Consider the following 51,451-nt stretch of genomic DNA (forward strand, 5'->3'; position numbering starts at 1 on the left):
CCCTGAGTAGGGAGGGAACTGTCACTTGGACTTGCCTCCCACTTACCACTTGCAAACAGCTGTCAGTCTCCAGTCCTTTTCTAAATCTTAAGCTTGATCCTGTAGCACTTAAAATAGGACTGAAAATAGGTTGATTGGACAAGTATGAGATGGATTTACACGTTCAGAGCAGTTTAATAAGCTTGGGGAGGTTGTGTATGCTGATTCATCTTCTTTCTGTTTAACCTGTGCTTTGCAGTGCTTGGCCAGTAATTACCATGAATTCCTTGTATGTGCAGATTGTAGCATATTCCACATTGCATGCCAGCAGTTACTAATAAATTTATTAAGCCCTTATATTTTTCAGTCTTTGCCTAGTTCTCAAATGCACTTGACTACAGGATCAAGTAGTAGTCCCTAGTCTCTGTTCCTTCGTCCAGCGTCCATACTTGGCATGTCCAGCACATACTGAGTAAGGATTAATGGTAGGTGTGTGAAAGCAGCTGCTTTTCTTGGTGATTTACTGAGCACCCTGAGCTGTGCATTAACTTTTTATTGGAAGAGACTCAGCTCTGTTGCTTCGACTTACTGAAGGTAGTTCCCTAGGTAATGTTTTGCTTCTCGAGCTGCTGGTGGAAAACACCCTGAAAACTGTCTTCAGCTTGTTTTTGGGGTACGAGTGTGTTACTTGACACCAGCTACTGCTCAGGTGCTCAGTAAGGCTACACCTAGCCTTGCAAGGAGAGTGAGTAACATTGCAAATACTTGGTTAGCTGCTTGTATTTAAAAATTGAAGCTCTGTTTTGAAATCTCACAAAAGCAGGCGTCTGAAAACTTCCCTGTCAGCTGTGATAGGAAAGCTGTGAGGTTTCTGCTGGTGCAGTGTCATTACCACTGTGCAGCTTTGCTTTCTTTCTTTATGGGCAATGAAGTGTTTTATTAGCTGAGCTATTTGGTTTCCAGATGTATGGGAAGTTAAAACCAATTTTGGTTCTCGTGAGCAATGAGGAGGAACATTTTTCTAGCGATCTTGGAGTTTCAGTCTTGTAAATTGGAATTTGCAATTTCCCAGCCAGGAGTCCCTTGTGGCAAATGATCCTCTCATCGTGCTGCCTTGCTTCGGAATAGTGGAAAAGGGTAGTTGAGCTGGGATTGTCACTGCTCTGTTCTACACCTCTGGAAGCCCAGGGCTAGCTTCCACTTCAAATGTTTCATCACATACATAGTTGTAAGCTTTGTGCTTGAACTTAGAAGTGGCAAGGTTTTTGCCCATCATCTGTTAGGTAACAATTCTTCCAAAGACATTTGTGGTTTGAAAGTGCCTTAAGCTCACAGTGAAGTTCCAAAGGGAACTTCAGGGAAAGGCAGGGAAAGGCACTTCTACCTCTTCCCAGGGCAGGGCAGATACGTTGACTCCCAGTGAACTGTGCTCCTCAGACCCTTGGTGCTCTGGGGAGCTGGGAAGGCTGTTTGTGGACCTCTGTGCTAGCTTAAAGATCTTGAAAGTAGTTTTGATGCTCCTGAAAAGAACCTATTTTCAGTGGAGAAGCACCTGAGCTGACTCCACACCAAGAAGTGTCAGAGGGTGGGAATGTGGCAGCAGAGAGACATCTCATTTGCTGGCAATTGGTTTTCAGGCTTCAGGAAAGGAAAGGTTGGTTTCCTTCCTCCCCTCCTGGCCATCTCTTAGTCCTACAGTCAGTTGGGTCAGTGTGGCACCAAGCTCCCCAGCTCTCTGGGCAGAGATGCCAGCTTGGTCCCTCCAGGGTAGCAGAGGCACTTCTTCCTCTTGGTTCGGAGGAAGATGAGGCAGTGGGAAGGGATATGATGTTCAGGCTCAGCACAAGGCTCAGCAAGGTGTTGTCAGCACAATAGCGCAACTTGCTGCATTTTTACTTAGTAAGGTAGTTAACTGCCAAGTAACACAGACTTCTAATCACTGATTTGGGTATTGAGATGATGAAAAGAGAGCAATTGAACATATCACTAAAGACTTTTCCTCCCCCGTTCCCAGGTTCAAATCAAACTACACAGCTCTCCTCCCCTCCTGCTTAGCTTTTGTTTCCTGCAGCAAAAATGCTGTGGTTCCCCTCGGCACATCCCTATTCCTTCAGGGAGATGCCAGCAGCCCAGGCGATGGGGTTTGCGTGCTGCCATCACTGCTCAAGCATGGGTCCTCCCATTTGTGACAGATCCCCCAGAAGTGAACCCCTCCAGCATGTGAGACACCTCTGTCCAGGAGCATGTGTCCTCAGGGGTTTTATCTTCCACAGGCCTCCTCCGATGTCTCACTGCATGTCCTCTCACGTGGCATCTCATCTTACAGCTCCCCCTCTTCTTAGCTCTGTCCAAGCCGTGGGCCACAGGCTTCTCTCACCAGCTGGTGTTTTGGCACACGATGTCCTCAGTGACCTGAACCCTTCAGTTTCTGTCCCCCTGGCACTCGTGTGTGTACTAAATGGGTGCTGATGTGTGGGCTGATGGGCACACATCAGAAGTGGCTGCTCATGTGTGAGCTGATGGAGCACCCCGGCACAGATTTTTTGGGTCCCCATGTGAGCTCTCTCGATGCTCACATGTAAACAAATGGTGTGCTTATGCATGAAGTAAGGGGATGCTTAGGTATAAATTTATTGGGCACTCATGCATAAGCTAATTGGGCACTAATGCGTGAACTTTTAGGGCATGCACGTGTGAAATAATTGGATGCTATACATAAATTCATGGGGTGTTCATGCATGAACTGATGAGGTGCCCATGATGCAGGCCATCAATCCTGCAGTGTCTGTTCAGCAGCGGAGGTCACCGGTTGGGCTTTCTGCTTGCTGCCAGCTGGGAACATGTGAACATCCATTCACACATCTCCCTCTGCCTCCAGCCCTGGCTGACCAGCAAACACGGAACAGTGTTTTGAGCAAGAACTGGCTTAGAACAAATCCAAACCAAAGCAAACCTCCGGCCAGGACATGATGACTGTGTTAAATGTCATCCAAAACCAGCTTTTATCCTGCTGCGTGCAAATGACTCGATAGTAATACTTTGGAAAAGATATTGATGCTCTCGACTGCCCATGGAAACAGCACATATTTCCAGCCAAAATTAACAAAGAGTTTGTGACAGGATCCAAGGGGTCAATGGTGTGCTAGCCCGGCTTTTATACTCCATTAAATGAATCAAGCATCTGCACGAGTCACTACAACCCCAGGCCCAGGCATGGGCAGCTCCTTGCCCAGGCTGAGATTGAACGTTTCTGCCATTCAGCTGCTCCTATCCACCACTGCCTGCCCTGAGAAATGCCTTCTGAGGAAGCGGCTGCGGTGGAGGATGTAGTTGGCCCTGGTCCCTGGTCCACGTTGTGGCAAACCAGGAGTTGACACTGGGCTGCAGCGCAGCATCCAAAAAACAATTTACATGGCCCCTACATTAGCCAAAGTATCTAAACACGTATCGAGGGAGAGTGTTATAGCACAGGCTTTGTGTTCCCTCAGTAGCATGGAAGTTTCAGTGATCCCTTGCAGTTCCAAGGATATTTTTAGCTATTTATTTCTTGTTTGGTTCACCTGTTTTCATTTCATTAACATATACATGAAAAAGAAGAATTACCCCCCTCCCCTCCCCATTCTCATTAAAAAATGTTTTGCAGGTTTGTAGGATTAAGGTAAAAATGAGAAAAATACTTGTGAAGCAAATTAATGACCAGTGAATCCTATTACAGCTGAAAACTTATTTCTCTTGACGAGGGATGGTGAGTCTTTGCGAGCCCTTGTGATCGTGAACATAGTGAGTACATCTCCTCCTCCCCGTGAGAATTACAGGCAAATTTCACAAGTCAGTAAGAATATTTGTGTTGCCATGGTCAGCATTGTGTCCCTAATGGCTTTTCCAATCTTATGGCCTCTTGCCTGGCATGGGAGAGAAATGATCCTGACCTGACCTGTCTCCCTCCAGTGGGATGGGCAGGGGTATAAACCCAAACAGTTTAAGGGGAAATAAATTCTGACATGATTTAAAACAGTTTTTCCACATCATAGAGGAAACTTTTAACATCACTTAGGAAGACAACCAGGACAGTTGTGTTCCAGCATTTACATATTTTTTTTTTAAAAATATCACTAGTATTAATGCAACTTGGATCAAACCCATCCATTCTTCGCCGAGCCCACACCAGGACAACAAATGTGGGGTAGGGGTCTCTTGCCATGAACTCATCCCCCAGCTTTGTCTGGTAACATGCATTGTAATGGTGCCAGTGAAACTTCTGCAGAAAAAGTTGAGTTGCTCTGCAGGCTTCTGAGCTTCCCTGGCCCTGAGGAGAGGAGCTCCTGTCCTGCTGGCATATACCCGTTGCCAGACCAGGGAACAGGAAGGAGCCAGGTGAGAGTCACAACATTCAAGTGCAGCCCTGCTTCACCTGCATCAGTCCAAAGGGGCATAGGGATCCCCACAGGGCCTCAGCCCATGTCCTACTGCCCCCAGGCAGGGAGTAGGCAAGGCTGGGGTGAACTGGAACTGGGGGTAATTCCAGCCCAGGACTAGTGTGGCAACACAAGTCAGCAGGTCATCCCTGAGACCTGTTTTCAGTCATGAGCTCTCATGGCAAATAAACATTGCTTTGTTGTGAAATAAGCAGCGCTCTTACTGGAAGAGGGGAAGGTACAACCCCAGCAATGTGATATTTGAAAGTTTAGCATATCTGATTAAATATACTTACTGTTTTAAACCTCCTATTCTAAGGCTTTGGTTGAAACCCTAAGTCCCTGGTCTTATTTGACATAAGACTCTCATTTGACATAAGACTCTCACTCCCTATACTCTCATTTGACACTGGGTGGCAGCAGCCATATGAACACACTATTCACTAATTCATTTCCTCCTCTTCCTCCTCCATATTTTCACAGTGTAAGTGCCAAAGCAATAAATTAGAAGTGGTTATCACTTTTTGACACTCCTATATATATATATTTACACAAAATATTTAATGAGTTGACTGTTACCTTCCCTCTTGGAACGAGAAGAAAGGTGCATTTTTATAAAACTCTTAGATCAAATGTTCCTTGAGGTGGTGGGGGAGAGGGAAAAGGCTTTCCCTGTTTTCTGACTTCTTCCCTGCCTGACTGTCCAGCCCTGTGATGATAATGGCACATCCAGAGTATTTTCTTTTTAAGCTAGTTTGTTTATGGATCCTCTGCTCTGACTGTTGCACTTCTTGGCTTCAAATTTCAGTCTCCCACAAGCTCCCCCTTGTCCTTAATGTGGCTGCATCAGTTAAATTAGTCAATTATGTTGCTGTTACTCCTTTAGCGCATTATAACATCATAACAACTGCTAAATGCGAGTCCTCTGAAGCGATAGGATGGGAGTTTCATCCAGAAGTACCAGATTCCATGACTAGGCTGTATTATTAGTGGTTTGTTGTCTGGGCTGTGGATTTTGGCCTTTGATTTTGATGAATGTTCATGTAATCTATACCAAATTTGTTTTCCATTAATCTCACAGAATTATCTCAAAACATAATTGTTCAGTCTGAGTCGCTCAAAAAAATAACCTTTATACCCTTTCACAAAGCAAGCTAAAAGAAACCCCAGGCCCTGAATCCATTCAAAGTGAAATAAAGATATACATAGTTCACATTCCAGCACTGTTCTCCCTCATTGACTCAAACCCTCTAATTTATTTCTATATATTTGAGTCGAAGGATGTCCAGCCTGTGATTTCTGTGACAGCTGTCTCATTTTTGTGGAATGTTTCTGGGATGACACTGGCAGCCCTTGTCCTGCTCAGGCCAGGCCTCACAGCAAGTTCTGCTTCAATACAAATGCTAAGAGCCTTTTCTGGTTTTTCGTTTTGTTTTCTTTTGGTTTTGTTTGGTTTGGGATTTTTGTTTGGGTTTTGCCTGTGGTAATCACAACAGTGGGTGGATTTCCATCCCTTGTGATTCTAATAAGAAAGCTAGGAAAAAAGTCAAATGATAGAGGGGTTAGAGCCGAACACTGACAATTCTGGCCAGCGTATTCTGAAACCATGGCTGAATCTGTGCATCAGTTCTTTTCTACTACCAGCTGGAAAAACTGCTGAATGACCTCCAGTTGATATAAATCTACTTGCCTTCAGTACTTCATGTAGAGGTTTGCTGGTCTGCAACATCCAAGGCTCTTGATCTGGAGAAAAGATACAAGCCAGAATAAATATAAACTGAAAAGATAAAAGCCTCAACCACAAGACTTTCAGCTTGCTCTTGAAAGCACTTTTAATCAAAGCCTCACTGAAAGAACATGTCCTGCAAATGGGTAATTAAAAAACTCAACTTAAATTGGATGGCCCCTCTAATGATGTTATAGAAAAGCTATACAGTCAGAAATCACTTTAAACTCTCTTTTATTGGCTGAATTTTAAGTAATTTTAGGTTTTACATCTGTCACTAGGCCAATTCTTGATGGAACTACATTATCTTCCTTTTCAAAATGCCTTTCTTTCCTTTGTTGGGGTATAAAATGCCCATACAAACAGGGGAAAACAAATATTGTGCAGGGAAACCAGATAGTCACAGCTACCACCAGCCTGTGAATACTGGTACAGGCCAAATTCTAGACTCTTTGAGCTCTAGTAACATTAAGAGTTTTTTGTAATGGGAGCTTTAAAAGCATTCAGGCAAGAGACGGTGAGAATATAGGGCATTTTGGATGAGGGGGGGATTTTTTGTTTGTTTGGTTTGGTTTTGATTTGGTTTGGTTTTTTTGTGCTGTATCTGTATGATATACAGACAGCAGCATTCTGGTAGTTTTTAGGCAAGAGGAACTTGAAAGTTATTAAGCTATTATTTGGCCAGGCTGGAACCAAATCAGCAAGCCTTCTTTAAGGGAAATGGCCAGGAGAAAAGTCAGACACTCTATTTGCAAATCAGATGGACTTTTAAAAACTGGAAGACAAAAGCTGTGCTTTTCTCCTGGCTGGACAGATAGACAGTTGTAGAAAACAAAAAGCTTTTCACTGCTGTGTCTTGGTAATGAAAAAGAGCCTGTCTCTCTGGTATGGAGCTGTTGTGTCTCCTGTCTTGACTTTAGGACAGCCAGAAGTAGTGATGTACACAGACTGACTGTACAATAGGATTCACCTTTTAATCCACTGGTCACTCCTGGTGTCACTGGGAGATGTGGAAAATGCCACCTGCTAAGCTGGAAGCAGGCTTGGATTTTTGGTAGACTTCAGGCCCTGCAAGCAAAACCAGATGCAGTAGTTTCCAACAGTTGTCTTGTAACAGCTGAACAAATAAATACATAAAATTTATAAAATTCAGTGTGACAATGCCTACTGTTAAAAACCACACCAGCTCAAACAATAAACCAAACTAAATCTAATCTTCAGTTTGTAGAGAGCTTGTTGCAAAATAGATTTCATAGAGCTTGACAAGACAACCTCAGATTTGTGCCAATATATCCAATTTCTTTGTTCAAGGTGTAACACTATCACTAATATAATTTCCTTTCCAGTACTCTTGATGCTTTTGAGGTACACACCTCTGGGCCTCAGTAGAAAAGTGGGCCCTTGAGGGGCTCTGAACAGCTCCCCATGTTGCCTTCTGTTAGGATTACAGCATGTTCCTTTCTTAGAATAGCACTGATGTCACTAAAGTGGCATTCTTTAACCCAGTGTGCAAGAGCCAATCCACACACAATCAATATGTTTGATTTTATTTCATATCTGTTCCAAGATGGGTGCTAGGTGGTAAATCCACAAAGCTAGCACACCTTCAGTATGCCAGGTGCCCATTTTTATACACTTCAAATCAATAGAAATCAACATGTCCTGTATATGTAACAACATACAGTAAAAAGCTACGGTAATTGGCTTGTCATTGATTTGCCTCCATTTAAAGTTACAGTACACACTTACTTCACTGTGCATGCTTTGTGAGGAAGGGACTAATGTGAGCAAGGGAAAAGCTTAGCCTGCAGGCTAATCTTCATCTGTGGGTATTTTACAATGTCAATGAGCCCAAAGTTTGAGCAGAGTTGTTCTTTGGCTTTGTAGTTTGATTTTTAGCGTCCTCCTGTTCCTCACTTCTCTGGTCATAGCTCTTGGTTCCTCTAGGTTTGGTTATTCACTCTTTTTTCCTAAGTTCTTTTACTTGTTCTATACTACACTTCAGGGATTCAGTGAATTTTTAACCTTCTCATGGTACTTCCTTTCATCAGCACCACACTGTATCTTCCTAAAGATATAGTGGAGAAAGTACCTTGCAGCTTTTTAACTGCCCCTAGGAGGGCTGGGGGATTGTCAGCTTGCCCACAAGACTAAGGAGGGCAGTCACTCTCCAGCAAAATATCTGCTTCTGGTACCTAAGTACAATACTCCTATGTGAAAAATGATGCACAAGCTGAAGGAACCAGAACATGGTTCCCCTCTGCTTTGCTCTCAGCAGGATGAGACACTGCAAGGGACATAGTTCAAGATAAGGCCTGGCATGTTTCTGTTGCTCCTCCTCTCCTTCAGGGAAGCTGATCAGAAACATCTCTACCGCAAGCTCTCGGCAGCCAGGCACTCCAGCAGTGTACCTGTACTTCATTTCTGGGTGCTCTTTTGAGTCCCACTAGGGTAGGTTTCAGCTTTCATTTTCTGGAATGTTTCTGGCTTAGTAAGGCAGCATGGAAAACAAATGGGATGTCCCTAGTGACTAGCTAGACTATTCAGCAGCTGTGTCTCCTGCTATTAGTCCCATAATTTAATTGGAATGTTCATTCTGTCTTTTCCTGTTGCTGGTCTGTAGCTTGGTACAGGCAACAGATTTTGGCTCTGCAAGGGCATCAGATGAGCTGAAAAAGAGAAGGGCCATTTCTCATCTGTCACACATCAATGAAATGCTGGCTGGTGGGGGTCAGCCACAGTGTGCCTCTGATTTCTGTGGATGAGGAGCTTACCCTATTTGAATAGTTTTGTCCCAAGTCCCATCAATCAGCCATGAACCACAGAATATTAGGAGTCACAATGAGCTCATATTTGAGAGCTCTGCCAAAGGACACACCTGACCACTGATGTAACTCTTGCTGCTGTCTTGCTGCTGTCCCCAAGACAGACTGCTGGGCACTATTTATGTGGCAAACAACAGATCATGGATTTGTGAGAAAATAATTACCCGCCTTTTCTGTGCCTTGTGTGCAACTCAGTTTGCTTTGAACTTGTAACTCCCTGTCTGGCATCATATTGCACACAATTGTCTTTGATTACAAGACAGTGACAAGAGCAGAGACTAACTCACAAGGGGAAAAGATGCTTCTGACTGCTCGATCATTCCCTGCTGGCCCAGCCTACTGAATAAATCTGTGTTGAGTCTCAAAGTAACACCCAGCCCTCTCACCTGGAGGTGTCCCAGGTTCCCAAAGCCACAGGAACATAATGTTTGAGGAAGACAGGTTGCATCTCTGCATGATTATGGATGCATTTAATTTCACATCTTCACATCTGCTCTCTGCGCAGCCTCCTTCTTGCTTTCCACCTTTCCTTTGGGAGGAATTACCGATTTTACTGATGCTACAACATTTGGGCACAAGGAACTTAAGAGAGAAAGAGCACCAGTCCTGTGCTGCCTTGCACAAAGGAGGATGAATTTAGGACAGTGTGCTACGGTACAGTTGAGAAAGCTGTCTTTAATGGTCTCTTGTTTCCCACACTTTCTAAGCAATCTTGAGGAAGCCAAATTGTCAAACCGTCAAAGGTGTCAAAACCCAAAGCTACACACAGCTTGCTGGAGGGGCTTTAAAATCATCAAGGGACTTAAATCTCCCAGGATTTTGTCAAATAAAGATAAAAGTTATTCTTCTTTCTGCTACATCACAAGGTCCCTGGGGACCACAGCAGGGGAAAGCTGTGTCTGTTCAGAGGTAGCTTGTTGAGTAGTGGGAAGAGAAAGGGATCTCAAGCGCTTTGCATTGCAAGTAAGACCTGCTAAGTCCTGCCTGAAATCGCAGAGACTCCCTAAATATCAGGACAGCTATTTCTTCTCATTAAATGCAAAAATCTTACAGGCTTACACTCTCTAACATCCTCTCCACAGCCCTTTCTATGATCAAATGCAAATGTTTGTGGCGCTGAAGTTACTTCTTCCCCTTTCTATTAAGAGGTGATGCATTCAGGCATTCAGGGTGGCCAACCTCACCCTTCTCAAAGCCTGAAGCAGCAGCTGTGAGGACATGGTGAAAATTAATCATTTGCACTAAAAACTGGCTATAATTATCACATGCCTGGGACTTTCCTCTCTCACTGTGCTTCTGCTCCTACCAACAAGTCTCTCTGAAGTGCTCACCTGCATCTTCACTCTGATGTGGTAGCTGGGGGAAGGCACTTTGATCTACCCAGCCCAGGCTAACTGTTCCTCATCTCTGCCCTCTGTCAGGAAGAAACATCATCCTTCCTACCTCCTGAGGCATGTTCTCTTGTGGTAGAAGTACAGGTTAAAAAGCATGGCTACAGCTGGGTTTCTCAGGGAGCCACACAATAAAAGCAAAGCTGACAAGACAGGAAGGCAAACCACAGGTAAGAACACCAAGGACAGAACTCAGACAGTTACTAACATATCCACAGCATGATCAAAACCTGAATGTCGAAATCTATTATTCAATGACGTTAAATTAGAAAAGGCAACAATAAGCATAATCTGATCATCATCATAACTGTCCATTCAATTTTCCCATGATCTCCTGCACTGTGAAGCTACTTGAGCCTGAATCACTTATCTGCTTGTTTCACATCAGCATAACTTCACTGGTGCCATGTCGAAGTCTGAAGTACATCTGTCTGTCAAAGACATTTGGCGTTAGTTCAAGTAATGTTTAGCCTCTACTGTATCAGCTTCTGCTTGTTTCTGGAAAACTTCAGCTCAGCCAACTGCGTATGTGCCAGAAATAAAATGAGTCAAATGTACATGGGTACTCTACATAAGCAAGAAATGATCTGTGACCTCATTTACTGTAGTTTCTTATGCATTCATTTTCTCAACATTCACTAGAGAAAACATAATCTGACTGGGGGACATGCTGCAAGAAACAACATCAGTGACTCTGATGCCCCTTCAGGGTAGTCTTTCCTGCCTCAGTCTCTTCTGAATCTTGTAGACAAGAAGTATAAATCAGTGCTATGAATCTGGACTGCTGTATGGAGTGCACTTCTAAAATATTAATGTCCTGCCCGCTGCACTGTAAGTTTACTTTATCTTGCACAAAATTTATTTTTGTGCAAGATAAGTTAAACTTTTTAAAGAAAATATATCCTACAGCTGCACAGACTTAATGCTAACTGCACTAAACTTATCATACTGCTACTTCTTCACTTAAAAAAATAAGGAAACTACCTGTAAGTACAGTGGAAAAATACATTCAAAAGCTTTTTATAAAACTTGGCACAATATTATTTTGACTGTAATAAAAAATACTTATGGGAAAAAGAAAAATGCACAGAGAAACATAAATACCTAACTTTTAGTGCTTGTCTATATCCTGAAAAGAAAATCTGGTCTTTGGTATTGCTAAACAGAGCTAGTTGCAAGCATCTACAGTCTCAGCTTATAGCCTCTGCTCCATCCTCTCTGACTGTGTGTGCTCACCACCATTTTGCAAAGGCTTTGGTGGCTGAAAGTTTCCGTAATAATTCGCAACCAAGCAGGGAAACAAAACCAGCCAAACATGTAGTCTCTTCTTTCAAGGGCTCAATCCAACCTTCATTACATTAAATGGAAAATGTTCTACTGCCTTATTCAGGCTGAAGGTTATACAAAATATTTAAATTGATTTGCTGTCAAAGCAATGGCCACTCAGCAGTAAAAAATAATTATAACTGTGTAACAAACCACGGAACTGCCCCTGTGGCAGTCCCCCCCTCACCCGGTGGAAAAGTCATGACCAGCAGCAGCTAGGAAGACTATCCAGCAGTAACTAAACCCTGAGCACACAGTACAAGTTTCCTGGGAGGTTTTCCACCCAGTACGTGAAATGCAGCGCGCTGTGGGAGCTTCAGTATTGAAATTCAGATTGGACTTCATCTCTGTGGGAGCTGAAACAAATCCTAACAGGGTGCATCAATCTCCTAAGCCCAGTAGGACAACCAGGAACAATCCTGTTTCAACAGCAGTTGTAGTTCTTAACTACAGAGCAACAGAATTTTTCTATATAAACCATGAATGCACAACATCCAACTGCATTTTTTTCCCCTGCAGGGTAAACGTTTTTGTCCATCTATTTTATCTTCTCACTACATGAAAGCAGACATTTTAAGAAACAGAAGCAGTGAGGGAAATATAACCATAGCCTGTTTCTCTAGGCAACTTCTATTATGTGTATTATGTATACCTTGCTTCCTACTGGGCTTTCATTTGACCTGTGTCATATATTCAACCTGTTGCAAAACTCAACCGACAGAGAGGCAGCTTCCACAGTGATACTCTTTTAGTTGCAGCATCAGATCAAATCAACCTTTCAGTAACAGTCTCTTTTATACATATTTCTGGATTAATACAATACTGGACATTATTGGGAAAAAGTGAAACACAGCAGACTTTAGATAAAATGAAAAATAAGTGCCTATAGTTGTCAGCTGATAAATGCCACACAGTTATTGGCTTCCAATCCTCTCCATCCAGAATAAAGACATATGGTAACCTTGTTAATATCAAAATATTAGCTACTGACATTTCTTATGGCAAAACCATAAATCCAACCCATAGTATCTGAAAATATTCGTAGAGGCACTGTATCAAAACACATTCAGGCAACATCTGTTGACTGAATGCATGCCCTTGTTATAAAGAGATGGACACGGATTTTGGTGCATCATCCAAACAAGCTCTGGTTGCTTTATGGTCTTCTATTCTTCAAGAAGAACTGTAGTTTGTAGTAAGAAACAAGACAGTAGGATTAGAATTGAAGCCTATGAGTCTCTATAAGTGTCCCAGAAGAAACAATTATCAGAAATCCTTGTCCCAGCCCGAAAGTTCATCTGGAGGGGTTCCCTCTTCAGGTGGATAGCTGTCAAAGTAGCTGTAATCCGTTGGCCCAGACAACTAGGACATTAAGAACACAAACAAATGGTTGTTTCAGAAAGTAACTTTTGAAAATGCTCATCACTGATTATGCATAATTTTTATTGCTACCACTGTGGAGATGAAAGGCTGGTATGATACAGGTGACTTGTTTCAATGGAGGCAATTCCTCATTCTTTAAAAGATAAACTTCCAGTAATTAGATTGTACAACAGAGCAATAGCAGTAGCCTTCCTATACAAAAGTACTTCCCAAATATTATCAACTCCAAGATTTCACCAAAAGCCCTGTAAAGCCAGTAAGAAAGCTGGGCCACACTGCACACAATTTTGATTCACTTTTCTTTAAAATCAAATCTACATTCATATAGTAGCTACTCAAAGCAGACCTCTGAATTTTTTTTTGTTTGTTTGAAAATGAGGTCAAATTCTTTACTCTCAATCTTTTTTCATTTTAGGGCAAAGAAAAATGGGCCATTTAATACAGGGAGCTTACTCAAGGGCGCGTTGTAACTCAATAGTAAGAGAATGCAGGAATTTGTACTCTGCACAGTAATATGAACGATGCATCTTAATAATGTGCCCATTACCAAGGAAAATATGTTTTTTCAGTATTAGTTTCTGACCAAACACCATTTATTCTAACAACGGTGAAAATTTAACGCAAAGTACACAGGTAGAATAATATTTCCATTATTTATATGAATTTATGTATTGCTTGCTGTCTCTCTTTCTTTCATGCAATTTTCACTAAAAACATCAAACTACAATAATTCCAATGCATCTGCGGGAAATTTTGCTATTGCCATCAGTTGTTCTTTGAAGCCAAGCTATATTAGTAAAGCATTATGATATTGAAAGCCAAAGCCAGTACCTCTCTTTTTAAAGGTGACATTAATTTCCTCACTTTCAGACTATCCCAGTTAAATCCACTCAACCACCTGATTAAAAAGAAATGAAAGACAGACAGGGAGAGACCAAAAGAGGTTTGTTTTCTGTCATTATGCTATGAACAGCTGAAAAACATGTGAATGAGGGCTATAAGAAATTTTTTTTATGACAGCTCCTGCCCATGTAACAGCACAGTTATTAGAAAGAGGAAACTCAAGCACTGTCATTGCCATACAAGGTAGGGGGAGCTTCAGGACCACCAGAAACATTGGCACTTCTGTACAGAGGAGATGCAGTGACAGGCAGGTTAATACATGCACAAGTACAGCCATGCAAAGACTTATGTGTCCCCTTGGAATTCATCCCTCTTTACAGCATGAGAAGAGGGAGAGAAGCAGAAAAGTCAAAGAACATGCACAAAGTACATGGTTTAGAAACAACTCAGACAAAAAGAGAAAGCAGAAAATGTTTGATCTACAGAGGACTTTCTTCATTAGCAAGAGGACAAAAACCTAATATTGCTTTGGAGCTCTTAACTACTCATTCTTAAAAAGCAACTGTTTAAGGGTCAGGAGATCTGAACTGGCGTCAATTTCCCTAAGAACTAAATTAAACTCCTACATCAACAACCTGCAACAAAACCAGTAAACAATAAGACATTTCTAGATAAACATGTTGAGGATTTATGCTTATATCGTCACTTGGTGGAGCTGCACATGTACTCAATAGCAACAGAAATCTCTCTTTATGGGTTTACCAGATTGGGTTCTAAAATATTAAAAATATTTCAAATTAAACCCCAAATTTCCTTCTTGGTAGATTCTTTTGTTTACCTGTGCTTCTTGATGTCATTAATTCCATTCCTCAAATTGCCTAATCTTTCTGTAGGGTTTTGCCTTAAAAGAAAGAGAAAAAAAAAAGGATAAGAATTTACAAAATATTCCTATTTATTTAAACAGTATTTATAGGTCCTAACTGTTTGCTTTTAACAGATACACAGGGATGGAGCTTGCATAAAACATGTGGCCTCTTAAAGAGACATAATGAGGTGTTGCTCACTGCTCCTCTCTTTTAAGGATGGAGAAATCTTCTAGGGAGCCAAAACAGTGTCACTGGGCTGTGAGAAGCAGCAGAGTGAAATCAACTGGATGAATTTTGGTTGCACATCCTTTTTTTCGCTTGACCAGCAGGCCTGGTTATGAGTTACAAAAGGAGCCAAAACAAATTTTACAAAGTTCCTTTCAAATGCTGATAGACAAGCATGTTGTACACTGTTCCAAGTGCCATGGATGAAATCCCACAGGAACTGGGAGTTCAAAATCAGCAGTGTCACTAGCTATGCATGCCACTGTGCACTAATGCTTCTGGGTTATGCTGGCCCTTTTGAAATACTGCCTCTTGCATTTTCAAATGGGCTTAAGTCAGTCTTTAGTGCCCCATGTTTTCTGTAGAAAGTAAGTAAGTTTGGAAGTATTTTTTTTTTAACCAATGTGCTTGACAGCAAAATCAAATCCCTTAGCTCTTTCCTCAGCCCACGCTTTGTAAGTTTTCCCTAAGATGTGTTTCAGAAAAAAGTCACAGCTACAGAGAGAGCCCAGAGCCAACATTTGTAGATGCTGCCTCTGCAGACTGAGAGGTGTGATACATATTCAGAGGCATGCAATGCGTACTGAATATAATCAGAATGGCCCATCCTATGCATAACAATTCTAAATCAAGTTGTCAGGAATGCAACACTCTAGTTTGAATTCTAAAAGAGTTCAATCTACCCACACCCAGGCTTTGCCACAAACTGCCCCTCCTACCTGCAGAGTCTGCGGATCAAATCCTCAGGCCGCCTTGTTATTGTTTTAGGAAAATCCAGCTTTTCAATGCCTTTGAGAATCAAATTATATGTCATCATTTGATCAGCCCCAGAGAATGGTGGACTAGGAAAAGAAAGTCATACTGATAAATGGAACGTCTGACAAGAGCAGATGTGGCCATTACTTATCAAACCAAATATTTGAGAATATGGAAAAAAAGCACACCTTTCCAGTTTTGCAGCACTTACCCTTTCAGCCTGTTTAAGATATTAGAAAGGTTTGAGAATGAGAAGCTTCCTGTAGGTACCAGGGAAAATGCATGACCATATGTGCCCCTCTAAGCCAGCTCTGCCTCTGACTCAGAGAAGCTTCCATGTTGTATTACCACTGAGCATTCACAAAGAATTGTCATGGGAATGTGTATGAAGGAAAAGAATGAGCCCTGCTTACAGTTCACCCACCCCACTGTACCCTTTCACTCTCTAAGGAGGAAAACAACAGTCTTTCTTCAGTTGTTCCTCACAGGAAACATCATTATCATCGTCATCAGTTAAAGCAGCTCTACACCAGCTAATTATAGGCTGTGCCTGGCCCTTTCCTTGGATAGGTAAGCCAGAATTGAGTGTATGTACCACACTTTGTCCGTGGCATTGCTGAATGATGGAAGGTAAGACATGCGTAAGAGGCAAAACCAAGTATCATTTTGCAAGTCTCCAACAAAACCTGTTTATTTTAAAAGTAACTTTAAAAAGTCTCTAGAAACAAACAAAAAAGGTAAGAACTTGGAATAGGAGGCACTTACCTGCCAGTAAGGAGTTCATACACAAGAATCCCAAGGGACCAAAAATCCACACTGAAGTCATGGCCTTTACTCAGAATGACTTCAGGAGCAACATACTCAGGGGTTCCACAAAACGTCCAGGTTTTCTGCCCTGATCCAATCTTCTTTGCAAATCCAAAATCAACCTGATCAAAATCAACATATGCCGCATAATGCAGAGGTGTTTCACGCTGGGAACCCTTAAAGTCTTAATTGCTTCCTCCCCTCCTGCAAAGATCTCAGAGTTGCTAGTTTAGATCTAAAACAACTACACAGTGTAGCTGTGAAGGAGAGAGAAGTAATTCCACTGGATTATTGAATGTTATAAAACAGATCCATTTATTATCACAAGTAATTTTCTGACTTATTTTCCTTTTGAAGACAACAACCCATGATTTCCTTGAGGACATGAGATTTACCGCCCCTGGAACACACTGGGTTGCTCATTGTCCTCAGACAGGATATTTCAAGTTCTTTGAGGGGTATTCTTGTTACTCTTTTTACAGTCACAGTCAAGTATGGTAGTTCTTTATTGTGTTCCCTCTCTACAAAGAGAGGGAACCTCTGATTGTAGATTAAATGAATGAATGTAGAACCTAAGATTGCTTGAGGCTGGACAGGAAGGTAATTCTGCATCCAGGAAATGTAGGTCCTGTCTTTACATTAAAACTAGCTGCTGGGAGAATTTCTTTTTTTTTTTTTTTTTTTTTTGCTATTTATGCTGTGGCAAGAGCTCTCAGAGACTGCAAATCCCCAGTTTGTCTGTCGCGTACAATGCCTTTGTTTCTCATTGTGCAACAAGAAGCCTGCCCTCTATTCTACTGAAGCACAAGAGTTATTGGACTCTGGGATCCTGGTTCTATAATTACATGCTGTCTATTTATATTCCTCTCACAAAGAAACAGGAGACAAAAGGATAGCATTACAGTGGATTGCATCTTACCAGTTTTATATATCCTTCAGCGTCCAAAATTAAGTTTTCTGGCTTCAGGTCTCTGTAGATTATTCCTATGTGATGTAGATAGTCAAAAGCCTCTGTCACACACCCAACACAGAACTTGGTGGTGAATTCATCAAAGCTGCCTCTGGAACAAACGCAATCAATAGCCTTACAGACAGATAAGTTCTAAAAATGCCTCACTTATTACCCAGATAACATACAAAATATGAACCAAACTGAAACAAACATCTTTTCACTGGACAGCCCTTGAATAGAGAACATACTCAGTAGACATGTGCCGCTGACTGGTGATTTTAAAGGGCAAGGTTACACTTTGTTGTTACCTGTCTCTCAGCAAGCTCCACAATTCCCCTCCAAGGCAAGCCTCCAGGAGCATGTATACATACTTATTATCCTTGAACGTGCGATATAGTCTGTGGAGACAAATGGCAGCAATTTAGGAAAAGCAAAATAAAATGCAAGACTTGCAGTGTCTTTTCCCCAGAACTCATATATGCCAAACCTCATTCCTAATAATGCTGTTCAGTGGGTCAACTGGAGGTCAACATTCAAGGAAACCTTATGGTCAACTTACTTTACAATGAATGGAGAACATATCTGCTCGAGGATTTTCTTTTCAGAATAGATATGCTCTTGTTGTTTGGTGTCCACTACGTGTTTCTTCTTTATACACTTCATAGCAAAAGCCACATTCTCATTTTTCACTTTAACCTGTGAATAAAAATGATGAATATATATGAGGCAAAGAAAGGATATTTTACCAATCAGTTCTCAATAGGTATACTGATATCCATCTTTTCAAACACAGCACAGGACCAAAACTGCTGGTTGTAATGAGGGACAAATTCCAGGTATCTTGCAGAACTGTTATGGATTATTTTAAGTCAAGCATCAGATCTTTTTAGTTTCCCAGTCCCCACTTGCAAAGTGAAATAGCAGCAGTCTGGATAGGTACTACATATTACAATGAGTTTATACCACAGTGGGTCCTAATTTCAATTTAAGATATTTAACCACCAGCATAATACAAAAGAACAAAAAGCAGAGGAGTTTAGGAAGAATATTTACAATATTCTGAAATATTATCCAATATGCAATAAAAAGATGGAAGCTAAAACAGGTCTTCTCAGAAACCAAGGAAGCAGTTATCTGTGTTCTACAGCTGGATGAGAATTCAATTTTTAGCTTATTATTCAGGTGATGCTGTAGAATTTCCAGTGTGAAAGTTCTGTGGTTTCTTTTTTTCTTTTTTTGGTGAAACATGAATCAGAATAAAACAATTGATTGTTTAACTACTGCAAAGGATTATTGACTTCACTAAAACCACAAAGTCTCCTTTAATTTACCATTACCTTCAGCAGCCTGCACAAAATGCTCTCAGGTTTTTCTCAGATGTTTGGTACTCAGCCAGGGAAGAGCGGAATTTAAGACTTTAGGCTCATGAAGCTCTTGGTATCCCAGAAACACAGCTGTTCATGCTATTGAATATGACTCAAAAGAGCCATTAAAACTTGTTGGAAATTTCACAGTCAACACAGCTCAGAGATAGATCACATCAGTTATTGCTGTTGCGGGGCATCCTGAAGCAATTCTAACAACAGACTATGTGATGCTGTGGAGATTATTTCAGGTGCACACAGAGTCTTGGCAAAAGGCCTGCAATTCAGGGAACACAATGCAGGTAGGCACATCTAAAAACTCCACATGCACAAACTGATGACTGTGTCTAGTGACCAGGAAGATACTTTTAACAGCAGGAGATGGATTTGCTTCTTTGCACGTCCAAGTCCTGAAATATTTTTTAACTATGCATTGCTTTATACAGTTATGCTGCCTGAGAGGCACAAGCATGTAGACTATTAAAATCCTTCACATTATTCAGTGGCTAAATCAATCATCTAAGGCAGAAAACTATTTGAATATGTTTAAAACAATGTCTTACAAGCTCAACCCTTCCGAACCCACCAACACCCAGAGTTGTGACAACTTCTAAGTTCTTGAATGGGGAAGGAGGGAACTGGGCTACTTTCTCCTTCAGTTCTATCATCTCCAAAGACACCTCTTTAGACAGCTGTCCACAGAAGGATCTTCCTCTGCATTAAGAAAATTAACATAGGTTAGTGCTCTTCCTTGCTATTACATTTAATGCTTCTATATAGAGGAAAGAAATGGAAAAGGAAAGGAAGAGGACAAGAGAAGGAGAAGAGGGGAAGGAGAAGAGGGGAAGGAGAAGAGGGGAAGGAGAAGAGGGGAAGGAGAAGAGGGGAAGGAGAAGAGGGGAAGGAGAAGAGGGGAAGGAGAAGAGGGGAAGGAGAAGAGGGGAAGGAGAAGAGGGGAAGGAGAAGGGGGGAAGGAGAAGAGGGGAAGGAGAAGAGGGGAAGGAAAAGAGGGGAAGGAAAAGAGGGGAAGGAGAAGAGGGGAAGGAGAAGAGGGAAAGGAGAAGAGGGAAAGGAGAAGAGGGGAAGGAGAAGAGGGAAAGGAGAAGAGGGGAAGGAGAAGAGGGAAAGGAGAAGAGGGAAAGGAAAGCCTTCTTGTTTCCTAAAAGAATCTTGATTTATTTTGTGCAGAAGAACTTTCTTTCTGGACTTCCTGTGGAAGTAAATTAGAAGCAAAATGCTGCTGAAGTTCACTGAGTACAATCAACAGTATTTTTATCAAGAGATGATTCATGATGAGAATACTGCTTTAATGTGGTCAGTTGCAAACCTTTGGATGCTCCAAGTTGGAGAACCAATGTTGGAAGGACTGTGTACCAGTTCCAGTAGAATGATCAGAAATAAGAATGCATCTGCACTTCTAAACAGAAGAAAAACATACTCTACTAATATTTCCAGTAGTGCTCAGGTTGAAATCAGAGGCACATAAACTAAAAATGTGGCCCATAGCTAAAAGCAAACATCAATATCATCAGTGCTAAACTGAAACATTAAAAATAAACTGTCTTCTTTATGTATGCTCATGTCTTTTTGAAATGACAATTAGTCTTTTGCATGGTAATACAGTTTCATTAACTCAGTCAGGAGTCAGAGTAGGGTTTTTACCAGTCAAAGAACTTCCCATGAGAATGCAAAATTTATTTGAGCACAGTATCACTTCTGTTCTGTGCTCAGTTTTCTTGGGATAGAGAGAATTCTTGTTTCAAAGTCAATATACTGAGATTCTATGTAACTTTTGCTTCAGGAAAATTTTCTTGGACTCCATAAGCATATACAGACTGTTTTACTGCAATGACTGCTGTCATTCCTAGGAGTCCATCTCCATCAACTACCATGCATGATTTCATTTATGTATCTATCACTCTTTTTTATGATCACCTACTAAAGATGTACCTACCAAATGATCTGACTTACTTCGCATGTCGCTTTTCATCAGCCTGGGCCAGATCAGCCACATAACCTTCAAGGTAAGTTTGGAGCTCCTCGTAAGTTCCAACAGTTTGATTGAAGGTCCTAAAAACAGGAATGAAACATTATAAAATGCTGAACATTCAGGTCATGATCCAGACAAAGTTTTACATTATCACTTTGACAGGATTTTAAGAGCTTTGAAGAGGCAGGAACCCGCTGAAATACCAAACTCTTGCCAGAGGGCAGGGGGACAGAGTGCCTGATTTCCTCAGGTCATTTCATGCTATGTTTAAATAATTTAGAGCAGGCTGGTACTTTGCCTCCCACATATGCTGAGGTTATTAAGTGTGGTTCCACCATTCCTACACTGGGAACCAGCTTGGCATGAGTCCAGGCAGTCAGTCCTGCCCCAATGGATCAAACCTTTGGTACACAGTGCCAAAGCAATTTGAGATCACCTCTCCTGCTTGACAGGTGAGTAACAGCACTGTGGGAAGAAAAGACTTAGAATAGACTATTTCTGTTGGAAGGTACCTACAACAACCACCTAGTCCAACTGCCTGACCATCTCAGGGTGAACCAAGATGAAGTATATTATTTAAGTGCATTGTCTAAATGCACCTCGCACCTCGCTAGGAAGCCTATTCCAGTGTTTCAGGAGAGCCAACTTTAGCTTTTTCTGGGACTTTCTTGGAAAAATCCCACAGAAACAGGCCCTGCAGGAAAGAGGAGTCCAAGAGAGTTGGTTGATATTCAAGGATTACTTCCTCCAGGCTCAAGAAATGAGCAAGAAATTGGGCAAAGGTGGCAAGAGACCTGTCTGGGTAAATAAAGAACTCCTGTCATTACTCAAGCATAAGCAGGAAACACACAGGACATGGAAGCACCCAGGAGATAGGTCCCTTGGAATGAATATAGAAAGGTTGTAAGAGTGAGTAAAGATGAGACAAGGAAGGCCAATTCCCATCTAGAATTAAATCTGACCAAGGATGTCAAGGACAACAGGAAGGGCTTCTTCAAATACTTCAGTAACAAAAGGAAAACAAAGGACAATGTGGGCCTGTTACTAAATGGAGGGGGCACCCTGGTAACAGAGGACACAGAGAGAGCAGAGTTACTGAACACCTCTGCACTGGTCTTCACTGACAAGACCAGCCCTCAGGAATCGGTGACCCAGGAGACCAAGATAAACATCACCACTATAAAGGGAGAAAGAAAAGAATAACTCTGAGCCACTCTTAAGCTTCTGTGTGCAGGCATCTGCTGTCAGCCTCTCTTTCTTAGTACTTCAAAAACATAAACACTCATTCAGTGTTCCCTTCAGAAAACATTGTGATTTTGCCTATAGTGAAGTCACATGAACCTACTGAAAGTCACATGTTAACCTACTAAAAGAGGATACAAGTCTTTTATTGAACTGCAGAGTACTTACTCTCTGTCTATAACGAGGCACTCCACGTTGTACTCATCTGCAATAACGTTTGCTGATCTGACGTCGTCACTAAGAATTGAAATGTACTTTTTCAGAAACATATCAAATATATCAAAATCCTCAAAATAGCGAGGATTCACACTATACCTCACACTGTACCCATGGAGGGTCCCAGCTGCTACAGGTGAAACTCCTCAAAGGTCTTTGCAGCCTGTATCTGAACTAATATTGCTGAACCAAATACAAAATTGTAGCATTTTACTAGTCATTATTATCATCCAGCACAGTATTTTTTCTGGTTTCAATAGGGTTTGGATCATGACATCCTTTAGCAACCTTCTAAGAAATTAGGGTGAGCTGTAATTAGCACTATATCAGGATTTACTACTTACTTCTGAAATGATCCTTGGATATAAAACATTCCAGAAACTAAGAGATTCCCTACTCAATCACCCACATAAATATGTACTATGTGACTCCTTCTGTTTCTTACTATCATGGGCAATGGAAACAACAGCTCAGTCCAGTCATGATGGAGCTTATCCATTTTAAAGTCATATAGAGGCTGGTACAAGTTTTCATCACAGCTTTTACTGAAATATAAACAATAAGCCACAACACAGAGAAGGCCAGCATTTGACTTCTACAGGGAAAACTAAAGGTAGATGACAGTGTATAGTTTCAAGTTCTCTCTGCAAAAAGCCAAAACATTAAGGCAAAGTCAGTCACTACCTTAATCTACTTTACAATCAAAACATATATTCCAAAGAGTCATGAATTGTAGAATCGAATACATAGTGATAAGGACAATTGAAATACTACATATCATGAATCAGACAACATGAACTAACCTAATAAGAGCCTTTTCTCCAAAGTAATCCCCTTTATGTAGATTTTTAATCAGCTGAGGCTGTGAGTGATCTGCTGTACTTTGGGTAACTATCACCTGGAAAGTACAGGAATAAAAATTTGGTAAGGTTTCCTTTCTTTTCTGTGTATTTCATAAATGTCTTGAACTCTGTAATGTTGCAGAAAGAGTTACAAATATATATAATTACTCTTTCCTTTCAAAAATTTAAACCAAACCCTGACACATCTCTGATTTTTGCTGAGAAGAAGGAATATATTCATTATTGCCCACCCCCAAATATTTTCTCCTCGTACCTTTTAAAACAGAGCAAAAATAAGTCACATTTTAATGAAAAACTGAAAAATACTTCAGTTCCCACCATGGGCAGGGATGATATGAGCTTTTTGTCTTCTCAGCTAAACCAATAGCCTCCAGAGGAACTAATTAGCATTTCCCCCCTCATGAAACTCTGCTTCCACAGCACCACACATTCTGCTATGTCCACATTAGCAAAAACCAAATCAGAATATCTCCAGACACAGAAACATTTTGGAAATCCTCCTAGAAGTTTACTGATGAAAATTCTGATTTGTTTCTTCAGAGTCCCATGTCAGCTGCCATTGTAACAGCTGATGAATAAAGGCTGCTGCCTTATTCCTCTGGGACTAACAAATGACAGGAATAGATTCTGAGACACCTAGAAGGGCATTCTCCATTAAGCCTAAGACTTCATTACTTTTTAGACATTTCACAAACCTATGTTTTGACCATCAGATTTTGAATCATCTAAGGAGAAGACATAGGATCAAAGTTCATTTACAAAAAAATTGACTTTACATCTCTCCTGCAGTGTCAAGAGGCTTCAGGACACACTTTAATTACATTATAATTAGAACAGTATAACACGGGTACATTGTGAATGGAAAATTAGTCTCCCTGAACCTCTGAAATGCTGCTCCAGGCTTCTATCATGGTATTGTGGATACCCAATACAGTGATACAGCATCCTTAAAAACACTCTGCACAGATTTTACTGAAGATCACACCCTTCAAAGTAGCTTTTGAATTGTAAGTGTGTGTACATAACCTACTTTATGTAGGTTTATGTATGTACTTAATTTATAAGTTAGGTTTATAAAATCTTACCTTTCCTTTTGCTATTATGAAGAAGGTGTTCCCTTCTTCTCCTTCCCGAATAACATAATCTCCCTTGTTATAGTACTCCTGTTGGGGAGGGAAGGGAGAGAAAATATTCTCTAATGAGCTGTTAGCCTTTTTGAAAGTTCTGATTACTATGCAGAGTTCTTAATACCTGTGCATCTTCCATTAACGTTTAACTTCCTACCTCCTTTATACATTATATCCTATAATATGCAACCATTCCACTACAGAAAGAGAGAGGCCAATCTTAATGCAGCAGCACATTATCTGTTTAAAAAACCCACAACTCTTGTGTCCTCCTTATGAAGCAAGGGAAAACAAAGGAAAAAAACTCAAAAACTCTTAAAAAAGTTCTAAATCAAAAACCCATTTCCAAAAGTAATTTCGGGCTTGACATCTCAGTGGGAATGCCTCAGTTATCTGTTGCAAGCTACCAAGGCACCAATTTTTCTGTGTCTGCTAAGGAACCCTGACCACCATTACCATTCATGACAATTCAGGTAATGAATTACCTGATTGTTTAACTTTCAATCAAGCATTTTTTCTGTGTTAACTTCCAGCTTTGTGATCTCAGTGTTTCCTACAAGTTCTTCCTTGCCAGGAACCCCATGAAAAAGAAAAAAAAAAAAGTCACTGCTTAGGATTCTGCTGTGCTAAGGCCATTTGCCATTTCACATAATCAACACCATGATCTCCTCATCCCCTTGTGCTATGGCCACACATCACTCTATCTGCCTCCTTCAACTTTGTACTTAAACTTAATAAAGGTTAGATTATAGATCTCTTATCTACTTGCTTGACTACTTCACTGCCAAAAACATAATATTTAGTGACACAATATTAAGTTATTATTTGCTGCCAACCTGGAATTCCACTCTGATCAATACAAACCCACTCTCGTATTACAGAAAGCTTGGTTGGTTTTTATTTTTAATGATTTATTCTTCTCTGTTATTTTGAAAGTTTACTGAACATTACTTAGAAGAACTTAACAGTATCTTACCACCTCCAGGCAGTCCATGATCTTGGTTAATTTATCTTCAGGTAAGTTTTTCAGCAGGGACACACTTCCAGAAAACAGAAATGCAGAACAACAAAAAAACCAAACCCAAAGTTGTCGTTAACACTTTTTTCATGACATTTTCTATACAATCTGTACAATTATATTTTATAGCTAGTTCAACTGGTGGTGAACACAATATACAACTAAACCTTAATTTGGAAGGTTCAAGCATTCTTATCTTGTTTTTTAGAGAAACAAAACTCGCACAGCTTGCAACTTAGAAACGTGGCAAACACTGGTCTGTTTGTAAATCAACTTTGTATTTCAGTAGGGGAAAAAACTCTAATGGGCATAGGGATTGGATTTCAAAATTCATTCATACAGAATCCAGTAATTGCAAAACCAAGTCATTATAGTAGTCCAAGGATGTATTTTCAAATGCTCTGCAGAGACTTCAAAATCAGACAAAGGTAAAAACTTCAGCACTCCTTGGACAACTATTAAAAGAGAATCCAATTACAGTGATGACTTAATGAACTTGCTGGGAAGAATGAAAAAGCCTTCCACCTTGATCACTCAGACTTGTAAAAATTAGGAAATTATAGAACTTTCTAGCTACTCAGGCTCAGAAAAGAAGTATGTATAGAAGTCAGAGATGGATGTAAAAATACACAATACATTCTATGCATGGGTAGGCTTTACATCTTGATTTGAAGGCATAACAGAATGGTCATTCTTCGTTTAAAAAATCAAAATATGAAATTAGCTAATTATGGTTTGGAACCTCTAATTTCACTATCTTCCTAAGGAGAAGCATGGTACAATGTCCAGTGTTCCCTGCAGGAGAGAGAATTATTCTACTCTGCAAATTTCCTGGTAATTTATGTTGGAATCAGTTCATAAGCTGAGAGACATGCAGATCTCCTATTCAAGTCTCCAAGGCATAAGGAATTCCTTAATCTATTCCAGCAGCAAATCAATTACTAGTTGGAGGATTTACTTAACTCTATGTATTCATTATATTGTTTTACTTCTAAACAGGTAACTTTTCTACACATTTATTCTATTACTTAAAAGCATTCAAGCACCTCTTGAAGTTTCCTAATATAATGTGCAGGAGAAAAACAATTAAAATGGGAAAAATTCTCTTATAAATCTTAAAAAAAAAAAAGGAAATAAGTAAATAGTCAGGCTTTTGAGGCTGTATTTGCATGAAGAGCATTTTTTTCTCTCTGTTTACAAGACAGACACAGTATTGTTGTGCACCTTAGTAAGTAGCCCAAAACAGTATCAGAATTAGGAACTCATTATATTTACCTTCTAAGGAAGTTTCTGTATTGCTCTTGTCTCGTTTGTGCTGTCACTCTCATGATATTTTGAAACACTTCTCTGTCCAATGCCCATGTTTTAACATTAGTGATTGCTTTGAGAAAACAAAAAAACAAGAACAAAGTCAACAATGTTTTCAAATTATTTGACGGACGATATTACAGTTTGAGGTCATGGTACAAGACAGATGAGCTCTTTCAAAAGGCCCAAGGCCAAATTTTTAAATATCCAGCACCTACTGCAATCAGACTTTTAAAAGAATTCAACTCCCACTTAAACAATGCCCACTAAAGTAAGGCATAGATTTTCAAATGGTTCCTCCATGGAGCACTTTCCACATAACCCCATAGGCTGAGTAACCTTGAAAATCCAGCCATTTACTACAAGCACAAACAGGGCTGAACACTTGTGAAGATCTACTCTTATCATGGACAGTCATTGCACTCAAAAGCTGCAATCTGCAAAGGAACTGATTTGAAAGAAATAAAAACTTGGCTGAAATTTTCCAAACTCTATGATGTTGAATTCTGTGTCTTGGGTTCATCTCTAATTCAGATTACTGCAAATGTTTGTGACATGTCCAATAAGATAGAAATAACAGAAGTCAAGAAACATGTTTCATTTCATTTAATCCTGTGATCCTCACAGAGTTTTCCTCCAGTGTATCCATCTTATAAGGAAATAAAGGGTAATTGAAACATTAATGATTACCTTTCAAAAGACAATCAAAATATTAATACAGTAAGCATGCACAAGATTCAGCATCAAAGATGCAAACCACTAAGCAGCCTCTGTGTGCAATCATTGACACAACAGAACACACTGCATCTTTAATTTTTTTAAGCAAAAGAAGGTGATTCTGTTTAATTTAATCTCTTCTTTTTAAGGATGTTACACCATATACAGCAATTTTCCTTCTGTCATGAATAAGAACAAAACTGTTTTCTCTGGGATAAAGGAAAGCTCCAGAAAAATTTAGAGCAATTTACTTCCTCAATTTATCATAAACATAAAATAATTTTTACAGGGAAGAAAAATACCAGTTTTAAAATGATGCATAGTCATTGGTGGTTGTACACATGATATAGCCATATACTCTGCCATTTAGCAAAATAGCTCAAAAGATATTTTTGGATGTTGGATGGGAGAACAAAGGTATTGCTTTGGTTTTGTTTTTGTACTAAATGACATCTTTCAGTTTATGTTCCATGAAGAAAATATGGCAAGTATCCAGGCTACTGTGAAATATTATTTCCTGTTTCTTGCACCTTAGCTAAATAAAGCAGTTATATGGCTAGAAAAAAGCCTGCAGTCTCAAGGGCGAACTTAAAAAAAAGAAAGAAATTCAGAAACGTAGGAGTAAATCTCATTGCCAATTTCAAATACAGCTACTGCACGTGAAGATGCTGCTGAGTAGCAGCAGCCACTGAAAAGCTGTTTGGATAAAGTCCTTTACTTGTCACTTCTCAAAGACTGCAGGAGAAGGGTGTCACTAGATCCAGCATAAGAAAGGGTTTCCAGGTGTATATTTACTATTCATGCTCAGTTATGGCATTGTACTGCTCTTCCTCCACAAGAAACACAGGAAAGCTATTGGGGAGGGGTAGGTTTCTGCAGTGATTTCAAGTATTCAAATACCCTTTCTTGTCCATAATTGGACAATTCTCGTCCTACCTCAAAACCAATTAATGTTAACAAAAGTCTAAAGCAGCTTGACATCTTCTTATGCAGAAACAGTACTTTCTAATGCTAATACTGTAAAGCAGGAAAAAAGAAAAGCAGGGAATATGCTCAAGTAGATCAGCATGCTAGTAGAGAAAAGTAATCACATTACTGATGTTGCTCCGTTTATCAGGCAGCAACAAAAACAGATTACATGTAATAACTTCCATCTGCACAGCCAGCAATGATCAAGTGCCTAAACTGGGTGCAGGAAGAAAGACCAAAAGCTTTTAAAGCAAATAACTTCTTGTTTTATTCCATTTGCCCCTTATTAAGTCAAGATGAACTTGTCATACTTACTGGTGGTTCAAAGTCTCCGCAAATTTAGATGAGAACAGAAATTAGTCTTCAAACACAATTAATACTTACGGAATGGTGGAGAGGAAAAATTATGAACTTAATCATATTTGGTCATTTACTTGTTTGTCACAGAAAAATTATGGCAGGTTAGAAAAGGAATCAAGGGTTATTTAACAGATGAATACTCAGGAAGGGGGATATTTGTATCAGAGCAACACTTAACAACTCCACCCTGGTCAGTCCACAAACACAAAATGCAAAAAGCATTTGCCTCAGATAAGCAGCATGACTCATTTGGAAGTTTCACCTCTCCCACCAGCACATTTGAGGTCAAAATCAAATCTCCCAAATGCCAGTTGCAAACACCAGCTACAAATGGATCTAGGCAAGATTCAGTAACATAATGACAATACAGAACTAAAAGAAGTACAAAAGAAACTAATTTCTACGTATTATATTTCCTCTTGAATTAGACTTTATCTGCTCTAGTAGAAACACCGTGGTTCTAATATCTTTTCAAATTCACTGTAATTTAGCCTCAGGTTTGCATTTGACACAAGCACATAAGAGCCAAAGATCATCACCACTACTAAAGCATCCAAAATTAAAACACAGTCCTTCCTTGGTAGTTAGTATGGTACAGATCAGGCTAACCAGCATACTTTGGAGATGCCTAATTGTTTATCAAGGGTTATGCTAGATATGGAACTATATTCATGGCATAGTGCTATTAGAGTTCCCAAGCAGAAAGAACATAAGGAAGGAAACATGACCTTACTGCAGACACGCAAGACATGCAAACATTTATGAAATAAAAACTTCAAGAAGAATCTGGATATAACAGGGACCTCACAAAAATACATAGTTTTCATTTTGAGCAATGTTGTTATTGTTAGGTATACCTTTCACAGAAGCTGTCCGTGTGCAGTTGTATAAAATGGCTAGTTCACCAAATGCTGTCCACACAGGTATTGAGGATAGCAGCTTATTCTGCTGAAAGACTTCCAGACTGCCCTCTGTCAAAAATCATCAGGATAACAGGTATTAAAAACTGTGCTCAACTGCACAGAGTGAATGGAAAACAAATCAATATATTTCTGACTTTGCCACTCCCTGGAACACAGGAATGGGAGCAACGATGCAAACAGTGCTTTGAAACACACACAACACAAACCCGTACAGATTTAGTTTTTTGTAAATGTTCTGCTAATCTACAAATTTGCTCTCAAAGGGAGGGCCTTTGTAAATTCTAATGGGATAAATCTTGGCTACAACAAACCAGTCAGTAATGGTTCAGATAGTCTAGTGTGGTGCAGACAAACCCAAGGTCTTAAAAAACACAGTCCACTGAAGAAACTACTCATGAGGTTTGTCTGTTCATACACATGTATGTGTATATGTGTGCAGAATGCAAAATTAAAAATTAAAATCACATTAAATCTTTCCTCAAGAAATTGTTCTTAAACCTTACTACAAATCTAGCAAAGTCTGAATTGCTTCATGGGTTGTGGCCCAGAAAAAATTTCCAGGTGCACATCTTCTTTCTAATATTTGATCTTTTTTCAAAATGTTAACATTTTGTCTTGCAAGAATATGACTATCTCATTACAAATCCCACCTCCTCTTCCTCTCCCAGCACCATTTATGTTATCCTAACACAGATACCATCTTTTTTTCAAACTAATCCATCTTTATGAAACCAGAAGACAGAAAATGTTTTTCCAACATATAGCAGGATGCTTCTGGATTAAATATTCCTGCCTCAACAGAACATACTCCTTACAGTGTGAACTCCAATTCGTATGAGTCTCTGGGCCTTTTAGTGGTCCAAAATTGACAAAATATGCAAATTAATTTTTAATGGTGAGATGATGAAAGAGACAAGTGCTCTCAGGAGCAACTTCCAGGTGTTAAACTTGGGGTCTGCTACGACTGATCTGCAATTTGAGATTTGTGTGTAAGCACAGCAGTAGTCAGCACAGATGACTGCAGAGAGATTACTTCAGACCTGTTGGCATTATCTTAGGAAACCTTTTTTATCCTAAAGATTTTTATTTGCCTTGTTGTTTGTTCGACTTTTCCCTTTTTTTTCTTCCTCCCCCCACCTCCCCGAGAAAAATCCAAACAGGTCTTTAAAAAAATCCCAAAAGACCTTGCAGCTTTGAGAGCAGTAAATGCAGACCTCATCTCTCAATTTTGCATACGCAGAAAACTAGTATAAGCCCTTATGAATGTTGAAAGCAAGTTTATTTCAGAAGTGGTTTCACCACTGAGAAGTTTTCTATATTTTAAATAATCCCTGTTCTTTCTTTTGAGAAAAAGGGCTTGGCTGCACAAACAACAAAAAGGATTTGCTTGCCTCTAGCTTTTTAGAAGTGAAAGAGGTCATGAAATAGCATTAAATCAAAATTCAAGTTTCCAAGGTGCTTTTTGTTTTTCTCACTTTGTTTCATAAAAGTCACAGGTAAAACTTGCATTGCCCTCATCAGGGCCAGCATAAATTATTTAGGAGCACAAACACCATCACTGTGGCTTTCTGCCAAAACTTCCGAACTACTTTCCTGTTTCTTGCACTTGTGTGTTATACAAGCAAGCAATATTCACCTTTGAGCACAAAAATGTGATTGCCGGGTTCTCCCTGCCTGATGATGTAGCTGCCTTGCTGAAAAGTTCTTTCATACATACATTCCACCATATCTCGTGTCTGGTGAGGCTCCAGTCTCTTCAAGAACTGATTTCTGTTTAGGGCATCTGTGATAAGCTTCTTCTCACTGGTTGCAAAGAAAAAATGAAGTTTAAAATACCCAGCATGGTTGTGGTATATTATTCACCAAGCATTCATTCCTCTCAAGATGCTCCCCCTTATTTCTCATACTTGCACGACCAGTACCACTGACAAATATTCCAATCCTTGCAGGATTTTACAATCCTCGTGGGAAGACAGGCTTCCCAGAAAGTTTTGCATTGTTTCTTATGATATTCCTTCCCCATTGCATAACTCAGGTATGTAGCCCTGCTTATCTGAAGGAAAGAAATGGGAAATGTGTGTCTTCACATAGCACTGCCTGCATAGGATTGCCAGCTTTTCTAAGATTCTAAACTAATTTTTTCTAACATCCAGCAAAATCACAGCACCAATGATATGAAAGTCAACACCGATTGAACTAAAACCTCATCAAGAGTTTCTCTTTGAGTTGTGCAAAGATGCATGTAAGTTAAAGTATGCAAAAACATGATTAACAGGTGCTGTTTTTTATTAGGAGAATGTTAGAAGACACTGGTAGTGGGTAAAACGAAGCAATTGTAGACGGGTGTGGCTGAAAAATGACTACAAAGTACTTCCCTTGCACGGGTAAAAAACATTGATCCTGTGGCATTCCCTGTTTATAGCTACGAAGCAATCTGATTTGAACATTGTTCCAAAATTCACAAAGTCCAGGATGTAGGAGAGGTGTGTGTGGAGGTGGATGGTTAGTGCTGAACCTTTCCTGCACCACTCTTTGCCTTCCATCCACATCCCTGAAACTCTTCCTACCCCTACTGTGCTCACTTCCTTTGCACAGAGGACAACAAACAGCATAAATGCTACTATCTGAGTAAAAATCCTGTCTAGGTTGGTCAGGAGGGATGCCAAATATTTTCTTAAGAATGACCAAACGTGGGAGAATCTTCCCAAAGCAGGCCCTTTCCTTTACTGCTTCTCAGAATTTTTTGACTATAATTGGAAGTTGCCAAGCTACTCTCCATGATATTTGAAAAGACATGGCAGTCAGGTGAAGTTCCAGGTGACTGGAAAAAGGGAAACTCTGTACCCATCTGACTAGAGTCAGATCTGTCAGAGCCCTGAGGGCAGTAATAGGCCTTACCTACACTGCTCAGCCTCCCTTGGGACCACCACACATCCTCTGCCCATCAGAATGCATACTCTCTTAAAGCTCAGATCTGGGCATTCAGTTCTTGTCTGGGCTATGGTATAGAAACAATTGATTTTGGTTTTGTCTTCTGGATGGGTATTGGCCCAATACTGTAAGTACTTTTTTTCTCTCTCTTGGTCAGAGCTTGCATCTGATTGCTTCTTCTGGGGGACTCCTGATGGACCCTGTTATCACCACCCTGCTCAGCCTACCCTGCCCAGACCTTGGGGATGTCATCCTGATTAGTGAGGGAATTGTCTGTGCTGTAGTAATCTGGTCCACTTACTCCTGTGGAGCAATCTTGTTCTGGTTGCTCCCAGAGACAGCCTCTGCATCGTTTCCTGTCTTCATAAATACACAGGTATGAGAGAGTTGTAAAAACAAGAACAGTCTATATTTGAGTTGCTGGTGGAAGAGTCCAGTGACTGGACTTTAAGAAGAAGAAAACAAGGGAAAATAAACAGTGGATGAATTCACTAATAATAACTAACCAACTGAGACAAAGCAGGCTATACACACCTACTGGGCAATCTATGAGTTCTCATTGACTTGTGTATGTCCTGGGTCAAGGGCTTCCTATAAAGCAGTGCTTTGAATCCATGTCAGAAATGGACACAATCAAACAACTGCTGCACTAACAGAGCTTTTATGATTAGGTTTCCTTTACTGCTGAAATGAAAGATGAATTCTGCCTGTAAGTCCCCATATTCCTAACATGTGTGTAAGGAAGTGGAACAAAGTCTGCACCCTGATAGCTTCTGAGGCATTTAAGGCCTACTCTTGCTTGTATTCGTAAAACAAGGCAAGGCTATCATCAAAACTAGGTTATGTGGGAAAATCTCCTGAGGACAATCCAGGAAGGAACAACCATAGGGCAAGTAAATACAGTTAAAATGTTACATATAATAACTGAAAATAACTAAAGGCAATGAGATGAAGCAAGAAAATAAAATCAAGTTAGCTATGGTAAGGACTATGTTTAGAAACAGAGATCATAACTTAGCTTCTGATGAAAGCAACAGGGTTATTGGAACATAATCTCTAACTTAGTTTTCTGCTAAAACCAAACTTGCTAATTTAATTCAGCCTGGCCTGCATCATGCATACAATGCTGCAATAAAATACAGTAATTCCATATTACCAAATACTTAAAATGCGTAAAAAAATCTTCCAGAACTACATAGGAGACTATGCTGTTTCCAGGAAGTGCAGTTGGCCACAGAATGAAGGACTCATGAGTATGGTAACTATAGCTCAGGCTCTCGAATCAGTTGCTTGCTCACTTCTGGGCATCCAACACACTAACAGTTTTCCCTTCATTTCTCCTGTACCTGCTCCACTTTTAAGAATGGCTGCTGGAAATAATTAGATGTCCTGAGAAGACAGAAGGCATGTAGTGCAGTACCTGCATCGGTCGCTGTCCTTATGAGAACTACTAAAAAGGTAAAAAGGGGGTGCACAGAGCCACAGAATCTTCTTGTACTGATCTCTTGGTCCCACCGTTAGTAGGACTTTTCTTCACTGCCCAGGGCGAGCTTTGCCATAGCATCCTTCTTCAAGTTTTGTTCCCCTACCTGCTGTTAGCTTTCACAGAAATGTTCCCCCTGCCTCTTTCAACAGATTCCCAGTCAAACTCTAGAAATAGCACCTGAAAGCCTAAGAATACCTTTTTGTGAACAGGATTGGGAATTTATTCCCATCAAAAGACAGATGTCACCTCACCTCACAGGTGCAAGGGTACAACATGTGTTTTGCTGTGCAATGCTTTCTCTTAATATACCTTTCTGCTACTAATGAGAGATTTTTGGCAATCTGCTGGCATTGATTGATAAAAGATATCAACGTCAACAGTCAAGATAGTTCCTCCCCAGCCCATAATGGTTAATAACAGAACTGGGTCATGGTGCTGAGCCCATAATAGGAAGGGACTTGATAAAGGCAGTTTAAATGCTGCTGATGGTAATAGCATTCTCTGTAAAGACACAGAAAAACAGAGAACTATCCTACAGATAATGAGACACCTGCATTGTTAACACTGCAAAGGTTAAGAGCTTAAAAATATTTTCCATTTGAAAGATTTTGAGAGATCTGCTCTCATATACCATGGTAAAACTCTGAAATATTCAGGCTTTAGTTAAATTTTCAATGCTTAAACTCCCATTAAGGAAAAAACCTCATTTTTGAAACTGAGATGGATTTATCCAAGTTGCTCAAGAGAAGAAAAAACATGAAAAAACATCCACTCATATAGGAGAGATAAGAACCATTGAAAGCTTCTAAAACTTTCATTAAAATCAGTCATGCTGAGATACTCCCAACAAAAACATGGCACTTAAAACCCTACTAAATGAATAGCATTAAATTATGCCATTTGTTTTATAAATATTTTTAAAAGGGATGGGTGACACTCTGGACAATGCAAATTCAAGGACATAGCATGGAGCTTCCCCTCCTTCTGAAATAACTGCATTCACAACTGTGTACCAACACTGTGCAATTATCTTATGGAGAAGTGAGGCTTCATTAAGTCCTTTCTCTGTAAAGAAGAGGCAGCCATGGTATGAGTAACTCTAAACACTTCCACAGACACTGTTAGGCTAAAGAATCAGTATTTGCTAGTTACAGTGGACAGAATTCTGTAGACAGAAAAGGTGAGACTTCATTCTTACATGTATACCACCTGTCTGAACTTGATCTACTACAGTATTTACTGCCTAGGTAAGGAAACTAAATGTACCTTTCAGCATTTGGTTGTCTCAGTAGGAAAGTGATGATGTTAAACAAGTGTGTATCACAGGCTTATCTAACTGAAAAGCAAAGTAGTGCATAGCAGTACAGTTTTGTGATGAGTTTTTATGGCTATGTTTGCTTCCAAAGTATTTGGAAGATCAAATGATACTTTGCCCTCTATCACATCAAAAGATGATGTGCATTACATTTAGATTGCTTAAGCTGCAATACTTGGTTTTGTTCTGACTGCTGCACTTAGCCAACCAACTGGCTCTTTCTTGCCTTTACTCCTCATTGCTGTTACAATTCTGTCTCTGAAAGCACCCTAGAAAACCATCTGGTGGGCAACAGTTCAAGGATCGCGTCAAGGAGAAGACAGATAGGTGATTACAAGCAGAACACTCCTAAAACAACCAGTGATTTAAACTGCCCAGGTACTTGTGATAAAATATTAATGCAGTTCTCTTAGTCTTGTGGAAAAACACTGCTAGCTGAAGTTCTCAGCGCTTTACGGTGACTCAGGCAGCCTTTCTGATTCACAGGACACACTCTAATGTGTAATGCTGGGCATGATGGATGAGAAATCAAGTCTCATAACTCTCAGATGTACTATGGCACACTCATATATGCCACGATTTTTTTAACAGAATAATAAAGCTCCCTGCAAATCTGAGGCACTTCAGCCACTAGCTGAAGTCCAGACAGATTCTGGCTACCACCATTTTAAAACAGATACTCAAGTTTTGTCTACATTGCGAGGTCCTAACGTTTAAGGATACCAGTCTAATACATCTGTCCACAAGGTCAGCTGCAACCACAGGTATTTCTGGGTCTTCCAGAGTCTAGAAAGCATAACTGGATTCAATGAGGAACAAGTAAAATTCAGTTTCTACACCATGACTACCAGAAGCTGGAGGGCAGGAGGAAGCTAAGAGGACAATCACACCATACAAAGTATTTCATTGCATTCTGCACCAGACCGAGTTGAAACTGCACTGAGAAACTTTGTGCACAGCTCAGGAACAGTGTCCATATTGCATTTGGGAGAGCTGAGCTGGGGTCACCTGCTCCTTCCCAAGCCATTCATGCTGGAGGATTAAGAATGAAACTGGGTGAAAGTACCTTCTCATCAGTGTTCCAGAGGACAGCTTAAGCTGCAAGCACTAGGCAAACCTACACCTAAGAGGCTTAGGTCTAGCCTAGAAGACACGTAGGCTCTGCTTAGCTGGCTGTAAAGATAAAGCCCAAAGAGACTGTAAGAGTCTCATCTAAAATAAAGAGCCTGCCCGCCACTCCTCATCTGAAGTCTGTGGGACACAGACGATTCTTGGTTAAAGAATCACACAAACTCAACCAGCATCTCACTATCACAGCGACAAAGCCTATATGAAAAAGATGGTTACTTTAATCTGGATTTATCATGAGAACAGTATATCATTGTGATAAAAGTAATATCCTTGTAACACAATCATATAAGTCCTCTGAAATGAGCTCACCTGGAATCCTTTCGGACCGTTGCTTTTTCAAGGGAAAACATGGCTTTCCTGCTCAAATCATACAGCCGTGTTGTCGGCTCTGCAGATACACCTTCCTTGGCTCCTGTCCTCCTACTGGCAGAAACTTTCAATGGAGAAGGTTGAAGAGAGCGCTCTCCTTGAGTGCTAACAACATCCTGGAGCTTGTTCAACTGTGCACACTTGCTCTGAAGTTCCTTGGTGAGTTCTGCTATGACCTTAGTCTGCATAGCCAGTTGTTCCTGAAGCTCAGCAACATGACTTTGACTGTCTTGCAACTCCTGGTCTTTTCTCTTCAGCTCCTTTTCCAGTTCAAGTATCTTGCTGCAAAGAACATCAGCTTGCCCATTGATCACACTGATGCCTAGGCATGGGTCCATCAAAAACTTATGGTTGGCAGCACAGCCAATAGCGAGATTTGCTACATGTCTGTCTGGCTGCCTCAGATGCTTGGGTTTCACTACTCTATTCCCCATTTTGTCCAGAGACCTAGGTAAGAAAATAAATTTGCAGTTTTATTTCACTCTCCAAGAAGAATAAAAAATAAAATAAAAATCATGGAACGATAAACAATGACTTTAGTACTTAACTGGCAGCTGAATTTGCCATATACAATTATAGTAAACACAGTTGATTGCTTTCATCTTTTCCAGTCCTGCTAGTCAGTGTAGTAAAGGGCAAAGAAAAGAGGTAGATAGAGTGGTAGAGACCAAGCAGAAGATCTGATGGCTAACACTTCATTTTTGTGAGTCAAAGGGATGTGTAAGTTCCTATCAGCCTAACAAAGACAAGACAAACAGCAGGAAGCAGAAAAGCTTGTGCTCAACTGCTGAAGCAAGAAAATTGTTGGAGGCAAAAAAAAAAAGTTGGATCACTTCTCCATTGAGGAATAATTTTTGAGTACACAGACTAATTTAACCAGTGGCTGCATACCAGCCTGACATAAAGGATATGTGCTTATTAAGAATAAGTGTTAAGAATAATTTTTGGGAAAAAAAATAAGGTTTATGACCATACTGATCAAAAGAGGAGTCTAGCTAGATTGTTACTGTCTCCAAACATAGCTGTAGGGAGATGCCCAGGAAACGGTATCAACAGAATGAGCATATAGGCAGCTAGACTGAAATACTCTCTGAAATTTCAGATTTTCTGGGCCTGATATGTTTTATTTAATCCTCAATGAACCTCTAATCCTAGTACTTGTCTCAGTTCCCTTCCAACCCTTGTAAACTTCTTATCTGCAGACCATGGCAGTACCTTAGTGAAGAGTTGCACAGGTGTGCTCCTTCCATGAAGAACTATCTCCTTTTATTTGTTTCTTCCAGTACAAAACCAAGGATGCCAAAATGAGGAAAAGCCAGTTTTAGAAAGACTTCTATTAATCTCTTCCCTATGATTCTGTAAATTTCTAGGCTAGTTTTCTGCCTGAGCATATGCCTGAATTCTTTCCCAGAATGACAAGTTTTTCCTCATACAGACATCACTCCAAAAGTTTGACCAACCCGGCTGTCTTTTGCTGATTACAAATTTAGGACAGCACAAGAGTTAAACCCAACTTACCCCTATGAAGGGCAGGCAGCCAGCATAATTTCTGCAACTCACTTCATAATTTAAAACTGGCTCGTATATGTTAGTGTAGCAGTTGCTATTGCTGTCAAGGAACAATTATCTTTTTATGGGGAATTACCTCCTTCCATTGGCTACTCATGAAAAGTGACCAGGCAAAACAAAAAGGTCCTGGGCTCCTGAGAACAGCTATGCTCCCAGTACTTGCTGGAAAGAGAAGCCTTCAGTAGATTTGCAGTGACCCACCTTTTTCCTCGGACACCACCTTTGGCATATTCTACTGTATCATTTTAAGAGGAGCAAGGAAGACGTGCCAGCTGCTTTGGTCAGACTGTATTAAATGCACAAGTTGATGGGGAAAAAACTAATGTTACTTTTGAGACTCTAGTGTTCAACAATCACTAGCCCACTGCACCCCAAAACCAGTCTTGGGGAGCAAGGCCTGCCTATAAATCGCATCTGTGCACCACAACAGGGCCAGGTTACAGTTTGGTTTAGCTCATGCCTAAGGAGACCTCCACCAGGAGAGAAGGAATGAGCTTAAGGCCATATTGTTCAGGCCTTAGCTGCACATAGAGCTTTTCCCAAAACCCCTGATCAGGCTTCTGTACAACTGTATTCTGTTATTGCAGAAAACTACAGCACAGAAAATACCTGCCTTCCTTAGATGAAGCACAAAATTGTTTCCTTTGACTCTGATTTTTGCCTTATCAATAAGCTACTTTAATAAGTTTTATGAAAGTATTGGTGCACTAACCAGGCAATCATGCTGCTATTGTGATCAGGCATGAGGAGGCCCAAAGTAGCTGTTTTTCTGTCTCATAAATGCAGAACAACCTTTTCAGGTTGAACGCCAAGTGATATGGTTTAAGCTAATCTCTTTTACCATTTCATTGGAACTGAGTATGAACATGTCCCTGACATGGTACACTGATCAGACAACAAGAAATAAATTTGAAAGCTTCAGCAATTACCTTTACTGGTTAGCATAACCATACTTATAACAGATCCACCATTCTGTTCTGGTTTACAGCCTTCATATGGGTTAGAACAACAGCTGAGTTACATTGCAAATCTAGTTTTCCTTAAAACAGTCTTTCTTCTAAACTCCGTCTTGCTTATTGTGACTTTGCATAATATTTTTCTTTTGTCCCAATTTCCTGGATGCATTTTGACAGCTGGTGCCTTAGCTTTTTAGCAGTGTAGTATGTCAGAAATAAAGGCAAATCTGTACTGCACAGGAGAATTTAAACACATTGCATATCAAGGTACCAAACCAAGTAACTCTGAAGAGGGACCTATGTATCACTAAACATGGCTTAACCAAAGATCTTAGCTCAGCATGCAACCATAATGAAAAAAACAAAAACAACCACCAACAACAAAAACCAACAAAAACAAAACAACAAGAAACGTAGACTGTATGTTACAATACAGAAAGTAGAAATGAAGATTATGGGAAACACACCATCACACACAACAGGGTAGTATTCTCTGTTACTGCTGTCACTGCAGTGCCAGTCGCCACATTTCAAATAAAGGATATCACACACACTTTAAAATTATCTTTATATACGGCAAGGTGACTGCCCCAGGGCACAGAAAAACCTGCAAACTGGATGGTATCCAGAAACAACAGCTTTACTGTGTGATGATTAAAGTCCATAAGATATCAATCCTGCTAAAGTGAAAATATTAGGAACTTCTGTCTCCTCATTCCATATGCACAGTTAATTGTCAGCGTAGAATGAAACAAGCCATTGGATTGGCCACTTGTGTAGGAAACTCACGACCAAGTATACGGCAGGATTGAAGAAAACACTGACCGGTGATTTTGTTAAGTCAACATCACATTAGCCAGTTCTAAGACATAACTTGAAACCTCACGCCTCCGAGCTCTGACCAACCTCTACCCCCAGCTAGAGGTAAAAAGCAAAGCCAGAGCATGCACTGTGTTTCACTACAGTGCATCTCACACGCTCTTTCGAGGTCACTGGACAGACGCGGCCAGGGACCGGGCAGAGACAAAACCCACGCCGGGGAACAGAGGCTGCCCGCGCCCGCCGCGGGATGCTCACGGGGTGCTCAAGGCATGATTAAGGGGTGCTCACGCGATCCAGCGCCAGCTGAAACGAGGTCCACTCCAGGCCCGCGAGGGGCGGGCGCTGCCTGTCCAGGACCCCCGCCCGGCCCCCGCCCCGCCAGAGCCCGGCGTCGTCCCGGGGAGGCCGCAGCTCCTCGGGGCTCCCTGGCAGCCTCTCCCGGCCTCCCCCGCTCCCCGCACGCACCCGCCGGCGCCTGCTCGGTGCCTGCTGCCCGGTCCCTCACCTGCGTGCTTAGCTGGCCCCGGGCCCCGGTCCAGGACGGGGCTGGGCGGCGGCAGGGACGGAACGATGCTGCCTTGGAGCCGGGCTGGGCGGTAACGCCGCTCTCGCCGGCTCGCAGCCCGTCATGGGCGCGGGGGAGAGGGGCGGGAGCGGCGATGCCCGCCCGTCTCTCCCTCCTCCTTCCCTCTCTCTCTCCTTCCCTCCCCTCTTTCCTTTTCTCCTTCCCTCCCTCCTTCGGCGGTGCGGGGGCTGTGGGGGTGCTGCGCTGTCCCCCGCCCAGGGAGGGGCAGGGGCTTGCAGGGCGTGGGGAGCCTCCGGTGCGGTGGCCGGGCTCGGCAGGGAGGCGGACACCCCGTGGCAGGCGGGCAGGGATAAGCCGAGCTCCTCAAGGTATTCCACTTGGCACAGAGGTAAATGCAGGGCCCAGGTCGGGCCCGTGCTGACAAGTGTTTGTCCTGTTTGCTTTTCGCTGCCCTATGGATAGGTTTTGGCGTGACTGTCGGGCACACAGCCGTAAAGATCCTGCAGCCCTTGTAATCTGCAGCTGACCCTTAGGCACCAGTACGCAGCTCTTCTGCAAGGAACCTGCTTGCTTCCCGGGGTGTGTCCTCACTCGGGCTGGAGCACCACGGCTCGCCCCAGAGTAGAGCATTACCTCTGTGCTCAACACTGACTCTTGGTAGAGTACAGGCTTCACAAGGGCTGTTCTCTCCTGTGCTTATCTTTATGTTAATTCAAAACATCTGTCCTCAAATCAAGGCTTGCTAGACACAAACAGCCTGACAAACAAGGGGTGAAAGGATTTTACAACAGGCTACATGCTCATGCCTCCTACCGATGCTGTCAAGCAAACTTGGTCTAACTCCAGTCTGTAGCCCCTAGGACTGACTCTCCAATTTTCTCCTCTATGCTTACCATCTCCATTTGAGACTCTCTTTCTTTACGTTGACCCCCAATTCTTTCCTGACCCACAGTTAAGAAAACTTTCCTGTCTGACCATCCAGGAGCCACTCTGGCAGTCACACTCACATCACCACAGACTGTCATTGCCACGACTAAAGCCCCTTCATAGCAGGTGACTCCACTGACCCAGTGGGTGTCCTGCTTGACTCCCTACATATCCCACACTCACACAGTCAGACAGGTTTCCCATAGCAGAGTCCCAGATGTCTTAAATAATTTAATAGTAGTGCAGCAACACCATAAATGCTTGCTGGGGAGGGACCCACAACAGAGTAGTCACAGGGCTTTTATACCCTTACAGTCAGTGGAACCATTCCTCACATGCTCTTCACGCTCCTTGCACGTGCCTTTTGATCTGGGGTCTTGTTCTTTATTTGGGTTCTATGGAGTCTCTGGGTGATGGTCAGTGCCACAGATCCTCATACCCTTTGTCAGGCACAGGGCTGGCACCACATCACGGCCCCTTGCTTGGGGCTCCAGCCATTCCTCCACCCAGGGTACAACCTGAAGCTCCCACTGCAGCTGCACACCGACCTATTGGCACTAGGTACATTTCTCAACACTATTAACGAACTTCAAATTGCTTATCAAAATACCAGCCAGCGCTAGTATTGCACCTATGTGCAATTCTGGCAGCCCCACTAGCAAGAAACCTCTTCAAATGTCTATTTAATACTCCAGGCAACTCCATCACATACACCAACGTCAGTTTGCCTACCTCTAAATCTTCCTTTGGTTTCAACAGATCTCAGTGTTCAGCATGGCTTCCACAATCACTGTTGATGTCTGGGACTAAGCAGCTCACATAAATCCTAATAGGAACAGTAGGGGAAGGGCTCTCTGTTCTTCCACTTGCGATGGAGTTCTCAATCAGAAGAGAAAAACTTATAAAAAAATGTTGGTCCCATACATTTCACTGACTAGTCAATACCTCAAGACAGAAATGTTACAGTAATCAGAGAAGCACATGATGAGAAAAGTTGTCCCAGTATCTGCTTACACTCTGGAAGTGAGCTGCTCTGGGAAGCAGCAACTGACTTGGATTCCCTGCGGTGTGAGGCAGTTTGACAGTACCCTCTTTTCCTGTTGCAAAGTTCATAGGAAATGCAGTCAGGAATCTGGAGACTGCTCCCTACTTATGGTACACCAGGGCTAAATGGAGTCTTGCTCTTTGTTGGTAAAAGTGGAAAAGGTAACGAGCAACCCCCCCACACACACACTTCACCTGCCAGGAGCCTTCAGAGGTCAGCATCACATACCTAAGCCAGCCACTGCATGACAGAGATCAGGTGCAGGTCACTGTCTGGAGGGCTTCATGCCTGCTAGGGCAAGTATAGCTGTCACACCTATACTAAAAAAATTCCTTAGATATGTTACAGAGCCTTTTTTTTCCCCCTCAGAACTTGTTTCAGGGTAGCAATATGTTTGGGTTACAGTTAGGGATGCTTTGGTCAATCTAGACTGGAAGTTCATTTGATATGAGTTAGCTTAAAAACTTGGAAAACATGCAACTCATTTTGGTTTTACTGTGAAAGAAAAAGTTGTACGATCACATTACACAAGCCCTATATTCTGTAAGTCTTACTGTCCTGTCTGCAAACTTCAGGGGCAGCAGTAAACATATAAGGCACTACAGGAGTGTCCTGTTGTTAATCCTTTCCATTTGTACTGCTGTTGTAGCAAGAAATGGATATTTATTGCCATGAAGGACTGAGAAGCAGGAGCTTGAAAAGATGGGGATTTAGATTTTATCTTGCTGCTGCTGAGTTCATGTTTTGAAGCAAAATAAAATTGATGGTGTTAAATGTTGCTTTGTTGGTGTTTGCTTTCTTTTGTGCTTGTTTTTTTTTTTTTTTGTTTTTTTTTTTAGATAGAAATCAAACAGGTAGGGATTACAAAGTAACAATGCTTCTGCTTCTTTCATGCTTTGGGAAATACTCCTGTATTCTAAGAAACTGGCTCTAAATTTTGTGACTATCCTGTTGAATGAGTAATCCAGAAGATGGACTTCAACTGAAACGCAACACAGTCTCACTTGCCCACTGAAATTCCAGGAAAAGAGTTTTGTTTGGGGTTGATCCCTTCTTCTCCTCCATCCCATATAAAAGATCTTTTTTTGGTTGGTTGGTTGGTTGGTTTTTTTTGTTTTGTTTTGTGTTTTGGTTTCTGGGTGTGTGTGTGGGGGGGGTGTGGGTGTATGGATGTATTTTTGTGGTTTTGGCTCATCTAGCACCTCTGGACATTAACCATCTTTGGGTGGTTAACCATCCCACAATTAAAAATCAAACAATCAAAAAACATTGTTTGAAACTTAAAGCACATAAATCATCTTAGCTCTTCTGCTTTCAAGGAAACAAAAAAGTGTTTTGTTTGCTAGAATGTATAAATAGTGAAAGGTTTTGGTAGTCGTCATACTGGCTTTGTGGATTTGCCACCCAGCACATCTTTCTGCGCAGAACTATAAGTAAATCAAATACCTTGACTCTGTGTGGATTTTTCTCTTGCACCCTGGGTGGGAGAACCTGTTTTGGAACAACATCCTTGGCGAGAGGTGGTGCTGAAGTCCTGGCTTGAGGCCAGGATCACGACAGTGGTGGTTCAGCAGACAGCAGGTAACAGAGATCCTGCTTTTCTTTCTGTCACCAGTTGTCAGAAAAATCCTCCTCCTTAGCCTTGTAGGAAAGACAGCTTCTCATGCTGCTAAAATGATCACTGGGCAGGATTCACCACATTTTATTGCCTCTCTTAATCACTGATCAACAATTTGAATGATGCTAGAATGTCTTGAGCAGCCTCTTTAGACACATTATAATAAAGATTGTGGCATACAAAAGAGGGACTGTACGAGGGAAATGGCATTGCTTCTTAGTTCTCAAACAGAAACCAGTCATTTGATAACATGAAATAATGGATATTTATTGCCATCTGTATCCCAGATAATAAACAAGCCTTTGAACATTGCCTTAGGCAGTGCCAGTTCACTCACCAGGCTAGCTTCTACTTGGACATGACTTCCTCCAGCCAAGAATAACCCCTGGAAAGAAAAGCACAGCAAGGGCACATCTTGCAGCAGTTTAATAGGACTTCTGCACAGGAAAATTCTTGCCCCAGTCCTTCAGTTTCACCACTCTCACTCAGACAAAAGAATACTGCAAGCTGGAGCAGTGCAAAATCCTGGAAAGAAAAGAACTGCATGAAACCTTCACCTTGACACAGATAATTTTGCCACCTTTGCTGGCTCTTCTGTTTGTTTTTTTTTTTTTTTTTCACTGTATTGAGAGCAAGCCACTTCTTGTCCATCTTCACAAGATGTTGAGCGTCAGCCCAATGTCATTTGCTTTATCATCAGGTAAAGCAGTTCATCAGGTATGGACTGTGAACATGAACACAAAGCAATAAGGGGCACCTAAAGGGCCTGTGCTGGTATGTTAAAGAGCTTCTGGGCCATATAAATCATTCTGGCTGAAAATAGTGCTATTAGCTGTCAGAAACAGTCCCACGCAATTCATTTGAACCATTTCTAGGTATAAATGTATAGTATGTGTAGAGTCCTTCATGCTGGCCTTCTACATACTGGGTCTAGGTCAGTTCCCATCTGCTGTCCTCTCCCACCCCAGATGAAGTACCTCTCAAAAGCAAAAAGGAATACAGGCTGTGTGTACTCATTACAGCATGAATCATGCAAACTCAAATGGCTTTAAATCTAAAGAGATACAGTAGCTATGGGCTGGCCTATGGTGATACTGTCCTGCACTGTTTAGCTCACTAGGCAAGTTTTAGATTCCTGTTATAACATCTATAATCAATAGGGACTCTGAACTACAACTTCTCCTGTGGTGATATGGAGATATGGCATTTTCTGTATTTTTAATGTTCTTCAAGAGATAAAATTTACTGATTCCTATCCCTGGTCAGCCTTTCAAAATTGAAATTCCAATATTGAATGTTTTATATGAGCTTTAAAATGAGTTTTATAATGTTTCAAAACTACATTTATTTGACACTGGAAGTAAAAACGAAATGGCAATTCAAACAGAAGGTTAATATTATGGAAGAAATTTTTTCTTGATTTGACCCAACACTTACAGTATAAATCAAATCTTCCCATGAGGGTTGTATCTTGCTAATGTTTTTCAGGAATAGACGTCTTTTAAGTTGTAAACAAACTACTATTCTTTAATAGGAACCCAGTTACAACTGCCTGTGCCATTTCTCCTGAAGCAACCTGGAAGATACATCTTTTATAACAATACAACTGTAGCATGTCTAAATGCACTGTGTGACCTTAACAACTGCAATCTAATTAAAATGCTACAACAACATTTTCGAGGTAACTATTTAGCTGTTAGTTTTGTAACACAGGACATCACTGCTCATGCCCGTTTGCAGTGGCAGAGAGCACATCTTGATTCTACTGAACCCACTAAGCAAAATCATATTGACATCATACAGCAAAGTCACGCTGAGGTGGATATAGAGATAACTGACTACTCTGTTTCTGAATTCCATGGCCATCGTTTTAAGGTTTTGTTGGGGTCTGACTACATACATGCTGCATACTACATACATACTTCAGGCTGTACGTTTTAAGCACAAGAACTGGCTCATTGAGGTTCCAAACAGAAACAGAGTCAGGAACCACATCACACATTACCATAGAAGCTCTTTGCTCCACACCACTTTTGTGTTAATACCTTATAAAGACACAACTATTTTTTTTTCTCTCCAGTAGGTGCACAATGACTATTGCTTCTCTATCTCAAAAATCTTTTACTATCGTACTCTTTCCTGTTCAAATCCTTCATTCAGCTTTCCCACACTCCCTTGAGTGGCACACAGACTCTTATGTGGTAATGTTTAGAAGAAAATTAGATCAGGGCACTCCAGGATGGCACCTTGTAGAAAAGAAAAAAATCCCAAGACTAATAAAACAGAATGAAAAGATAGAATTTAATTATAGGGACTGAAAAAAAGGGGAGCAAGAATTGGAGGTAGATCTTGCACATTACAAAGGAGTCACATGCACGTTCATGACATGCCTGTGAGTGAGACAAGAGGCATAGAGAAGCCAGAAGCTCTGGCTCACAAGGAATACAAATGTACTACATCTAAAGAAAAGACCAGAAGAATTTAGGGAGCTTCCTCAGACTATAAGATCATAAATCTGAATGTGTTGTGCAGGTACACATTTTCCTGTCTTTAATTACATGCATGGTTCCTTCTATGGCTTCTTCATATGATTGTGGTACTCACAATGTCAGCTACTTTTTGCTGCTGCCCAACTCATTTCCCTTGATTTAGCAAAATTGACTCTTGCTTAAGACCATGCACGTTTTCTTTTTTCCTCTGTGGGGTGACAGCTCTTTTCAGCCTAGAAGAAAAAAATCCAGTCAAAAATGAGAGGAATATAAGCAAAAAGTGTCTTGTTTGACCCATGAGGATACACAGCCAGATATCTGTGTGCTTCAGGAGTTCATGTAAGCAGAGGCAGCACAAACAGAAAAAAACTCTATTGTAACTGGAAATTTCTAAGTGAAAAAGTGTGAGGGAATTGTCTGCTGCTTTAATTCATCAGACTTGATAGCATTTCTTGTGACACTGTAAATGGAAGAGTATTTAAGATTACAATTAAATTTCTTTTTATCTCTTCAGGCAGTTTCTATAGAAGATCAGTTAAACACATAAGTGTGTGTCTACACACATGTACAAAAGCTCCAAGGTGAAGGTTAACTCTGGAACTAGAAGACCGGGGAAGCACAGTGCAAAGACACCTGCACCAGCTACACCCCAGCCTGGACACCCCACTGCTGGACCTGCACAGGCCACATTTGCTGTGTGGACCTGGCAAAGCTGTGTCCAGGTCCTAAGTGGTGTCCTGTCCCACCACAGAACTTGAGCATCTCCAGGACACCTCTTTCCTCTGAGTTCTGCCAGTCTAATCAGACAGGACAGGTGAAATAACCACAGCAGTGTTCCCTAACATTCATGCCAAATGAGTACTATCACTATATTCTACACCAGGTGAAACTGGAAGAACCTCCCTTTTCCTACCCACTTTCCAAAGAGATCATCGCAGCTCAACATCTCTGGTGGTGAGAACATAGTCCTGGACTGTGAAACAAAAGCTCAGTAGTAGAGACCTAAGGGTCATCCCTGCCTTAAAGCTGTTCAGACCTTAGAGGTCCCTTTGCAATTTCCCTCCCTGCCACTTTGGCCTCTTTCTTTTTTTCCCATCTGCTCTTCTCAGGGCTACATTTCAGTTTTCTGTTCAGTGCAGACATCTGGTGGTCGAGCTGGGGATGGCAGCTGCACAAGGGAAGCCAAACAAGGGAGGGATGTAAAGTCTTTTTTTCCTACACTTTGGTCTGGTGGTAGAAAAACCAAATTCTGCTGTGCAGCAAGGATTGATTTTCACTTTTGTTCCCTCTCTGCCTTGCTGCTCATTTTCTCCCCTCATCAAGCCTCAGGAACCTGCTGCTCCTGGGTGTTTTAGAAGAAAGGGCAGATTGTGCACCCAACAGACTGCAAATTACTTCTGTAAATGTAAGTGTATGTGTGCATAAGTAAACACATTTTAGTCTGAAAAAATACAGAAGTAGATTTTTAAAGTTTTGAAATTTAAGATTTTAAAATTTTTTTTAAGTTTTCTTTTCTTGGTTTTACTTTTTTGATTGCCACAATCAGTTTGGCAAACGCAGAATAATTGAATGGTGCCTTTTGCTTCACCCTATTTGAAAAGCAGCACAGACGTCTGATAGACGCATTTTGCAAACATCTCTACATTCTGTACTTGGGTCAGATCTATGCTCTGAAATGAGTCTGACTGGTTGTAAAACTACTTTTTTTATGCCCTTCTCCTTATATACAGTATCAGTGCTAAAATGCCTGAATATATGAATATACACACACAAATATATATATATATATATGTATGTGTAAAAGAAGGGGGGAGGAACTGGATTCTGAATTAACACCTATTTTTTTAAAATAATTTTTTATGTATCAACTCCAATCTTTTCCTAGATGTAACTCTTCTTTGTCATTAGACTTACTGTGGCATCATCACAACATTATCATCCCATGAAACTGAACTTTAAACCCAAACTGATTTCAGTGTTACCTAGATTACCTGCCACAGTAAACAAAATCCTGAGAGATGGTCCTTGACTGATCAAGCCAGGACACAAGGAATAGCAAAAGTGAGTGTACAGCATGTATAGAATTCTTCCCAAAATAATGAATCCTATAGGAACAAAGTAGAAAGATACACTTTTAACTTAAATATGACCTTTGTGACAATGCAGTTTCTAACTGCTCAGCAGAGAGCAATAAACCCACTTCTGAAGCAACAGCAGTGTTACAGTTTATAACCCTGTCAAAATTTGGTCAAATTTCATCTATTTATTATATACATACTGAATAAACTAAACATGCACCACCACCATCCTCAGTATAAAAATGGACCAACTCATACCAAGTATGAAAGCTCCTACTGAAAACAGAACGTGTTTATATGCTAAAGAAATCTCCCACTTTGGAATGAAAGGCTAAAATCTCATTTTCTCCTAAGGGGATTTTGACAGATGGAGGGTGAGAAACACAAACTCACTTCCCAATCCAAGGATTCACACACCTGACTAACACTTTTTTTGGCTGGGAATATAAGGTTTTCTGTAGGGCAAAAAATGATGACACTCATGATGACAGTTTCCTGGCTTTGTGCTGATTAGTCACATAACTTCCTGGAGGGAAGGTCCTCACCCCTGGAGATTCTCTTTCTCCAGGGCACTTAGGCATGGCTTTAAGTAAGCCATTGTACCACTCTATCTTTCCGTCTGGCCAAGGGTGACAGGCAATATGGTGTACCCAGTCTATTTATTCCATGATCTGCAGCCCATTCCTGGATGGCTTTGTTTTTGAAAGAGCTTTCATTATCTGACTCTAGCTCAAGTGGCACTCTACGGTGACATATATGCTTGTTTATTCCTCCTAGGATGCTACTCCTGTTTGCTTTCCCAGCAGAAAGCTTCTAGTCACCATGGTGATAGCTGTGCCACTGTGGGACTGCAGCAGCTGCCAGTCTTGATGGAACCAAGGGGGTCACATTAACCTGGTGGCCAATCTTCATCTAACAGGCATTTCTCCCATCATGTGTGCTGCTTCATCACTCACACTTTGCAAGCATGTTGTAACATTCCCCAGATCTCATACTGCCTAACTACCTGTCTTACAGCTTCCCAGGAGAAGCCTGATCTCTGTTCTCTGTCCCTCTGTAAGAAATTCAATCCCTTGCAGCATGTCCAGCAGTTTTTGTGGGCCCACCTGGCTGCAAGTGGTTCTCCATTATGGTCTGATTCTAAATCTATGTGTTAAGGTCAGACCAGGTTGTCAGCCTGCTCATCATGTTTCTCCTTCCGAATTGCCTTTGAGACAGGTAAAATAATGTCAGGAAATGAGATGTTCTAAAGATGACCACAAGAAGAACAATAAAAGCTATTTATCTTTGTTGCTATTTTCTGGTTTTAGTTCAGTGAATGCAATGATTATAGTACAAGTGGGAATGGGGGAAAATAACGTCTTCACAATATCTAATAGCAATTTGTGGCATTTGACGCTCTGCCAGCCTTTGCTTTGGCTGTGCAGTGCAAGGAGGGGAAAGAGTTACACATCACTTTGTTTTAGTACATGCTGAAAAACTGCTCTATGTGGAACAGAGATCCTCCAGTGTATAATGTACCTGGAAGGGCCTTCAAGTTCTTCCACAGAGATACCATGCAGGTAGAACACATAGAGAGAGTAGAAACACAGAAATATGTAGGGTCAAGGACTACTCCATTCTCCATCTGCTAAAGGTAGGATCAACCCTATTTTTATCTTTTCCAGGAAGTGCAGCAAAGAGGGAGATTACTTCACCTGAGAAGAGATGAATCAAGTTCTGGAGGTACCTCATTCTCTCCAGTGTCTACATGTGCAACATCCTGGCTTTTAAGTGTGATGTCAGGTGAATCTCTCAGTATACAAAGCTCTTTTGCCTGAAGAGCCAAATACAAATGTAATTTGATACAAAAGGCTAGTCTCAAGAATAAGCAGATAATCCCAACCTCTAGCTGTGTTCTTTCTCTATCTCTGTTCAGTGTTTCTTCAACACTTAGTGTGTTTCCAAACAAGCAATTTCCTCAACTTCAGACAACTATTTTAACGCCATTTTGTTTTCAGATGTTTGTAGCTGGAAAAGCCAGAGCCAGCCTGCTGACATGAGCTCACTTACATTATATAATTTATTCTATAACTATGTAAATGCCAAATTGTAAATTAGATTACTTGTCTGCTTACAGGAGGTTGTGGAAGCAATGTGATACCAAACTGATACATGAATGGACTGACAAAAGCAGCAGGAATCAACATCGTGAGAGACAGCAACTACAACTAACATTTTTGCCTTTGACCAATGATGGGGTGAGGGAAGGGCAGAGAGGTAGAATGAATTTATCTAAAAATATTTTTGTACACTCATTGTGTTAATTCCGCAAGTACTTGCGTATATATGTGTGTGACGGCAGGCTTGTTGCTTTTTTCTCTCCACATAAAGTTCTTTTTGGAGTTCTTTTGAGGTTTCCACCTCTCCTTCTGCAGTTAGAGGAAATAAAGGAATTAAAAGAGAAAATTTATGTTGAATTATATGCCCCATATGGTCGATCCCAAGAGAGACATTTCAATGAGTTCAATTTTGACTCAGTAGGTTGTAAAATTACAGGGAGAAATCTCTGACCATACTCTTGATACTTTTGTTTCTTTCATTTTGCATTTTACTTTG

The 51,451-nt window shown here is 41.0% G+C and overlaps 1 protein-coding gene across 5 annotated transcripts; it reads right to left on the reverse strand.

Moving 5' to 3' along the window:
- Window positions 1-11,300: 11,300 nt before the first annotated feature.
- Window positions 11,301-40,796, reverse strand: PRKG2 (protein kinase cGMP-dependent 2). Of its 5 annotated transcripts, none has more exons than XM_050327354.1 (19): window positions 40,676-40,796; window positions 36,764-37,270; window positions 31,228-31,394; window positions 29,526-29,639; window positions 26,590-26,695; window positions 25,273-25,336; window positions 24,255-24,332; window positions 23,110-23,204; window positions 22,259-22,327; window positions 20,830-20,928; window positions 19,422-19,572; window positions 18,054-18,190; window positions 17,803-17,892; window positions 17,462-17,603; window positions 16,501-16,664; window positions 15,699-15,821; window positions 14,727-14,789; window positions 13,877-13,943; window positions 11,302-13,024 (listed from the first exon to the last, which is right to left on the reverse strand). In XM_050327354.1, exons 2-19 carry the CDS (start codon window positions 37,255-37,257, stop codon window positions 12,929-12,931), a joined length of 2,319 nt encoding a protein of 772 aa, XP_050183311.1. In that variant the 5' UTR covers window positions 37,258-37,270; window positions 40,676-40,796; the 3' UTR covers window positions 11,302-12,928. The 5 variants fall into 5 exon arrangements, with proteins under 5 accessions (XP_050183315.1, XP_050183314.1, XP_050183311.1 ...); XM_050327355.1 differs by lacking the exon at window positions 40,676-40,796 and adding an exon at window positions 40,636-40,663; XM_050327356.1 differs by lacking the exon at window positions 13,877-13,943.
- Window positions 40,797-51,451: the final 10,655 nt, after the last annotated feature.

This window comes from Myiozetetes cayanensis, unplaced genomic scaffold, assembly GCF_022539395.1.
Source record: "Myiozetetes cayanensis isolate MyiCay16 unplaced genomic scaffold, myiCay2020 scf33, whole genome shotgun sequence".
NCBI classification, from domain to species: domain Eukaryota; kingdom Metazoa; phylum Chordata; class Aves; order Passeriformes; family Tyrannidae; genus Myiozetetes; species Myiozetetes cayanensis.

Excerpts from the sequence above, each read along its gene's own strand:
- PRKG2 (XM_050327354.1), bottom strand. The coding sequence starts at position 37,257 with ATGGGGAATAGAGTAGTGAAACCCAAGCATCTGAGGCAGCCAGACAGA. Across the intron at positions 29,640-31,227 it reads TCACATTTTTGTGCTCAAAG|AGGGCAGTCTGGAAGTCTTT; the intron begins GTGAATATTGCT and ends GATTTTTGACAG. Across the intron at positions 17,893-18,053 it reads TGTTCTCCATTCATTGTAAA|ACTATATCGCACGTTCAAGG; the intron begins GTAAGTTGACCA and ends TTGTCTCCACAG.